This window comes from Cheilinus undulatus, linkage group 13 (assembly GCF_018320785.1).
Source record: "Cheilinus undulatus linkage group 13, ASM1832078v1, whole genome shotgun sequence".
NCBI lineage: Eukaryota > Metazoa > Chordata > Actinopteri > Labriformes > Labridae > Cheilinus > Cheilinus undulatus.
In genome coordinates, this window is record NC_054877.1 from 20,053,857 (window position 1) to 20,125,760 (window position 71,904).

At 39.6% G+C, this 71,904-nt stretch overlaps 4 protein-coding genes and 1 non-coding gene across 5 annotated transcripts; all 5 read left to right on the forward strand.

Moving 5' to 3' along the window:
• The first annotated feature begins 252 nt into the window (after positions 1–252).
• Positions 253–9,731, forward strand: rab6bb (RAB6B, member RAS oncogene family b). The gene is made up of 8 exons (XM_041803862.1): positions 253–415; positions 3,555–3,613; positions 4,904–4,957; positions 5,348–5,453; positions 5,535–5,646; positions 5,772–5,865; positions 6,765–6,831; positions 8,715–9,731. Exons 1-8 carry the CDS (start codon positions 346–348, stop codon positions 8,777–8,779), a joined length of 627 nt encoding a protein of 208 aa, XP_041659796.1. The 5' UTR covers positions 253–345; the 3' UTR covers positions 8,780–9,731.
• Positions 9,732–12,299: 2,568 nt separating this feature from the next.
• On the forward strand, positions 12,300–20,618 carry aire (autoimmune regulator). The gene is made up of 11 exons (XM_041803024.1): positions 12,300–12,446; positions 12,636–12,810; positions 16,263–16,376; positions 16,464–16,576; positions 16,660–16,781; positions 17,422–17,491; positions 17,825–17,944; positions 18,080–18,198; positions 19,310–19,388; positions 19,731–19,838; positions 20,538–20,618. The coding sequence occupies exons 1-11, from the start codon at positions 12,300–12,302 to the stop codon at positions 20,616–20,618; spliced, it is 1,248 nt and encodes a 415-aa protein (XP_041658958.1).
• Positions 20,619–26,655: 6,037 nt separating this feature from the next.
• On the forward strand, positions 26,656–26,727 carry trnag-ucc. Its single transcript has one exon. It is a non-coding gene; the product is annotated as a tRNA-Gly (tRNA).
• A 5,374-nt stretch (positions 26,728–32,101) lies between these two features.
• Positions 32,102–41,127, forward strand: kncn (kinocilin). The gene is made up of 5 exons (XM_041803025.1): positions 32,102–32,249; positions 35,511–35,579; positions 36,466–36,537; positions 38,217–38,310; positions 41,000–41,127. The coding sequence occupies exons 1-5, from the start codon at positions 32,102–32,104 to the stop codon at positions 41,073–41,075; spliced, it is 459 nt and encodes a 152-aa protein (XP_041658959.1). The 3' UTR covers positions 41,076–41,127.
• Positions 41,128–44,835: 3,708 nt separating this feature from the next.
• On the forward strand, positions 44,836–48,839 carry LOC121520377 (transmembrane protein 275). Its single transcript, XM_041803787.1, has 2 exons — positions 44,836–45,318; positions 46,616–48,839. Exon 2 carries the CDS (start codon positions 46,733–46,735, stop codon positions 47,348–47,350), a length of 618 nt encoding a protein of 205 aa, XP_041659721.1. The 5' UTR covers positions 44,836–45,318; positions 46,616–46,732; the 3' UTR covers positions 47,351–48,839.
• Positions 48,840–71,904: the final 23,065 nt, after the last annotated feature.

Genomic DNA, 71,904 nt, shown 5'->3' on the forward strand with positions numbered 1-71,904 from the left:
ACCTCATCAAAGCACAGACACGTAAAAATTCATCTAAAATATTATAACACTATCACTTCATCTCTGTGATTGAGCAAACTTGTTTTCAACACTCATGACTATTAAAAAATATCTTACACATGTGACAAAAAGTCATTTTATTTCAAGTCCTACAGAAAGGTGACGGATTGAAATAGGTGAGGTCGCGCATGCGCAGAGCCTCCCGTAAATTGACAGGAGGATGCTGAGCTGCATTCCCATCATTCTGTGAGGAGAAGAGGATCCCCCTGCGCAGCCACGACGGAGGAGAAACCGAGCGATAAGAACATATAAAAATAATCCGAGTTGAGCTCTTTATCTGCCGCCATGTCAGCTGGAGGAGATTTGGGGAACCCCCTGAGGAAATTCAAACTCGTGTTTTTGGGAGAGCAGAGCGGTGAGTCAGTCAGTTGTTGGGGTGTCATCCTCCTCCCTTAGCGCGAGCCAAACATGCGTATATGTTGAAGGCCATGCATGTAATCCGTGCTGGTGTTTAAAGTTGAGGTTGAATGTCGAGGATGAGCCGGCTGGCTGGAGCTCATTTGACGCCCATGTAGCTGATGGCACATTCTGTGACTGTAGGAAATTTGATTATCACAGGAAGAAAAACGTGAAAGAAAAAAAAGACCGCATGCATATAAACTCCACCCTATAATATCTTAATAACGACAATAACCAGGGTCAAATATCAGTTCACTGTGCTGAATATCCTTCTGGATTGATAATTTGTCGTGAATTGTCATAATTCGCATCATAGCAGGCGATATGAATGTGGATGTTTTGATGTGCTGCAGTGACCGAGAAATATGCTCAGCCTGTTTTCATGTAAGGTTTATTTGAACTCAAATCGCTTGTTTCTTAAACCACCAATCCTTCAGTCTTTTACATGACAGCCTTTATTATTCTGCCCATCAGTCGTGTTTCATTTGTTAACAGAGGGGATAATAAACAGTCCCCCATGTGTCAGTTCGGGACACACCCTTGGCTGGCGATGTCTGTAGCATCTCTAAAAGCTCGCAGTCTCCGGCCCAGTCCCACAGATGATGAAATAAAAGCGGGCCTGACACTGCCACAGCCTTATACTATTTATTCAATAATCCATCTGTTCAGGGTGGGACTGTGTCTGTATATATGTTTGTGTTTGTGCCGTGATTTGATGTGATGGCACAAATTCGGGAGGCTCAGATCGATAATGGTTTAGCGCTGTGAAGCTGCCTGAATACGTGTTCAGACATCAGACCTCCAGAGTGGCAGCAGAGGAGAACATATCCCATAAAAAAACAGCAGCAGAAAACAAACACACAACCAGGCTGCAGCTCCACTCTTAGTGATGCTTCATTGTGTGTATGTGTGAGGCTGTTTGTCGACTACCAGGCTCCCTCTCTGTTTGTGTGGCCTGTGCTGCAATGTTGCTGTCCATGGTGCTGAATGGAGGCCTTGCTGTGGCCACTGCCCATGGCTGGATTCAGGACTCCAGTGTTGTCTGCATGCGGGACCGAGGCCTGTCTGAAGGGTCTCCTGTCATGACTTTAGATCGGATGTAAAATGGAGCAAACCAAATAAGTAGTCGTGCTACAAAAAAGATGGCCTCACCTTCATGCTCTCAGAAGTCAACATCCGGCTTGTGATCACAGCTAAATATTACACAGTTTTGCAAATGGACTTCAGGTAGACATTTTTAGTGAGCACATATATTTTGAGACATGACTTCACTTGTCGTTATTGTCTTTTAAAGAAAGAATTCTCCCTCATCAAAGCAGAAGATATTTTTATCACTTTCAGTCTTAATTTATTAATGTATATGCAAAGAGTCAGGTGCATAAGAAGCAGGACATTTGCCACATATTGTAGAGGGTTTTGGGACCAGTGATGTTAGTGATCAGCTTTCCTGGATGGGCCTACACATACACAAAACATGACATTACAGATAGCAACAAAAACATAAAAAGTAACATACTGAAAAGACAAAAAATAACATAAAAGAATATAATATTACATATTCAGCAACTGTTCTAATACATAACATGATGCTGACTTGTCTACCTTGCAGCTTTTCTCTGTTTTGTGTCACAATAAACTTCGCATTAATGTATTTTTCACAGTTAAACAGACAACAAAACACAATTAAAGTCATTGCTTTTGACTTTGAACAACATATTTGATGGATTAGAGTGAATCATTGGTTCTAATCTGCAGCCATTAAAACATTTTAGATAACTGTTTGAAAAACAACCTTGCTTTTAAAGTTTGCTACCTGTAACTGAAACACGTTTATCCCTGTTTATTTCCTTCATTTTTGCATGTACATGCCCTTCCTGGCAGTGTGGCCAAAATGAATGACTCTTTCTGCTGTTACAAAACCATTGTCACATACTCAGTGGTTCTCAGCTGGTGGGTCTGGACCCAAAAAGTGGGCCCTGGACTTGCTTTCATTGGGTCGTAATTCTGTGCCTGGAGAAAAGAAACTGTGGAACAAAATCCATAATGTATGGAAGCCCTAAGCAGACATAAATCTATGTACCTTATTTCACTCCTTTTTGCCATGATAACATTTTCATTCTTTTTTTCATTTCTTGAGATCTAAACTTAGGTATGAGACAGCAGAGCTGGTTTCCCCATGAGTTAATTTCTCTAGAGAACAATGAAAATGTCCATGTTGTCAAGGGAAATGGAGAAAAATAAATAAATGCATGCATGTCCTCTCAGGGCGTCTGTAGTCGTGTGCTTTTTAAACCTGTTTGTTTTGTCTTGTCTTCTTGTTCAGTCACATGAGGCGAAACCAGTTTAACCACTGCTACACTGATGGTCATGTTTTATTATTTTTACACAATAAAAGTCTACTCATTTATTTTGATTAAGAGCAGGAAGCAGAGAGTACAGTTGGTGTTTTATTTAGGCATGGGTGATGCATACATTTACATCAGTATTAGTCATTATCGTCCCTGTTTATATAAGACTAATAGATGTAGAATGATCAGATATGGCTATACCAGTGTTGATATGTTGTTTCCAATTACATTTTATGCTGGCATCAGATATGTCTAGCAGCTGAATCAAAAAACAGAAAAAGTGGCCTGTTTGACAAACTCTGATCAGATTTCATTATCTTAAAAAATCATTGTTGGCTCTAGCATCAGCTAAATTCTTATATTCAACATTAATATCTGTATCAGCCCTAATTTCCACAGCCTCTGCACATCTAGCCATCTTAATTGACAGTGAAAAATAGAAAGCATGGCTAGTCAGCCATCACTGACTTCTTCACAACACATTATAAATTACTGAGAAATTAACAACCATGTTTCTTTAGTCATTTCTTTCATCTGACATTGGTTACTAAAATGTGCTGATTTATCAGACAGATTTCTTTTTACAATAAACAATATAGTTTTATATAGTTTTCTTTGTTTGTTTATTCTTGAACTGACTTACTGTAATTTTGCCATGCTGAGGATAACAGTTAGCACATACTATCACCTAACATGCTGTAAAAGAATTTCTTCACTTAAACTCAGTCTCTGATTTCTCTGTTCCAGTGGGAAAAACCTCCCTCATCACTAGATTCATGTATGACAGCTTTGACAACACATATCAGGTGAGTTTACAGTCAGATCAATTATGATTGTTTTTTGATACCACATAAATGAAGTTGATGAACCATTCTTTACAAAACGGTCCTTAACTTTAGTTCCAGATGAATGGGAAAAAGGACTAATCACATGGTTTTATACTTAAAAGCACATGAAGCCATTAAGGGTGACTGATTAACACTTGATTGGTGTTTTTGAATGGTGAATTTACAGTTTTTGGCCAAAGGGGGACAAAAGGGAAAGCTTTCTGAGGCCCAGCCAAATTAGGGGCCCATGGAGGTCAGCAAAATCATGGTCAATTGTAAAGTAAATCTGCAATATGCATATTTTATATTTAACCTGAATCATAACAACTTACCAAAGAAACAAAAAAAGTGAATTTTATTTATTCATGCTGTAGTACAATAAAGCCTTTTTCAAAATTTAAACCCCTTTTCTGAAAACAGATCCACATTTTCTTTCTAATGTTAACTATGTGGATGGGCACATACACTAAACTATTAGGAAAGTAATATCAGACTCCAAAACTAAACCATGATCTGCACAAACATCAGGATACCAAAGAATTAAGTAGAAGGAACTGAATTAATTTCAAGGGGAAAATAATGAAATAACTGCAAAAATCAAAATGTGAAAAATGAGTTAAAAGTGGAAAAATTGACACAGAAGAGGCTGAGAAGTAGATACAGAGCAGCATAAAAAGGGGTTAAAAGTGGCAAAAATGGTTAAGAAAGACAACAAAGAGGCAAAAGAGGTGAGGACAACGGTGAAAAGCAGTTCAAATGGGCAAAAAGTGAAAAATGTGGGTAAAAGTGGTTAAAAGTGGCACAAGTTAGTAATTTGAACAACAGAACCTAGTTGTAGCTTGACACAACTTTCAAAATAAAGTAACTGTTAGCCAGGACGCTAGCACCAATGCTGGGGAGGGCCCATTCAGGGGCCCAGCCAATTCTGTGGGCAGGCCTGTCACCCAGTACACACATTTCAATGCCTCTATAATTGCCATAACTTTTATTTATTTGTCTAAATCAAACCCTGCCAATCAGATTATCAGTAGGTACTGTTATCATACTTTTAGGCTTAGAAGAGTATACAATATTTTTTACATTGCATTAAGATTAACTGGGGTCCAAAATGATTGTGAATGATCAACTCCCAAGGGTGATACTTAGAAAACTAGCTTTCTAGTCTGAGTCAGTGTAATCTCTTCTTTTTGTAATAACAGTACCTTCAGTTAAACCACAGTCAGCCTTTGAAGTCTGATGATATTTTAATCTTTTTCTTTTCTTTCACAGGCCACTATTGGAATAGACTTCCTATCAAAGACTATGTACCTGGAAGACCGAACAGTAAGAAAACTCTTTAATATTCCCATAATCATAATCCTGTAAAGAATAGCTAATGCATTTGTGCATGAGTCATTTTAACCAGTAACATCCTAAGTAAGAAATGTCCCAATTTCCACTCTGTTTTCACTAATCCTTGATTAGATTTGGCTTAATTACCTCTCTCTTTGCAGACTAACATGATTATCCTTTGGTTATTTCTGCTGGTAATAGCTTTGGTGTGTTGGCTTAAGAAGTCAAAGCCTTTCCCACGGATGATCTACTTTAGCTAGTTGTAATGCTATTTCTCTGTCAGCCTGCACACGCTCTCATACTGGCTTATCCCTCTGGGTGTTGACATCTGTAAACTCTGCAGCAACGACTGAAGGTGTGTTTCTGTGTGTGTGACTGCAGGTAAGGCTGCAGCTTTGGGATACTGCCGGGCAGGAGCGTTTCAGGAGCCTCATCCCCAGTTACATTCGAGACTCTACAGTTGCAGTGGTCGTCTATGACATTACAAGTGAGGAGCAACATGCTAGCTGTGCTGCAGCTTTTTTAAATGCAGTGAAAAAGTGATTTTTAATGCTTCTGTTCTCCGCAGATGTCAACTCGTTCCAGCAGACCTGCAAGTGGATCGATGATGTCAGGACAGAGAGAGGAAGTGATGTAATCATCATGCTAGTCGGCAACAAAACAGATCTGGAGGAGAAGAGGTGAGATTACTGGATATACGGTATGCAGAATGTGGCTGCAGCAATTTAAGCATAAAAGCAACATGTAAAGTGAATAGATCAGGAATAAAAATTGTGATGTGGAGTCTGGCCTGATTCTTCTGCAGGCAAATCACGATTGAGGAGGGCGAACAAAGAGCCAAAGAGCTGAACGTCATGTTCATCGAGACCAGTGCCAAGACAGGCTGCAATGTCAAACAGGTGATTCCTGCAGTTTCACCACATTTCACTGCATTTTGGGTGTTAGTGTTGCTTAGCTTCTCTGCATTTCCTGCTTCTATCTGCAGTGGTTGAACCACCAGAGTAAATGAACAGAAATTCTTTGAGTAAATCTGAGGAGGGAGGGTAAGAGTGCAAACATCTAAGGATGAGAAGCAGTCTGCACACTGAACTTGGCATGGAATTAATAGAATTGGTTTTTGTGGTGTTTGCTCTTTAATGTCAGTAAATGTCAATTATCATAACCTTCATACAACAAGAAAGTGAAATAAATCGGCATTCCTACCCTTCAGATTGATGCAATCACTTTAGTTAATTTAAGAATTTGTTTTTATATAAGTGGATGACAAAATGTCATTGATCCATTAAACCAATCAATGATATATACAGCAACATAGTTCCATTTAGCTCTAGAAAATTCACCAGTCAAACTGCATGAGTTTATTAGTGCCACATTCATAGCACAATATGAATCATCAGTAAAATTCTCTTATACTATTTCTGCATTGAATACAATGTTCATGCTTTAATGCATGCTTTAATTTGACTGTATGCATTTTCAATGCTGGGCTATTTTACATTCTGCAGAGGATTCATATATGGAGTGGTCACTACTCAAATAAAGGATCAAAATACTTAAATACTGTAAAAATAACTTGATGTAACATGCCACATTTCATGTACACAAGGATTAGCAGCTTCACTTTAAATAAAGAAGTGAAATCATTTAATCTGCAGATAGATGAAAAGTGTTTCCTAAAAGAGGCCTACACAAAAAAAACTCTGTACAATGCTTTACTTAAATCCTCTCTTTCTTCCATGTACGTCACATCTTTCTCATCACCTCTCCTTCCTTCCTTCCCTCCTTCCTCTTCTTCTAGCTGTTTCGCCGGGTTGCAGCAGCCCTACCTGGAATGGAAAGCTTGGATGATGCGAACCCTGAGGGCAGTATCCTTTTCAGCCGCTGTGACTCACTGTGCTAAGAGCAAGGCAGCCAAGAAATGGGCTGCTTATTTTTAATCTCTTAGTGGTTGTTGGCAGCGGTACAAACAGACCGCCCAGCCTACTGTCTACTCAGGCATCAGCCATTAAACCTTTTCTGCTTAATAGAGAGGAAATGTACAGAGCCAGGAAGTGTGGATGCTCAGGTAGAGCACCACCTAGTGGCTCTTTGGGGAATGTCATGTCCCTAACATTTTACAGAAAGTGGGACTGATTAGAAAAAGATGACCTGAACAAAAATGTGAATTATGGCATGAGTTAGTATGAGGTTAACTTTAAAGTGTTTTACACTTTAGAGGCATTCACAGTTTAACTAAACAATACAGAAGGAATAGCATTGAAATACTCAATGGCTTACAAATATGTACAAGGAATGAGTAAGTTAGCATCATATCATCAGCATATTTTGTAAATTAATGACTACTTTTTTACAATTATGGGTCACAGGACCATTGCACCAGGTTAGCTAGAGAAATAATATTGGTTTACAGTCTTAATGATGTCAAATATGAGCATAGTTACGTCTGACTGATCAGCTGTAGACTGTTAGTTCTTATACACCTATCAATCAATCACAATCAATGTTTAATTGTATAGTGCCAGTTCATAACAAGATACTTTGCAATAAAAGGACATGCCTACTTTGTACCCTAAGCTGGAGAATCTGACAGTGACCCCTGGTGGACAGAGCAGCTCAAGATATGCCAGAGAGCCAGGATAGGCCACAAAGAGATGACAGCCCTTTTTGGTGGATTATTAAGTTGGTTATATAGAGGAGAATTGGGTTGGTTGTCACACTTTTTACTGTAGCATAAATCGCTCATCATCAAAACTGAAGCTTAAGGTGTTGGCATGAAATGTGTATCACTCTCATTTTTCAACTTATTGAAACAAAGAGGTAATTAACAATCACAGATGCTCTGACACACTGTGATAACCAACCCCATCACAGGGATGGTTGTCACACACTATGGGGTTGTTTGTCTGTTGTAGGCCAGCCTGTAGGCCTATAGCAACATAACGAACAAAACAGATAGGCTTAACAATAATCACCTACTTAACTAGGCTACACGCATTTACTATCAAATGTGACAACCAACCCCAACTGGAATCTCTTGCTAGCATCAAGGCCAACAACTGTCTAACAACTAGTTAGCTAGCTAACAACAATCTAAACTATAGATTTCCCTTCACAATAAGGGTAACAATTGTTTTGTTATAAATCCATTGGGTAAAAGCCTAAAAGACAAATACTGAGGAGCTGAATATTTACAATTAGACATGAAAAACACAAAAAATTCCTCTAACCACAAGTTCAGCTGTCCTGTCAGAGAAGACTATATAGGTGAGCTATGATCCCAATTCTGGAAATTTCCAAACCAAATTTTGGGAGACAGCGTCCTCTGGTAGCGAGACATAATGATTGTGACAACCAACCTGTGTGACAACTAACCCCGTTCTCCTCTCTATCAACTTGTCATCCTCTATCTGCTTCTACTCGCTCTCACAGCCAACACCCTATGCTATACTATTTACAGGACTCAAAATGAATCCACAATGTGCTCAAATCATAGTAACAGTGGTCAGAAATATATATTTTTCAAGACAAACATGAACATCTGCACATCAGGAAGCTCCCATTGAAGGATTTATTTAGCAGCAGGTTTCTAGCTCCATACTTTCACAAACCAGTATGACACCTATCAGGTAACCTCTCCCACCTGCATACTGGCTTCACAGAAACTCTATTTGAGTCTTTTATCTGTGCATAACATCTGATCACAAATGTATCTTTTCCCACAGCTTTTCCTTAACTGTAATTTCCCCAGTGATTGACATCAAGCTGGACAAACCAGCAGAGCCCACTGTCCCCGAGGGCGGGTGCTCCTGTTAATGCAGAGCTGGAATCGGACAGCTCCCTTCACACCATAGGCTTGTTGTGTTGCTTACTACTGGTTAGCTTCCAGTTGACTTCTCTAATTGGATATAGGATGCGGGCCTTGTATCTGATTGGACAAATCAAATGTTATCTTTCAGTCTTGTTCAGTTGTAAAATACTGTATACTTTGTCAATATGTAAGTGACTGGAGGAGAAAAGGGAAAAAAACTAACAAAAACAAATGCTGAAATGAAAAACGAACAAAAACAGTTTTGGAAAACAAAAAAGGAGAAAACCAAGGGAATTCTTTTCGCTGTTATGTTTTGTATTTTTTATATATAAAAAGGGAAAGCACCAAAAATGATGCCTAAACACAGAAGGAGAAGTAGTGGTGGGGGTCGGCCGTTTTTGTAGATGGCCGAACACGTCTGAATGTCTGCAGCACGCATGCACGCTGATCTGATCTTTGACTTTTGGCCTGCCCTCCAGGGTCTCCACGCTCTGGGAGGAGGTTGATATCTTAGAATGTTTTATAGCATCTCTCTCTATAGCATCTCATGACAAAATGTATCTCATTTGATATTCCCACAAGAGTCAACTTTCAGTAGGTTCACCTTACAGTAGCTGTGAAAATGTGGCACTCTATCTCTCTCTATGGGTTTAACTTTTATAGAACAAACTGTACTGTGGTTAAAAAAAAGAAGTAATAAAAAGACAACTCACTATCACAACTCTCCCTCCAAAACCACTCCTCTCCTCCTTTTTCTCCTTTCCTCTGAACACCTCCTCTCCTTCCAGTCTCCCCCATCCCTCCATCCCGGTAATACACATATAATGATCCACTGTAATGCACTGCACTGTATATAATAATGTAATATGTATGTTGTGAACGTCCCTCTGTAGAAGTGGTCCTTGTTCACCAGTATGAATAATGTAATATGTTTAATGAATAATAAATTACAGATTAAAGGGCTTCACTCTCCTAACCATCAACATTCATCTGGTAGGAAAACTGTCTATTTCATCTGTTATCTATAATATTATTGTTGGTTATAGTACAGGTTTAGGTGGAGAGCAGGGTATGCAGATATACACACTTGTGTTTCAGTCTCCATAGAAGTCATCCACTTCAATCTTCTCTCTTAGGATGGCAGAAAAGTAATCTGAGTATGTTAGAGCACTGCTAAGGAATATAAAACTCATAATGCACAATTATGTAGTTTTATCAGCTTTAAGTCAGTGGGACAGAGATGATTGTAAAATCTTCTCTGTTTTGGTGGTTAATTTCATAATGATCCTCTCCCTGAAGCAGCAGAAGTGAAGGGCAAATACTAAAGGTCCACTGAATGTAAATGGTGGCTATAGTGAACTTTATTATATTGTACACTGTTTAGCCTATGAAGTTTCTGACTCTATGAAAGTGCAATATACAAGTTTTTTTTCATTCGTCATAAGTTAACATTTTTACTTATCTTTATTTTTTTAACCAAACAACAAAGCAGCAAACAAAAACAACAAAAAACATAAAACAACGAATTAAAAAAATAAATGTCCAAAAAGGAGTAAGTAGAGGTGATGTAGATGTTTCTTACCCCTTTCTCACTTATTTCTTGTTTTATTTCTTTTAAAGGGCAATGGAGATACTTAATGCATTTTAAGCAGGCGTTCTCCATTGGTTGGGCATCAGGACCCACCAACCTCTCCTTATGAGAAATTGAGACCAAAATCCAAACAATTTCAACAACACAAATGTATGGAAACAAAGACATGATTAAACGAAGAGAGATGACAAAACAAATTGTCATGCCAGAAAAAACCCTGGGAGGACGTACATGCAGCTTTTTTAGTCCAAGAAAAGATTTGTAAATTTAAACCATGAGAGAATGACCAAAATTTACTTGTTATCATACAAGTAGTCAATAAACATGTTTGGATGTATGCTCACTGAGGAGTTCTGTACATAATCGACTTTTTCCCTTTTTTCACCCTTTCATGGCCCACTGGAAACAGCTCTCAAACCCACTTTTGTATCCCAACCCACCAGCTGAGAACCACTGATTTAAAGGATTATCAATCAGCTATTACACCAAATCTGAAAAAACACCATTAATGCACACTGTAAAACTGAACAATTTGAAAATACCCTAAATATATCTCCTAACTGATTTCATCAAAGTTTTTAAGTAGTGAAGATACATTTGTTTTGGGTAAACTCGACACAAGTCAAAATATGTTGTTTACATGTTTCTCAAAAATGCCATTTTCCCCGATGTCTTTCACGTTTTAGTTTCCAACGATCATGCCGCATAAAATGAGCCAAACTTATTGGTTACTATTTACAAAGACTGAGAGGTGCATTTTGATCCAGAGGGGTAACTCTTACCATGTGATTAAATATTAGCTCTTAGGTTGCATTATGACACATGCAAGTGATTATCCAACATATAAAACCATTAGCAAAAGATAAGCTTGAATTGGGAAAGTGTTTTTTGTTTGTTTGTTTGTTTGTTTTGTTTAAAGTATTGGGTCAAACTGAGCCAGATGCTGTGGGGTAAAATGAACCAGTGGTTCAACTTACCTTTGTGTTCAAAGGGGAAGATTTGGGATCCGTCTCACATGTTGATGGGCTGAAGAAGTTTCATAGACCTCTAAAGGTTACAGGAAATGCAAGGTAAGTACGTGGCTACCTCTGGTGTTGAAAAGTGCAAAAAGTGTTGAAAATAGAAGACTTAAGGCTTTGTTACATGAAAGCTTATATGTCTATGAAAAGATTTGAGTTTGAATAATTTGAGCAGACTGAAAGCAAGCAAGGTCAATCGTCTAAGTCACATGGTTTACCAAAGTAGTTAGGGTCAAAACAGCTCTCTGGTACAAGACAATTTGGATTTGGTAAAAATATATATATACAAATATACATATACATATATATATACATATATATACATATATATATATATATATATATATATATATATATACATATATATATATATATCCATTAAAAGCTTGACACAAATCATATTAATCTTCAGTTAGGTTATTCATTCAGCGTCTGAGATTTCCCATGTGTATCAAACCCACCGTCTGATCTCCCAGTGGTGAGACAGGGTCTGAAAACCTGTTAGTGAAGGGGAAGTGGAGTTGGAAAGAACCTTTTAAAAACAGAACTGCCACTGTGACGTGTCAAGTAGCTTAACCTCAGCTGTCTTTATGTAAGCAGACAGGTATTCCCCTTTATCTTTCTATCCCTCTGAGGGTCAACAGGCACACGGAGACAAAGACAAGAGGTCAGGGGGAGCTCAAAGGTTAAAAACATTCAATGCAGGCATCTAGATTCTGTAACATGGCTGAGAGGGATATGAATGAAAGGAGAACATTTGATTAAAAGATCATTTGAACAGGAAGGTTTCAGCATGAAATGATCCACCTGTACAATACTTCCTTCCCTGACAAGGACACACCTCTTATAATCTCAAACCTCTGGTATGAATTCAGTTCTGCTCAGCTCTAGTCCACTTTACACACTAAGCAGATCATGTCGAGAGTTGAATCTTTTAGAGACACAAACCTGCGCTCCCTGCTGAGGGAGTTACGCACTGATATTGCTATGGCAATAGATGACCCTTTCCCTCTGGTCTTTGGTTTGGCTGATAAAAACATCATCACTGATCAGCTACTGAAGGTAAGATAAAGATTTGAACTGTCTTTTTAGATTTTTTTTGATGGAAATGATTTTACATTTTTACTTTTTTTTTCGTTCAATGTCTCCCATGTTTTTCTGAAATTTATTCCGATTAAGTTGAGTAAGATGTATCTAAATGGTATAATCCTTTTAAGACTGCAGTTTTTAAACCTCTCAGTGTTTTTAAAGGAAACTTTGGAGAAGGAGGTTAAAGAGGGGATCCACAAGGCCATGTACTCGCTCCTGTCCTGGGTCCTGGAGCAGAGACGATCCATTCTTCAGGCTTTCTGGAGCAACTTGTCCAAAGAGTACAACCTGGACAGCTATACAAAGCTGAGGCCGCTGCTCACCAACTTGCACCTGAGTATGTAGAGTCCAGTTTTAGCTAACGCTTTTCAGCTTGTCTGTACATTTGCACCAAATCAGTTGTACTGTCTGTTGTACTCTAGGATTGTTTGTTAATATTACCTTTACTATAAACATAATTTAAAGCTCCTGATTGTATTTTTTGGCTAATTCTGTAACAGATTGTCACTCATATAAATACTGATGCTTCTTGGTGAAGGACTAGAAGATCAACACTGAATATTGCTGTATGGTAGGCTGCTGAGACAGTTTCTTTTACATTCTTTATAGCAGGGAATCCACTGGTGATTTTTTTGGCTTTTTTAATAGACAGCAAGATGAGATATTTAGCATTACTACATATACACGTACAAGACCAAAGAGCACAGGGGGAGCTCCAAAATCAACACCTCAAGTCCCTTATGGTATCTTTTAAATCCAAGTACAAATGTGTCACTTTGGCCAACCCAACCCAATCTGTTGTTGAACTTAGAAACCAACTGAGCTGTCTATAATGTTGCATAACAGGTGAGTGCGCCCGTTTCTGTGTTTCTCACTGGTGAAACCATCTTGCAAAGCTCCCGTCTGAACCATCTGGGCCCGGTAAGAAAGTGACAGGACCAATCAGTGTCAGGGGGCAGTACTTTCTGGCATGGCGGGGTTAGCAAGCAGCAACAAGAGACCGATGCAACTGTGGCGGGAGATTGGCATGGTTGTTGCTAAAGCGCCAGTTTTACCAGAACTTGTTCGTTAAAGGAAGAGCAAAGAACAGCAGTGAGTTGTTTTCTTTTCAAGAACGACAAAAGTCGTGTACTGACATGTCTACGGTCGCCATGGTTCGCATTATGCATTTCCCTATGAGTTTAGTCCTTGGTAGGGGTACAACTCGATAGCTGCTATGTCACATGTTTTGTTGCTCTGATTGGCCCGTAAAGATGTGACTAACAGAACATTCATCTAATCACACTCTGAGTTTTTTCAAAGGCTCTGCCCTTTCCCAAACGCTGTGCATGAGTGATTTTCCAGATGGATGTGTGAAACAAATCCATCTGACGTGCCAGGTTAAGCAGTCTACTCATTAGAAATCTACAAATTAAGAATGCTCTGCAAATTATTTTAGTAGTTTTTGTCCTTAGTGGCACTGAGCCTTAATTGCTAACAATACAAATTTAAAGAATTATACATCTCCCAACCCAGTCCATATCATACTCATGTTGTCTAATTTTCAGGACCCAATTTCAGCAGACCTCTGCCATTAGCCCTATCTCCCAATATTACAGAATCCTTAAAAAAACTTCCTGGATCCAGAGAGCCATTTTATATCATTATAACTATTACTTTTCCTATTTATTTGTATGTTGTTTGTGTGTTATGTGATTGATTATCAGGAATGATCTTTTCTACATACACTTCCACAGGCACATCTCACATTAGGGGCACAAGCTTGATGGTATAGCATTAATGGTTTATATCAGGTGTGTCAAACAGCTCAGCCAGTGAGCAGATTTCATTTGACCAGCAAGGTGTTTTGGGGGGACAGTATATTTAAAAAATAATAGCATATTTTCATCAATTCAAAAGATTGAGCATAGTTGGAGAAAAAATATTAGCACAAATATCAACCATATGTCATGATATTGCTAAATCTTGCAGGTCAAATGAACATAACTGGTACCCGAATGAAGAGCCGTTTGGAGCCAAAAGAGCCAACTCTTCTTGCTGAGACGAACCAAATGATCTGGATCACTGAAAAAAGCCAAAATTCCCGTCATTAGTAAAAGTACAGTTGCTCTGGTACTCTATGATAAAGTAATATACACAGAACAAAAATACAGAGATAATTGAACTCACAAAGAGTAACATTTTACATTTTCAAAGTGTCTATATCAGTCCACACTACATACTCTATAGTTTAAGACACTTTTAAAGTGTGAAATACTCTACAATATGACAAAATTGCAAGGTAAGGTGGGTCTCTTCTGGCAAGAAAAAAAGCAGAGTTAACTTCACAGCAACACCTTGTATGCTGATGAAGGATGTGTGTTCACCAAAGTCAGCGTGGATCTCTAACTGAGTGGATAACTTCACTCCTGGTGCAAATGTGTCTCATATCAAAAAACAACAATCCACCAGAAACATGAGCAAAAGAACCCCAGCATGGATCACTGTACAACACACAACATCAAAACACACCTAAACACCTATAAAACACATTTGAACTTTTAGCCAAAGTGCATGATGGGAAACCCCTTGGCAGTGGGTGCTTAGATTTTAGACCAGTTGTCTCTTTACAGAGTTGAACTAACAGTTTGCTGTGTATAACAGCTGTTTTGGGATGTGATGTGGAATCATTCTCTCTATGTGCTACTGTGTAGTCAACAGAGATGGAAAAAGTACAAGAGTTTTGTACTCAAGTAATAGTACAGTTACTCTGGTTAAAATGTACTTAAGTAAAAGTACTGATTTCAAAATGTATTAAAAAGTACAAGTATCCAAAAAGCTACTCAATTACAGTCCTTTGAGTAAATAAAATTAGTTATTTCACACCCCTGGCTCACAGTAAAGGGTTTATTTAGCAACATGTCATACAGACTTAAAGGTCTTGAAAAATGTTCAACATTTTCTCAGTGAGCTTCATGGTTGAACATCGATGGATGACTTTCACCCATCTTTAATCAGACTTTCCCCTGCAGCCCCCTGGTAAATTTCCACATGAATTTAGGCCAAGCAGATGAGTAACCCTAACAGGAAATAATCTGAAAAATTTTCCATGAGCAAGTGGATGGGTGAGAGAAGTTACTTCGTACTGTTTTCTGCTGTTAAGTTTGTTCTTTACCAATCATTGTTGATACTGTTCATATGTCCACTAACAGGTAGTAATAAAATAAAAGCAAAACCAGTGTGTTGGACGCTGTTGCTTTGTCTGCCACTTCTGTGTCGCCTTTTTTTGTATTTCTGTCTTCACTCCTGTCAGATCTACTGCTGTTAGGAGCATGCAGACAGACAAGTCAGGAAGATTTTAGGGGCAACCTGTTGTGAGTGTTTTCTGGAGTTTTATGTTGTGAAAGGCTTTTGACATTGTGTTGACAGGACAGGATGCTTCCAGTTCCAGCTGTGAGAAAAAATCCTCTGAAGTCCAAAAAACACCACACATAAAGAAGAGGAGCCATGAGGACAGAGGGACAAAGTCACATAATCAGCCTCCACAGTACCATGCAAAGACAAGTGATGGAGCAGGTCATTTATGATACATCTCTTCTGAATCAGAATCTAGCAAATATAATAAATAATATTGAAATTGCAGCATCCACGTGTTGTTTTGTTTCCTCAGGAGGTAAAGTGAAGTTGTTCAGAGTGAAGAGTGGAGCTCCAGCCCAACAGATAACTTCTAAAATTAGTAATAACAATTGATAATGTCTTACATTAAATATTTTAAAACTGTGAGCACAATTGACCTTTGCTGTTTCTCAGATGCCTCAGTCCAGAGACAAGTCTCTCTCTCAGCCTCCTCCTCCTCAGCTGACCCACGGTGCAGCCCTGAAATCAGAGAAAAGACCCATACCCAACAAGTGTTTGGCTCAAATGGTAAGACTCAACATGAGTTCCATTTATTTTTTATGTTCACAAATATATGTAAAACTGTATTCATCAAAGTGATTTTTGATTTAGCAGGATCCTCTAGACAGTGTGTCAAAGTTGAAGAGTTTTATTCTGGTGGCCAGTCAGAGAGAAATGAAGCTGCTACAGATACGTTAGACCAGGAGGTGGAGACAAACTCAATCACGGTAAGGAATCAGAAATAGTCTGTCTGTCTTTAAGCATGTCTGTCTGCTCTGAAGTCTAACATTATCGGTTTGCGAGTATTAAGGTTCACTATAATGATGATGAGTGTGCAGTGTGTAAGGATGGAGGAGAGCTGATCTGTTGTGATGGATGTCCTCGAGCTTTTCACCTGACCTGCCTCCACCCTCCACTTGCATCCATACCAAGGTAAAGAATACACAGCAGGTGTTTGTTACCATGTTTAGCTATTTCATCTTTAGGCTTGAATATAATTTTTGACTTACTTGTACTTTACTTGAATGTAAACAACGCCAAAAAAGTGCATTAGAAGTAATGTAAAAGTACATTAGATTACGTTTACAGTACAGGACCTCTCCTTGGAAACAATGTTTTAACTTTTTAACAAAAAATTGCCATTGAATGAAAGGGATAGAAATAGATAAATCACTTGCAGCTTTTCTCAAATGCACTTTTGAAGCCCAGCAATCCATTGTATGGATCAGCAACGCTCTTTATTATGCATAACTTTTATCCTTCATAATATCAGAAAAGATTAATCCTATTTTGAAAGTTCACCCTCTGCAATTTGAGTGCCAATCAAGAAATTAGCTAATCAGACCAAATTCATTTTCTGAACAAGGCTGTAAAATTATTTGTTTCTGCTTCCAAAGCCAGCATCAAGTGGATATTTGTGGAACTGCAGTACTTTAACAAGGTTTAATTTTTTCAGCTTTTTCAGACTGCTGCTTGATATTATGTGAGCTGATGTGTATTCAGGGATGGCTTTGCTTTTCAAACCTTGCTCTGTAAAATCATTTATATGTCACATTTAATATTGAACCTGCAGTGGTCGCTGGCAGTGTCAGTGGTGCTGTGGCAACAGAGTGAAAACCGAGAAGAAACAAACTCCTGTACAAGTAAGTATTGAGGGAAGATTATTACATGAGTGGCTTTGCGTTACATAATATATATTTTATGATTTACAAAGACACTCCTGAAAGAAGTAAAAACTTTCATTTCGACTGAAATATCTGCAGGCAAGGATTGAGTTTGACAGATTATGACAGCTTGTGATAGTAGTAATTGATTACTAGAGCATGGAATAAAAATATTTCACTTTCTCAAATGGTCGTACAGTTTCACAGTTGAAATCTACAGATTTATGACAGCACTGATGCCATGCATCTTTTTGACACACTGATCAGGGTCACAATTCTTTATACCCACAGCTACTTGTTTCCCATCCTCAGCCGACAAACACAAGCTCCAGTACCTCCATGTTAGACATCTCCTTATTCTCCTCGCTCTCATCCTCATCTGTCACTGCTGTCACAGCTTCTAGAAACAGAGCTGGGGGAAGAAACCTCCAGGTGAAGATTTTGTGACTCCTTGTACTTGTTTACTGACAGATCTGTTTCAGTTCTTTTACAAGTTTTGTGTACTTGCAACAAATGTCGTGTCTGTGCTGCTTACACTGCACATGTACATATGAAATGTTTATCTAGTTCCCAGGTGGAGAGCAGGTCGGTATGAGGGAGGTGTGTGGAGTTTGTCAGCTGGGAGGAGACCTCACTCACTGCCCCAAGTGTTTGCAGCCTTTCCACATGCACTGCCACTTCTCTAAGTAAGACATCTGCTCCTCTCCTCTCTTATCTAATGCAGGCTCATATTTGAACCCACAAGCCTGACAAGTCTTCATCTCAGCTTCAGTGTAATATATGAATGGATAGGACACAAAAGATACTGATGTAGAGAGAGAGAGTTGAGGAGGCAGAGGCTTGGTATCTCCAGCAGCAAACCTGAGTCAACCTCAGTGATAACATTATCCTAGAAGAACTATTGAAACACACTCTAAAAGGCACAGAAAGTAGCTGTCTTCTTAGCCCAAGTGGAGAGGAGATGATACCACAGAAAGGGGGTATACAAGTGCAGTGTTGGTGTGCTTTTTAAGATAGGATAGGGCTTGACTATAAGTTGCTTTGTGGTGAGAAAAACTTGAAATTATGTTTAAGATCTTACTCAAGATGTTGGTTTCAGAGCATATTTCAGTTGCATAAGCACACTTACAAGTGCAAACAAGCAGTTGCCAGTTTAATTCAGATCCTGTATAAGGTCCACAGGTGCACACTTTGAAGTCCATAACAGCAAATTTAGAAGAGAACATTTTGCCATCATTTGAAGTGCATTCCTATCATGCAGGGTTTCAAGTATACTTTCTAGCACATAAGTGCACACTTGTGGGCACATATTTTCAAATGCACACTTTCTTATGCACATTTTCATGTGTGCACTTTCATGTGCATAAAAGCACCCTTTTAAATGCACAGGTGTAAACTTTCAAGAGCATACTTTATGGTTCAGAATTGCAAACTTTCAACAAGTGAACACGGTCAAATGCAAAAGTGCACAGTGCTTTCAAATATGAAAATTCATTCTCTGATGCACATTTTTAAGTTCATAAAAGCACACTTTTAAGAGCACAGTTCACTCTCCCATTACTTTCTGGCCTTCCTACCTAAAAATCTTGATACAAAGACAACCCAATTTTTTCCTTTGTGTATGTGATTTACTAACTGACTGAAATATCATACATAACAAAACAGCCCAATCTCAATTAGTCAGTCTGTATCTTTATTTGTATAACGCTAATTCATAACCAGGGTAATCTCATGGGTTCAGACCAGTCCTCTAGGTCTACACCCTACTTGTAATCTCACTGTGCTTTTGTTTGTCAGAGGGAGGTCTATGTGCTTGTCCTGCTCCAGGTCTGGGGGCAGCTCTGCAGAGAAGGAGACTGAATCTAGAGGTCCACAGGTTTGTCAAAATGAGTGATTTTCAACCTTTGTTTATGCCCAAGGCACAAAATGATCAAGCAAAAATCGGCATGCCATATCCTTTCCCACACAAAATATCTTCTTGTAAAATGTGTTACATCCTCTTAAGTTGTTGTTTAGTTGTAGAAATAGTTAATAGTTGTACAAATTCCCACGTGACACCAAGACTTGTGCCTTGCCACACCGTTTGAGAACCACTGGTCTAAATAACCTTCATGCTTACAGATGCTGTGTATGCCTTCGTTGAGTGAATATCATAGACCGTGATCAGCGCTCGCTCTCTTGCTCTCACACTCTCTCTCTTGCTCTTGTGACTGTATAGCTCCCCCCAGTGGTACAAAACACTCACACTCAGGATCAGGGCTCCCATGCTTGTGAATCAGTCCTCCACAAAGATGAACTTGACTCCATCCTGGGAGACATGAGTGAAGCTTGGTTTCATAAAGATGTAAGCATAATGTGAAAATCAGCACGAAGACCTCTCTAAAGATGTTGAGGTCTTTAAGTGTTGATTATTTTGTCTTCATTTTAAAGTTTGCCTGTTTGTTTATGAATATGTAGATGATTGTTTAAATTAGAGCAATAAAAGATATTTATAAACTTCATGTAAAAAAGATATTGTATCTACAGGTATGTAACCATAACTTAAACTTAAAATAAGATGTTCACATTGAAGGACTGCTGCTGAATAAGTTTATGAAAAAATATAATGGCAAGTTTAATAAAAAAGTGTCAGCAAAAGATTATATAATTTATCAGTTTGTTGTTTATTGATATTGAAAAAGCTGAGGATCATCGGATCAGTTTCTTTCTTCTGAAGAGGAAAGCAGAATTGTCAGAGAAATACTGCAGACATAGTAATGTAAACCAATGATTTAGTAGTGCACTTATAGTTATTTTGTTATAATTATAATGACAATGCAACTTCTGACCAGTATTTATAGAATCTTGACAACTGTATGTCTTCAGTCATAGATGTTCTCATAAAACATTTTTGTCCACATGAGAATCAAGTGAAGATTTTGTTAAATTGTTGTCCATAAAATGACACCCGTACCAAATGATGTCACAAGGACTATACTTGATGTGCATCGATTGATTTCACTCTGCCTTTTTTGTACCCCAGCAGGGCTCCATTGATGGAATCTTTCAGTGGGCTTTTCACAACATCCCTCGGCCTCTACCAGATTCTCAGGGATGTTTCCAGTGATAAAGACTCAGCACTCACACCAGAGCTCTTAGCAGGATGAAGAAAAGCTGTAAAGAAACATTGAGGAAATTATCAGAGAAGTTACCAAAAACATTGGAGAATATATTCTTATTGTACCACTGTGCATTTGATAAAGACTGTTTTACTTTGAAGATGACATAAGTTTGTAATTCATACATTTATCGTTTTTCAGTATATAGAAGACTTTACATTGTGGAGAGCACATAGACTCGTCTGTAAATCACAGCTACATCTATAACCAAGGAATGTCATTTTTTTCTCTGTAATACATGAATGAAATCACTTGTATATGTGTGTAGACTTTGTAGGAAAGATTTAGATGCGTTTTCATGTATCTTTTTTTTCAGTCAGTGATAACTGGTAAAGTGTTGTGGAGGAGATAGTGTATAATTGGGTGAAAAGCACTGTCTCAGTAGTTTGACTAAAACATGAATACCAATATGTGTGCTCTAGAAAACCGTGAATACTTAGTGCCATATGTGAGCACAAAGAAAAAGTCTCTCTTGCTGAACAGAATAATTCAAATTCACGTTACACAAAATGAATTCAATAGGACGGGGTATACAGGCTGAGAAATACTTCCATAAAACAGGAATTCCTTGAAGACCATGACTTAGATGAAGAATGTTGTTTTTGTCATGGGATTCAGAGGAGTTTGAGTATGACTGCTGGAGGGATGGAGCTCAGCCAGGCATCATAGAGATTCATCCAGCCTTCAAACATCAAAGACACAGAGGAAACAATTTTCTTTGAACATACATATGGGAGGGCAAAATGTAAACAGATCAAACTCGGTTTAAAAATCTAAAATCATTAATTCACAGTTCTACTTTTTTTCTCTCTCATTTTTATTTTACATAACAATGCCACACAATCTTTTAAAGTCAAAGGCCAGATTTTGTAGAGCTTAAAGACGTTATAGTTTTAATATCTTGTTTCTGTGATAACATGGATAGATATCATTTATAATGTTAAAAAGTGCTTCCTTAGCTTTTGATAGGCCTGTGAAGTAAGAAATCTTCAGTCTTTATTTTTTAAATCCTTGAATGTGAATAAATGTATTTAAATTAAAGACAACTAAAATAAGAAAGTACAGATAACATATAAATAAATATAGCAAGGAGGTCAGCTGAAATATGGATCAAGAATTTCATTGTCTCAAGGCACTTGCTTTTTCTCTCTCTTTTTAAAAGAACTAGAAAATATTTTCAAGCAATTCTTAACACCACAAAATTTAGCGTGACTTAAAGAAATCTCACCCTACCAATAGACATAATATGCAAAATTTATAATGTACAAAATTCATGATATACAAAATATACATAACATACAAAATTCTGTGACCCCGCCACTCGCCTGAGAGCCTTTCCTCCGGTTTCAACTTCCCTGCCAATCAAAGAAGACTTTCTCCCATGTTCACCAATCCGAACATTTCCTCCAACTTAAGTTCCGCCCCTTCTGCTGTGGCAAATCAGATGGCTGTTACTACTGCAGCATTAGCTAGGTAAGACCAGTGTTTTTGACGTCCGGTCCATGTGGATGCTGATAGACATTGAGTGCTGAGTGCTTTTAGTGGTGGTATCTCTAGGTTTAAGGCCATTACTAGAACAACTGACGTACATTTTCTTTTCTTTTCTTTGTTTTGGTTTAATTTTGGGGGTGGTTAGGGGTAATTTGTAGCCCATGGCTGCAAATGGGGGGGGGGGGGAGATGATAGAGTTTGTTCAAGGAAGTCAAAAAAGTGATGCTTTAAGTGAAAGACCAGAAATGTCAGGAGACAATAAGATCAGGAAAGTGAGAGAGAGTGAAGAATTTGTTGTTTTGTATAAAGTAAAAGACCAAAGAGAGGGAGAGGGAGGATTTAGGGCTCTAAATCCTTTAAAAGTGACTTCAGCTCAGGAAGGGAGGATAGGTAAAGAATACCAGGCCAAAATACTTTCCAATGGTTTTCTCAGAGTGTGTTGCAAAAGTCAAAAACAGTTTGAAAGTGCGAAGGAAGTTGGAAAGCTGGTAGTCAAAGTGGAGTGTATTGTTCCTGGAAATAAAAAGAAAACAAGGGGAGTGATTTATGGAGTCTTTGGTGGTTTGACTGAGCAAGAAATTCTCATAATGTAAAAGGAGGAAACATGGTGGAGGTAAAGACTTCAAGCCAAAGAATGGAGGAAATGCGGATTCATCTGTGTTGTTGGTTTTTGATAGTGAAACACTGCCCTCTAAAGTTTTCTTGGGACGTATGGCTTTTCAGGTGACAGAATACTTCAGACCGCCGCTACGCTGTTACAAATGCCAGAGCTTCAGACATGTGGCAGATTTGTGTAAAGGAAAATGTAAATGTGTGAAGTGTGGAGATGATCATGATGTGAAACCATGTAATGCATAGGCATAGGCTTTAAAGTGTGGTAACTGCAGCGGCGATAATGCTGCGGCTTATCGTCATTGTGTGTCTTTTTTAAAGCTAAAGAGGTTCAAAATGTCAGAGCTCAGGAGCGTGTTTCATATGCGGAGGCCCTAAAACACGTTGAAAGAAATAACAGAGTTTCTGTCAAGACTCCAAACAGAGATCTGAGGAGTAAATCCTCTATGCACACAGTGCAATCGTCTTTTGATGCCTGACTTAGAGGAGTCTCTTGTAGCGGCCTTGTGTGAGGCTAGTCTTGCAACCGGCCATGATGTGCGTGAGAGGATCCAGGGGGAGGAATCCAAATTGGAGGCACCAGAGCTTGAGTTTCCCAGGCAGTAGGGTCTTGTTGATGTTCTTGAGACCATTGGTGATGTCCTGCCTTAATTGCTGCACTTGATCTTTGTTGCTAAGATTTGCGTTGAACCATCTCCCCAGGCTTTTGACAGGCTGTTCTGACACTGTTGGTGTGGGGTCGTCACCAGTGCAGAACTTCACGTCTTTAAGCTCTCCCTTGACTATTGAGATGCTTCGTGATTTGTTCGGCTTTATCTGCATCCGGGCCCACTTGATGTTCGCCTGCAACTTTCCAAGTAGCAGCCTGGTGCATACTGCAGTAGTGGTCAGCGTGGTTATGTCATCCATGTATGCTCGGATGGGTAGGAGGCAGTGCCCGTTCTTAGTTCGCTCACTACCTACCACCCATCTAGAGGCCCTGATGATGACCTCCATGGCAATTGTGAAGGCCAGAGGTGAGATTGTACAGCCAGCCGGTTATAGTACCAACTTTGAAACCTGGTAAAGAATGTTCGAGCCTATGTTCCTATAGACCGATAGCACTGACTTCAGTTCTCTGTAAAGTTATGGAGAGGATAGTTATGAACAGGCTTGTTTACTTTATGGGAAGTAGGGGGCTTTTTGTTGATTACCAAAGTGGATTTAGGCTTGGTAGATCAACAATGGAATTATTGTATTGGATCATGATATCAAAAAGCATTTATGAATAAGGAAATAGTGGTAAGTGTATTTTTGGACATTGAAAAAAGCTTATGATTCCTTATGGAGAGAAGGGCTATTAATCAAACTGTATGACTTAGGCATTAGAGGAAGAATGTTTAATTGGATAAAGAACTTTTTGCTGAAGCGAACCATTGAAGTAAGAGTGGGTGGAAAGTGTTCTCAAACTGTAGAAACAGATAAAGGAACTCCTCAAGGAAGTGTAATAAGTCCAGTGCTTTTTAACATTATGATCAATGACATTTTTTGTAATGTTGGAAGGGGGTTTGGATTGTCTCTTTTCGCTGACGATGGGGCCATATGGAAGAGAGGGAGAAATGTCACAATGTCACAGTACACAATCAGTCAGATGGAGGAGCTTCAAGATTTCTGCCTCCAAATCCAAATACATTGTATTTGGATTTAGGAAAAAAATGCCTGATTTTGAATTGTGTATGTATGGCTGCCCTCTAGAAGGGGGTAAAGAATTTAAATTTATATGAGTATGGTTTGGTGAAAAACTTACCTGGGCATGTCAGATCAAGAAAATTAGTGAGAAATGTGAAAAAGTACTGAATGATATGAAATGCTTATGTGGTTATGACTGGGGTGCAGAGAGAGGAACCATGCACATGATTTATCAAGCAATGATTAGATCTGTGTTTGATTATGGATGTGTTGTCTATGGCTCTGCTGCTAAGACACTCTTAGAAAAACTAGACACTGTTCAAACCAAGGCTTTAAGACTCTGTTCAGGAGCGCTGAGATCCTCTTCAGTCCCTGCTTTGCTTGTTGAGATGGGTGAAATACCTCTGCATCTATGACGCATAAAACTAGGAATTCAATACTATTTAAAAGTACAAAGCAGTGAATACAATCCTCTATCTGAATGTCTGTTCCAAGGGACATGAGAGTCTCCTAAACAAAATAAGAAACGTCCTTTTTTAGAAGGCTTTAAGGATCAAATTGAGAAAGTGGGAATAGACAGGGAGTCGATTGCAAAACATGTGTTGGCCTCCTGTTCCTTACTGGATTATGCAGGAACCTGAAGTTGACCTGTCACTTTTATCTGTGGCTCAAAATAAGAATAGTGACATTGGAATGTTGGTAGACAAGTATATTATTGTATCAATGAAATCCTATTTAAAGATCTTCACTGATGGCTCTAGAGACCCAGAGAGTGGTAAGACGGTAAGGTTTTGGGGTGTATGTGACTCAATTAGAAACAAGAATGTGTCACAGAGTTAGTAATGGTATGTCTGCATTTACAACTGAGTTGTTGGCTATTCTCTGGGCATTATAGAGGAAGTCAAGGCAGGAAAAGTAGTTATTTGTTCAGACTCAGCTGCAGCTTTAATGTCCTTAAAACAAAGCAAAGTGTCGGCTCGTTCTGACCTTGTTAAAGAAATTTTATTGTCCTTATTTAGAATTGAAAAGTTCTGGAAAACGAACTGATGTTGTGAAATTAACAAGACTGAGGCTGGGATACTGTGGGTTAAATAAGTATTTACACACAATTTGGAAACACCCCAGTGGACTATGTGCCTGTGGGAGTCCAGAAACAGTCATACACACCTTAATTCAGTGTAGGAACCACACAAAAGAGAGGAGCACCCTGTTTAAAAAATTATCAGAAATGGAAATTTCTTGCTTTTCAGTTATGGTTTTGCTTGGCCAATATGAGAACCACCAACTGATTGCAAAAGCACTTGTTCAATTTTTACATGCCACAGGATTATACTCGAGAATATGAGGAACTGTTTTTTAATAGAATGATATAATATCGTTCACCTGTGGATGGCAGTAATACGCCAAGATGCGTCCAAACTGCCGGAAATGGTAAAAGAAGAAGAAGAAGAGTAGCGTTTTTCCTAATTATTTTTGCTGCGTTTAAAGTTTTTCAGATTTCTAATGTAATTAACGAAATGTCTTTAAATAGTCTGCTCAGTGTTTATTTGATTTCACTCATCCGAAAGTGCTGTCTTTGGTTCATTTAAGAGCTATAAATATAACTGTTGATGTTGTTAATGAACGTTAAGGTTACTGACAACCACAGACAACACCAGAAACGTAATATCCGTGTATTAAAAAAGTCTTCAAGTCTTCTTCAAAAGTCTTCATCCACCACACACTTAATTTTCACGAACTGCACGGTGAAGAAACGAAGAAAACATGAGGAGTGTTATGTGTAGCTTGCAGTAGCCTACAAACAGAAAGCTAACCGCTTCATTTAATGTGACTGAGTTTTAAATACAGGCGCACTTACATTACAGGGCTAACTGGGTTGTCGACAGCAAAGTCATCAGTCGGCACGATAATTAAATGTTTCCAGAGCCTAAACCTTAAGCGGTCCCATGGACTTTTCAGTCATCTAGTCATTTTCGTCCTCCTTTTAACAGCATTTATGTTACGAACTGTGAATGGAGATGAAGCGGAAGCCTGTTTCAAGTACAGGAAAAGGGGCACGGGAAATGTACCATGCCATTGCATAGGTCTGCGTTGTTTTCCAGACTATTAGGGTCTTAATATTTAGAAGAGCTGAAAATTCTAAGTGTTAGGAATACTACCTGACCGGCGGCTCGGTCAGCTTTATATAGTCAGATGTGATAATGGTGTAGCATCGCGTTGGTGGTATAGTGGTTAGCATAGCTGCCTTCCAAGCAGTTGACCCGGGTTCGATTCCCGGCCAACGCAATCTTTATTCATTTTTCTTTTTTGAAAGTTGACCTATATCTTTTATTGCGAGAACAAAGAATACCAGTAAAGGCCTTGATAACAAAAAAGGTGAATCAGAAAGCCATAAACAGACCTTTTACAGTCATTAAAGCAAAAAACTGCCTTGTGAATGTAAGTCACTGAAAACTACATATTTTGTTTTCTTATGTCATGGAAATCATTCATAGTTTCCTTGCAGTAACTCTCATTTCTAATCTAAATCTTTATTTTAGTTTCCTCAAGGTTTAAGAAATATGGCATGAGCAATATCATGTAAATATTATAGAGACAGCAGCAAATGGGTCGTCATACAACTTTTTTCTTTTAGAAACATCGAAGTGGTTTGTAAGTTTAATATGTTTTCGAACATTATACTTCAAGGTAATTTACTTTTGTTTGTTTAAAAAAATCTCCCAACATCCTTAAGGGGCCACAGTGTGGGGACCTCAGAGATGATACAGAGATGAGTATGGAAAAATAGCACATTCATTACAGAAGAACACGAGAGACTTGCTTCATTAGAGTGCCATAGATCACAGTAAACCAGTGTGGTCTTGCATGTCTCACGCACACAGAGCCTCATATACACCATATTAGCAGCATTCATTAATTATTAATGCAGACATGTTGTTCTGGACAGGGTTTACCCACTAAACAGGAAATGTGTCACTGTTTTCTTCTACCCACTAAGTTCATTTGTTATCCTATTTGCCAGTGTTTATCCTGCTTACCCTCTTTTTCCATCCGTTGCCATGGATATGGTATTCCTATGGCAACTGCTGGGCCTTTATGGATGGCCTCGAGCCCCCGCCGTAGAGGACTCTCTGAACCTTTCATTACACACTCCCTTCAAGCTCACAGACAAATCACACAATTAGTACATGCTCAAAGTGCATCTCTTTAACTGTTTCTTTTCCTCTTTTCTTTCTGCCGTCTGTAGCACTCTGCTCCTGTGGCCACACTGTACCTCTGATATTAAAATGTAAATTATTGTAAATTTGGAGACCCACTTTTTTCTAGGATCAGGTAAAACATCTTAATTTTGTTCCAATTAAAAATGACTGGAAAAAATGTATTCACATTCAAACCTTGAATGATTACTAAATTTGAGTTATCAGTGCTCTAAAAGGGCCGTGTGCAATTAAACATTGCCACCCTGGCCAGGTGGCACTTAATTATTAGCCAGGTGAGCTGATTCTTAATACAGGTGTATCTTAAAAAATGGAATATCGTGAAAAAGTTATTTTTTCCTGTGATTTAATCCAAAAAGGGAAACTTTCATTTATTCTAGATTCATCTCATACAAAGTGAAATATTTCAAGACCTTTTTTTTTTTTATCTCAATGACTTTGTCTTAAAGCTAACAAAAATCCATTATCCCAAAAAAGGATTTATGATACAGAAATGTTTACCTTCTGGAAGAGTAATTGGTTGGAGTTCCTTTTGCACAAATTACTTTATGTGGCGTGGCATAGAGCCAATCAGTCTGTGGCACTGCTGTGTTGTTATGAAACTGCAGGTCGCTTTGACATGAGCCTTCAATTTGTCTGTATTGTTGAGTTTGGTGTCTCTCATCTTCCTCTTGACATTTCTCCAGGGATTCTCTGATGGGTTAGGGTCAGGCCAGTTCGCAGGCCAATCAAATACAGTAACACCATGGTCAACAAACCAGTTTCTGGTAATGTTGGTTTCACTGTGGACAGGTGCCAAGCCCTGCTGGTAAGGAAATCAGTGCCTCCATAAAGCTTGTCAGCAGAAGGAAGAATGAAGTGCTCTAAAATCTCCTGGTAGATGGCTGACAGTGTAGACTCTAGACTTGATAAAGCACAGTGAACCAACAGCCGCAGATGACATTGCAGACCCAAACCAGAACTGACTGTGGAAACTAAAAACACTGGGCTTGAAGCACTTCGGATTCTGTGCCCCTCTGATCTTCATCCAGACTCTTGGACCTTGATTTCCAAATGATATTAATGATTAACTTTTATCTGTAAACAGGACTTTGGACCACTGGGCAATGGCCCTGTTCTTTTTTGCTGACCGCTGGGGTCAGCCCCACAGATGGCTCTGTCTGACTTACATACTGAGTGAGTGATGCTACTTTCAGAGTCATACCATATAGAGGTGGGTATGCTTGTACTGAAAGCCATCGGTAATGGCTACCTCCCCTGTGGTAAATACAGCCTTGCATACAAAGTTGCGCTATGTGTGGGGTTAAGTTGCACTGAAAGCCCTCTAATGGCTGCCTCCACTGCCATAAATACCTCAGATATAGCTGTAGCATTGCATCCTTTTTACTAGAACTGGACAGCTTCTCTGTATGACATAAACAATAAAAACAACCCTAAAAGCTTTTCTGCTGACCTGCTTGGGCATGAGTATGTGACGGGGGAAAGGATTACTTGTGTGAATGCCTGTATACAATAGCTGCTAGTGCAGCGATTAGCTCAGAATTAGACACAGTTGCACTTTTTTCAAAACTGGACATTTCTTTATAGAAACAAGCACAGAGAGCAACACTGAAAGCTTTCTGGGACAGAAAAGGTGTTTTTGCTCTTCTGCCAACTTGCTTTGGCATGAGTATGTTTTAGTTAATGGGGGAAGGGTTACTTATTGCGTGAGTGCTTGCATACAACGCATGCTAGTTGAATGATTAGCTTGAAATTAGCCACAGTGGCACTTTAGTCAGAAATGGACAGCATTCTTTTATTAAAGCAAGCGCAGAGAGCAACACTGAAAGCTTTCTCAACAGAAAACGATGTTTCCACTCTTTACCAACCTGCTTTGACATGGTTATGTGATAGTTAAGGTGGAAAGGGTAAGAATTTGTGAGTGATTGTATACAGGGACTGCTAGTGGAGTGATTGGCTGGGACGTAGCTGCAGCAGCGGTTTTGTCTGAACTGAATATCCATCCATTTTCTATACCCCTTATTCCATTCCGGGTTGGGGGTGGGCTGGAGCCTATCCCAGCTGCCATTGGGCAAGAGGCAGGGTACACCCTGGACTGGTCGCCAGTCAATCGCAGGGCTGACATATAGAGAAAGACAACACGGCACGCTCACATTCACACCTACGGCCAATTTAGAGTGATCAATTAACCCTAATGAGCATGTTTTTGGTGGTGGGAGGAAGCCAAAGTACCTGGAGAGAACCCACACGTGCTCGGGGAGAACATGCAAACTCTGCACAGAAAGGCCCTGTTCGGGAAGCGAACCAGCAACCTTCTTGCCGTGCCGCCCCTGAACTGAATAATGTGTCTTTATTAAAACAAGCCCAGAGAGCAACACTTAAAAGCTTTCTGTGGCAGAAAGACGTTTTCGCTCTACTCTAATTGGACGGTCGGCTTATCCAGTATATCCAGGGCCTGCTGCCATGTTAGCTGTTAGCTTGGATGTCACTGTAGGAACGCCAACTTACTCAGACTGGACCACATTTCTTGTTAAAATCAGAGCTGAGGGCCACACTGAAAACTTATCTTGGCAGAGAAGATGTTTTGCATGTCTCCTGTAGTGTCCCCTCCCTGCACAAAAAAGCACAGACTAAAGAAAGGACATTTTCTCCTCACTGCTTTGCCAACATTAACACTGTGGTTGACTCAGTGTGTCTGTGTAGGGGCATGTGTTCCTGTGTAGCCAATCAGATGCTATAAAAGACAAGCAGGAGTAAGGAGGGATGACATTGCTCAAGGCTCCTGTACCATTCAGTCTCCACACACAGAGAGAGAGGAGAAAGTGGAGCTATATAGACTTAAGTCACCAGTAACAATAAATTCTGTATAAATAAGGATGGTACCAAGTTGTGTAACATAGCTTTTATACAAAACATTATGTGACATTTAGTCATTCTTTCAGTTTTATGGTTTATTCATTGTCCCCTTGCTCCATTTAGAGTTTGATTTATTTGGGAAATATTTTGACAAAGCAGTGTTATTTATTTTATTCGCTTTCCCAGATGTATGTCTAATATATTCATGCAACGGATATGAGTCAATCCGCATTTCAGGTTAGCTCTTACCTGCTGACAGAGCTTTATGTTTTAAACTTTTGGGATGCTTAAATTATCAACCCTCAGACATAAGGGACAACACAATTACACACCCCAACAAAAAATCACTCTGCCAGAACACACAATTCAGTCCGGCATTTCAACAGACATCCTAGATAGTTACGGGCAGCCATATACTAGGTTTTAACCTAGTCTTGTTCTCCTTCGCCCAGGTGAGAAGCTGATGGTGTCTGTGGATCAGGAGTGGCCTCGACACTAAGAACACAACAATTGTAGCCCATTTCCTGGACCCGTCTGTGAGTGGTGGCTCTTGAGTCTTTGTCTCGAGACTCAGTCAGCTCTTTGTGGAGCACTCCTGAGTTCTTAAAATTCTTTGACAATTCTCTGAAGGCTGAACTCACACCTGTTGCTATTGCACCTTTTCCTATCACACTTTTCCCTTCCAGTCAACTTTCCATGAATGTGCTTTGGTATGGTACTCTGAGAACAGTTTGCCCTTTCAGCAATGGCCTTCTGTGGCTTACCCTCCTTGTGAAGGTGTCAATGATTGATTTCATACAGCCTGATAGTTTAAATCTAATTACTTTTATAAAACTGTACCACTGATATGTCTTAGAAAACCTCAGAGCTGTTTGATGGGTTGAGTGTTTATTTAATCCTCTAGGCCTCAGCTCCCATAGCACTTTATCTTAAGGGTCACATTGTGACAAAACATCGACACAAGGGTCAGAACTTCTGTGGTGTTCCCCTGTTGCACAAGCAAAAGTTTTTGTAGATACTGTTGTTGCTTTGATACCATTACTCTAAAATCCAAAGAAGGTTATACACAAAAAAAATGAAGCAAAATCAGAATATTGCAGATGCTCGAAGGTGGTGAAAAGAGTGGGAAAACTTCAACATGACTGCACTATTTCACTCTTTCTATGAGATTATGACAATTTAAACTTTATGTAAAGTTAGGACAAAGGTCTGTGTGTATCAGAGAGTTGGCACTGGTGGGCCAGACCTGGGCCATGAGCCAGTGTTTTGGGATCACTGCTCTGGGTGTTCATTGTTTGCCAAATACTTAATCATAGTGCTGATAGGAAATAGTTGGTGATCAGATTTGTGGCACCAGTAACGTTGTCATACAAGTCAGCGCCCCAAGCTTTTTGGCAGCGATGGAAACCAGAGCTCCATCTTTAAAGATGCATGAGATGTCTAGAGATGGAGCCTCAGCCAGAGAGAGTGCTTCTGTGTCACGAGTGAAAGGAGAGGGAGGGCCCGTGTCGATGACAGTAAAAGTTGTCAGCGGCTGCAGTGAATTGACAGTGTGTATGGGCAGGTGGGGGGCCTCCACCTGCTGAATGAACCCCGTCAGTGTTGGGGAGTACCATGGGTTGCGGGTGGGCTCGGCCCTGCTCAGCATTGTGGCAGGCTGCATCATCATCGGGGTGTCCAGGGAGTGTGACGCCGATGCTGTAGGAGGGATCTTCCTGGGAGCGGGGGGCCTCGGTGAGTGAGTGAGACCTTTCTAAGCTGCATTTTGTCATTTTTGAAAGCCCTTAGCTGAACCTCAAACATTTTAATGAATAAAACCAAACGACGTACCTCTTGATCTTTATGACTTATCTAACTTTACCAAAATCTCTTTTAAACAAGACAACATCTCTTTTGTGTGTTAGGAGCAATGGATTCCAGTGGTTGGTGTTGACATTGAGCTTCACTAGAAGGTGTCTTTCTGATGTTTTTGTAACTTTTTGTTCTCTTAAGGATACAACGAAAACTAAGTTATTCTGTATTATAACCCACTCTACATTGTTTGACAAATCAGGTATTAAAGCAAAATGAATTCATGTTATACCCCACAGAATATATCACTATGAAACAACAATAATACAGTGCTATATTTACTTTGAGCTTAGACTCCAGCAGAAAGGAGGGTTTCCACTAAGGCAGTGTCTTACATATGATCACAATTAGATATTAAAGCTTCAGTTGAGTATTTTTAAGTGGTCATCAAACAGACTGAATTTGATATGGCTGTCTCTTTCTGAACAATAAAACCAATCAAGATTACTAGCAACAAGATGAATAACTTCTTTGTTGTTTATTTTGATGCTTGAAAATGCTGTTGTGCAACAGGGTAGGTGGCAGACAAAGTGGTCAACAACAGAAACAGCTTTTTAAAGAAATCTACAACAGAGATAATCAATCCATGGATTGATCAATCCATCCATCCATCTTGATAGTCATCCATCCATTGAGCCATCCCTTCAAACTGGTAGTCCATCTGTTCCTCCATCTTGGTAGCCATCCAAGCATCCAACCATCCATCTGTCAGTCCGTCGGTCCGTCCATCCATCCATCTAACGAGCCATCCGTCAATCTTGGTAGTCATCTGTTTGGCCCTCCATCCTTCCGTCTTTCTCCCATTCTCCAGTCTGTGGTAGTACTCCATCCATTGAGCCATTCCTTCACATAGGTTGTCTTTTCCTCTGTCTTGGTAGTCATACAACCTCTTCCATTCATCCATCAATCCTTCCATCCATTCATCATGTTTACAGTTCCAGACTGGGGAGGCTCTGACTGTAGAATCTTCTACAGGGCAGTAGAATAGTTGTATTGACATCTTACACACGAGGATTATTTTGGCAAATAGTTGGCTGTAAAAAGCCTGAGTTTGGACCACACAGCTCTGATTGGTAGGAGGTGCAAACCTTAACCATAACCTTTCCTGAAATGCTCTAGTTTGTGGCCTTCCTTTAACACGCACAGTGCAAAGTGAACAACAAAGAGTCCTGTCATGTCCACAGGGGGGCACCAGATCAACACAAACTGAAAGTTCCTCCCAGGAGCTTCATTAAAAATGTCAGTTTTGCAATAACTGCTATAATTTTCTGAAATGCAGCAGCATTATCTGCCTCCAAAGAGAAAGTCTTAGGCCAGGATAAAAGAAGTTTTTGTTATCCTATTCTAATTTTGTATCAGGCCTTGATCACAATGAGGAGTGATTAAAAAAACAGTTTGATAGCTGTGACTTTTGACATTTTCCATTCAATATGACCATTTGATCCAGCAGTGTAACTGGAACTGTCTGAACTGTTTTCCTGGAGAGAAAGAGTGAAGGGCGAGCCTTCTGATGCAAGGAAGACAACATCAGCATGCATTGTTAATGTGAAATGTACTCTCACTGATAATTAAACCAGCTCTACATTATTCATTTGTGTCTTTAAGAAATATGCAAATCAAATCTATGCACAGTGGACTGTCAGAGATATTCACTGTGGCAGCACTAAGAAGCACATAGTGATTAGTTTATGTGCCTCTTTGCCTCCTCCAACACCTATGCTGACTAATGAGCATGAGCAGATTGTCTTCTTTTCACTCCTACTGCACTTTCATGACATTTTAAGCACATACATGCATCACAGCCACCCTCAGGACCTGCCGGGCTTTAATGGCAGCTCTCCAGGCTTGTAAGGGGAACCAATAACTGTGTTGAATGGGAGTGCAGTGCCACTGAGAGCCACATGAGCCCTGTGGTTCAGATATTACCTTATTCTTCACGCAGAGTCTCTGGAACACTAAAAATAATCTGTAGACTGTTTCATCAAACAGTCTCACTGTTAGTGCAGGTTGGTGTGTACAACAATACAAGAGGTACCACCTTGAGGCTTGTAGGCGACATTTTTAATTTAAAACTTTTTATTGCAGACTCAGGCCGGCCACACTACAGGATTTTAAGTCCAATTTTAGGCAAGATTTGACTCCCCTAACGATTGTGGGGACGTATACCGACTGGAGCCTTGTCGCAAACAATTATTTGTCCGAGTAGTCTGCATGTGTGTGGTGTCAACACGATTGTTTTACTGCTCCAAATCGTGTCGTAGTCTCCCAGACCCTGAATCATAAATATCAAAAATGTTTTATATTTACGATTCTAGGTCATAGTGCGGCTGACGGAGTACCAACAACAACCAATGAGAGTGAGCAAACCGGGTGGCGTCACCAGACGGATTAAACGTACTTTCACCGCTAACAACCAAAAACACAACTGTACCTTAATTCCAGCCAGGATTTCGTTCCGAATCTTACCCTTGTTTTATGTTTTTTTTTTTGCTGTACCTGTAACGCATGCCAGGACAGCCTGTTGTGGAGAGACAGCAACAGACATCCATGTTTTTTTCTGAAGTCACATGATCATGAGAGGTTGTAGGCAGGTGTGTGGTCTCCAGTGATCTGACAATCTGGCTGAGTCATCTAGTTTGTGCGTTCAGAGGATTAAAGATGAAAGATCATTTGAAACTGTCCTCATGTCTGTGGTCTCCCACGTTTTTAAAATCATTTCAGATTAAAATTCATCAAGTGTGTGGCCGGCCTGAAGCAGATGAAATTATGAGATGGAAATATATTCCAGTATGCCAGTGATTAAATTAGAGAGGTTTTAATACCAAAACATTAAAACACACCATGTAATACTGATGCCTCTTTATGACCTACAAAAGTAAGTGAGACCATCAGTGACAACATCGATTGTTTCTATAAAGTTATTTGTAATGGCTTAAATCGGGGGTATTGGGGGAGGGGGACGGGGTCCAATGGCAAGCTTAAACTGCAAGATTGATTCTAACCTTTTTTTTTTTTCATCTAAAATTGAGACAAATTTCTGTGGTTAGTTTGTGTTTATAATAAATTATAAATAAAAGAATACCGAAAGAAAAGGAAGATTTTCTTGCTTTTAACATCAAATTAATTCTGCTTTTTGTTTCCCAGGTCTGCTCATATCGATCTACCCTTTCATAAAAGCCTGGCTGAACATCAACCATATCCTCCCGTCCTTTGGTAAGTGGTTTGATGTTGAACAATGAAAGATAATCTTTATTTTGCTGTGTAATCACATTTTTGGCAAGCTTTGGGTGATGGAAAACTCAATAACTTGCATACTAGTCAATACTGGCGTGGGGTGAAATAGGTCAGCAGCACTTACAGATGTTTTCAAATCAATCTCAGTGTAATGTCATAATGTGGTAGGTAGATGTAAAAAGTCCTACATGAAATGAAAGTTCTTTGAGGTAAAAGTGAAGCTCAAATGGAGTCAGCCATCTTGAATTTACTGCGTAGGTTTTAGTAAAGTAACTTAAAAACTTCACAGTGATTCCTTGGTTTTTGAGATGGAAAATTGTGAAGCATATGACATTTCTTTGCGTGCTTTAATGTTATGTTATGGGACTTTTTCTTAAAGATAAAATGCAATTGAGATGGCCTAGTAGTTATATTGTGCCCCATGTGCGAGGGTGGCCCGGGTTCAAGTATGAACTGGGACTCCTTTCCTGTATGTCTCTTCCACCCACTGTCCCCTGTCAATTAAAGGCATAAAAAGCCCAAAAATATATCTTTAAAAATGTTTAAAAACTAAAACAGAAATTTTTAACTAGACTTATATGGTCCAGTCTGCCTATTTAAATGAAATGTACATTTTATGGGACACAACAACGTGGCATTTAAGTTGCCTGTGCTCTGTAACTCCAAATTATTGAGACGTTAAATATTTGCTTTGTTCAGGTTTTGTCCAATGACAAAAAAAGTCAGTGAGAGGCCCTTTTTGCTTGCAAATTGTTTTAGATCTGATTACGCTTCAAAACTTTGTTCTTTTATCGCTTTGTAGTGAGAAAAGTCTAAGTTTGACACAACACAATAAAAATGCACTTAAATGACTTTAACTTCCCAGGCAACTTCAGAGTGCACCCGACACCGGCCAACCCCGCTCCTGATCCTCCTTTAGAGGCTTTAAGAAGAGAAGGTGAGTTAATTCTTAACATGCAGAGAAAACGTGCGCAGTGTACAATTTTCACGGTTTTTTAACATCATGATGCACAATCAAGTTCATGTTCATAATTCTTTAAACACAGCAAACACAGCAGTGGACACTCCAGAGAGCCAATAGTTAACATCAGTGACAGAGGTGTTGTTATTGCTCAGCATCAGTCATCTCACGTCTCACAGGGAGCAGATTTACAGTATAATGTGAAAACAACACGTTTTCCTTTCTCATATCCACTTTCTCTTGACCTCTCTTGTTTTGGTTAAATTATAAGGCATTTCTGAGACCATCTTTTTTTTTGCTCAAATTTTGGCGACAGGTCTGTGGTCATTACTTTTAGTCAAATTTAAAACTGGTTCCATGACCGGTGATACTTCACTAAATTTGGGGACAAGGTCTGCAGAAATGCCTTTTTCAGTCAAATAATGATTCAGGTCCTCCATTGTTAATTGTTTTGCTCAAATTTGAGTAAATTTGTCGTGATATTTTTGCTCGCATTTTTTAGACAGAGATTGCTTTTTTAACTTAAATTTGGTGACAGGTTTGCAGTCTTGACTTTTTGGGACAAATTTTAAGTCTACGTTTTTTCTGCTATCATCACTTTTTGGCTTAAATTTTGTGACTGGACCATGGTCATAAATTTTTATCAAATTTTGAGTTGTCTCTGTGGCCAACCATTCATTGCTCAGATTTGGTGACAGGTCCAACGTCACGGCCTTCTGGTTAGATTCTGATCCAGGTCTGTGATGGTCAATTTTTTTGCTCAAATTTGAGTCTCGACTTTTCAGTCTAATTTTGAGTTGTTTCCTCCTGTATTGATTTTCTGCTCAAATTTGACAACAGGTCCAAGCTCATGACTTGTTTATCAAATTCTGAGTCGTTTTCCCAATCAACAATTTTTGTGCCCAAATTTGGTGACGGAGTAGATCTTAAATGTTATTAGTTTAATTGTTTTTAGTGAGGGATGGACACAAGGCCAAATGATCTTGACCCTTTAACTTCCAAAATCGACATTTTTGCAAAGTTTGAAAAAAATCTGTCAAGTGTTCTGGAAATATTGCTTTCACAAACAGAGGATAATCCCATTGCCTGATGACTTTGACCTATGAACATTACTTTGGACAAGAGACAATGTGCTAAGAGGATATGAATTAAATTTAGTAATGCTTACTTATGCATATACATTGCATACTAAAGCAAATCAAACACAGAATTTCAATTACATGTTCATTAATTTGCATATTTAAAAAATGTCACCTCCAAATCAAATGTTGACATAAACTGTGGGTCAGGACTGATGCAGTGATAATGTGGGCTATTATTATCAGAGTGAAAAACTGTATGGGAGGCCATTTCGAGCCTTCATTTTCTACTTGTTAGAGAATCATCATCATTCTCTATTATTCCCCTTCAATGCACATCAACGTTTATTTTGATGCTGCAGCTGCTCAAACACACCTAAAACAGCTCTTCATTCAATCCAGACTCAAACACTGGAGACAGATTATCCTGTGAATACAGGTGAATAAATAGCAGAAAACAAAAGAATACATGTGCCAACCCCAATAATAGGATACAGCTCTCAGATTTGCACAGATTGATGAAACGTGTATTATAAATGTTAAGTGTATTTTTCTGCTCTCCTGTTTTCTTGGCAGGCACTCAGAGTCAACTAAACCTGGAACGCTCCAAAAGTCGCATGGGGACGTTTGTAGAGGGAGGACCAATGACTGAGACTAACGCAGAAGAAGGGTATGAGGCCAATAATAGATCCTGTGAACTATGTACTTGAAGAGGATTAGTAATGAAACACAAAGAAAGAGGTGGTTTGATGTTCCTACAGAGCAGGAAAGGGATAGGGTCTTTTACTGATGCTCAAAACCACTCAGAGGTTTGAGTTCATGTTCTATCTAGGTCATTCCCCAAACTTCACCATGACAGTTTTTCCTGAAAGATAAAGTCCTTTGAGATCTTCAGATGTGACAGGGCCAAAGTTTGGAGAATGTTAAGTACATAATAGGTTTTTTTGGTAAAATCTAATGTGGATATTTTGTGGATATATTGAGCACACTCGTGACAGCATTAGATTTCCTATAATGAAGGCCAAAATACTGCATATGAACCTCAGTAATAAGGCATAATAATAATAATGCTAATAATAGTTGTTGATGGTTTTGGAAGAGACAAACAGTATATAAAGTCAATAGTTTGGTTGACTTGTTTTAAATAGATTGAGCTTTCTTTTGTTTTAAAGGTTCCTAAAAAGTTCACGCTATGCTATTTGACATGATGTTTCTAGCCAGTATCAACTAAAACAGAAGTTTTTTCTGGTGTATCGCAGATTCTCATATAGATGCCCACAGATGAGTAAACCTAAACCACAAAGATTTTTACTGCCCCATTCTCTGGTCCACAAAGCTTCATGCTGTAGTGGGTTTTCTTTATTAACTGCAACAATCAGCTTCCTCCTATAGTCAGAGACATAATGTTCAGTAGCTTTATTGAAATCATTAAAAGGCTGTGATGCTTCTCTGCCAGATGTAACCAATGCACCATTCCAGAGCAGTGCAATGTTTGCTGACACTTCAGTGTTTGCTTCCATCATTTTCATTCAAGTTATGGATTTGAGGTCTACACTGATGTTTAGATTAAATGATAAACTTAAGTTTAAGGCAACATACTGTGACTGTATTTGATACAAACAGGATCTAAAAAAATAAGGTCAAACTTTGACTTTCAAAAGAGAAAACTGTTCTCCATTTTAAAAGTAGAAGAGTCACCTTGGATGTTGTTGCTTTGATGAGGCACAAGGCTGCCCATAAGGGGGGATAAAGGGAAGAGCTTTCTGGGGCCCAGACAACGAGGGGGGCCATGGAGGTCAGCAAAGTCATGGTCCACCGTCAAAGCAGTAGGGGTGGGAGAAAAAAATCAATACAGCATAGTATTGCGATATTTTGTCTGGGGATATATCGTACCATCACCTCTACCAAGTATTGATTTTTTTTTTTTTTTTTCGAATTAATTGCTTGTGGAAAAATAGAGTCAATTGTTTTTTAGGTCAACAGAGGTGTCAGTCATTGAGCAGGAGAAAGTTAGTACAACAAACATGGCAGCACCAGGGGAAGGACATTAGGAATGCAAGCAGGGCCCGAATGAGATGGACATGACACATGAGGTTTGCAAGAAGTGCTGCATGAAAATAAAATACTGCAGAAAGATGACAAACAAGAGGGCAGGACTAATGCTAAATTAGCTAAACAGTTAAAAAAAAAGGTATACCTTGCAATATAGCAATATATTGCTTCGCAATACTCGCTGTATTGTAAAATGTTGAAAAATTGCAATATCAAATCATGACCCAAGTATCGTGATAATATATCGTGGGGCCACTAGTGACTCCCACCCCTGAAAGGCATGCTATGATAACCATATTTCATTTTAAACCTGAATAATTACTACTCTTATCTGTGATGGTAACTTTGGTTTGAACCCAGAAGCGACACACAGACTAGACATTTTATTTATAAGCGCTTTTCTGAACACTCAAAGTCACTTTACAGATAAAACAAAGCACAATAAAAACAACAGATAAAAGCAACACAGCCTTAGAAAATGACAAAATCTTTTCAAAGAACAGAGCTAGAGCGAGATCCTTTTACCATGCTGGTTAAGGCATACTTTGGCAACTTCCACTTTTCAGCCAGGTGAATATGAGCTGGAGCTGATTGCTTCACATTGTTTGCAGCTGTGTAGCAGGAGAGCTCTTGTGCCTCTAACCACTCTCACCAGCCTGCAACAAAGGGATAAAAATCAGAAACAGCCAGCCTTCCAAACTACAACAAAATGCAAAAATCAAATCATCACTAGAAGAAAAAATAAACACAAGTCCAACCGTTACACTTAACAAAACAACAATTTCATTTTTTATATATTTATATTGAAATATATAGCCTTCTGCAAAATTAAATACATGGCAGTAAATCACATCTGGGTAGGGCCCATTGTCTGGATTTATCCGGGGCCCACCCAACTCCGTGGGCAGGCCTGATGAGGCAGATCTATTACATCACTTATTAACCATATTCACAATTTCTTCTCTATGACACCAAACATATTTAAATATTACTAATATCACAAACCATAGTATATATCTTTCAATGAAAACAGCCATTTAAATGTTACGATTTAACTTTTGGGTTCATTCATTTAACTTTATGCCAATGTATTAGATATACTGTAAGCCAGTACACTTGTCGTGCTCTGCAGTTATTTTAAAACTATTTTTGGTAGAGGTTGACTTCAGGGAAATAAAGCAATATGAATGTCAAAAACCAAAGAAAGACATGGTAAACAACATCCTGTTGGCAAGTAATTGTTGTTTATATGAAAGATATGATACACAATATCTTGGTTATGCGAGTCATGCTGTGTTGTGTTGTAGGACTTCTTCGGACATGCCGGACGTCTTATCAAGACGCAAACTAAAGCAGTCACCTTCTGATCAGGACCTGCCATGATGTCATTTCATCACCTGACTGACCATTAATATTCTGCTAATCATCAGCATGAAGCTTCTCTTAAATGTATGAGAAATTAATATGTGATTCTTTCTGTTTTTCCCCTTCATTTTATTGTCCTTATGTGTTTTAATAAACATTTCTGAACACTGGATTGTAACTGAGTGAAGTGTTTCCATATTTCCTCACACCAGATGAAGCAAATTAAGCCCGGTAGTGCCACTTGTGTGCAGCTCATCTCATCTCTGCACAGTGTTCTCAACCAGCAATTAAGATATCATTACGGTCGTTATGTGATGAAGGGAAATGTGCTCTGTTCAGCTCAAGCCCCCCTGCTCGTGTATGTCATAAGCAAAAGAAATTGGAATCCACACATGCATACATAGATATACGCATACACAGAAAAATAGCTTCATCCATGGCCTGCGCACTGTGAACTGCATCCCCACAGTGAAGCATAATACATTGATATTCAGGACAACACAGGCAGGATGGCTGCTGCATGTGAAGAATGCCGGGCTCTGTCAAAACTGTGGCATTCTAAGAGGCTAAGGATGCAGCCTAAACATGCCTAAAAGCCGTGCACAGCCGTGTACATGTTTGACTTCATATGTCTTGAGAAATTAAGACTGAACAACTAATATCTATAAACTCAGACTTGATTGATAATAAGTCAAATATAATCTCTTCAATACATATTAAATGCCTACCAGCCACAGAGTTTTTTTTTTAACCTTTAGTTGTTCTTATCAAGCAACAAACTCTGTGGCTCTAATATTGTGTAATGTAAAAACGCAAAAACGGCAGCTTCTCGAGTGTCCACTAGAGGCTGGCTGTAGAAACACCAGAGGTCACTTACAAGCCATGTTTAAATGCTGATCTTTAAAGTAGAAATAAACATGATAAGAGCCTGGTTGAAAAAATATTTTTAAAGAAAAAGTTCATGTCTATAGGCACACATTGTACAGGTAAATAAAAAAAATATTACTACAAGACAGCACGGTGTAGCTGTTTGTCAGGAGTCTTAAGACCCACCTCAGCTCCATCACTAAGTCTGTATCCAGGCTGACCAAACATGAGTATTAGACAGCGATTTTGACATGACAACTGCTGCGGATAAGCTTCAAAAGCCCCCTTCATATGCCGAATTGCTGACTTCACTAAAACTTTGTTCCAATATTTTCTGCATTCAATGCTCATTATTATGCAAAGTAATATATTTACCGTTGAGAAGGCAATATGTTATAACTGAGGAACTCTTGATAAAGTTTATCATCAAAAATGTTCACAGGATGTAATGGCCAACCATGATGACAAGAAGAATGGAAGTAGATTCAGCTTTACAAGTTATCACTATAAATATAATTTCAGCCATATGCAGCATCTGGATAACCTTGCAAAGCAGATGGATACGCCCCTTTCCTTGTTTTTCACTGGTGAACCCATCTTGCAAAGCTCCCATCTGAACCATGTGGGCCAGGACCAATCAGTGACAGGACCAATCAGCGACGAGGGGCAGTACTTTCAGGCGCAGCAGAGTCATGACGTAAACAAGCAGCAGCAAGAGCTGGTGCAGTTATGGAGGAAGAGATTAGCGTGGATGCTGCTAAAGTGCCAGTTTTAGCAGAACTTGACAACATTTCTTTGTTAACAGAAGAACAAAGAACAGCAGTGAGTTGATTTGTTTTCAAAAACGACAAAAGTGGAGTACTTACATGTCTACAGTCGCCATGTTTCGCATTATTCCTCAGTAGCTGCGCATGGGCAGCTCGATAGCTGCTATGTCACGTTTTGTTGCTCTGATTGGCCCGTAGAGATGTGACAGAACATTCACCCAATCACACTCTGACTTTTTTTCAAAGCCTTTGCCTTTTCTCAAACGTTTCCTATTGAAGCTTTCCAGATGGATGTGTGAAACACATCCATCTGGCGAGTCAGGTTAGCATCTGGAGGCATGGTAAACAATTTTTGGTGTCATAAATGTTTTGTTTTAATAAAGGTAGTATTAAGGGGGTACAATCTGGGTAGAGAACATACTTAGGGAAAGGTGATCCACTGTAATACAATCCAAATGTCTAATAATTTTACTTGATTTAATGGTATTAAAATATCTGCCATTAGACCTGACATTTCAGTCACAGACTGTTGAAAAGCATAAATTTAGTCTCACCAGAGTAACTGTGGCTCAGAAGACAGAGTTGGGCGTCTTCAACCAGAAGGCCACATGCTGATGTGTCCTTGGCCATACACTTAACCCCAGTTTTCTCCCAGTGCTGTCAGTGATGTGTAAATGTGTAAGGGTTTACTGACAGGCTACTGATAGCCTTCCCCATCAGTGTGTGAATGTAGTGAATGGGTGGGCTAAGTGTGAGCTGTGGTGTAAAAGTGCCCGAAGTTGTCAGACAATTAGAAAAATGCTATCCAAGCTCAAGTCTACTCAGCATTTTCTGAGATTCCCAGATGGTTTCTGAAGAGGATTTATGGACCCAAAGTCTCTTAATCTGAAATGTAACTCAAACTTCCAGTCAGTCAATATGACGATAAGGTTGGAAAGATGATAAATGAAATGAATGTCTTGATTGCTAACAGGCCTGTTTAGCCAGTCTAGCTTGTCAGCTAGCTAGCATATTCCAAATGATGAAAGCAGTCCGAACAAAACGCCTTAAATGTAGCATTGTCAGTCCAGCTGGTTGCCTATGCATACTGTAGATCCTGTGTCAAAATACAATACCGTTTTTACAAAGAATGCAATGAGCTAGTCTAGTGACCAAAACATTCTTTACCAGGCCATAAACTGTTCTGTTGTAAAAATGAACATACTCTATTCATATGGGCCTAAATAGGGAGTTTTTTGTTTTCGCAGCCAGCCACAAGTGACGACATTTTATTCTAACTAGCTTCATTTTTCAGCAGTGGGGAGAAAGGCCACAGGTTTTTGTTTAATGCCTACCGCAAAACTTTAGTCAAAATACATGACTCCTGTGTCCCCATTTGTATCATCATGACAGTGTTAAGGGGTTTTCCTCCTCCAAACCGGTATTGTCCCCAGTTTTCACCTCAGAATTCTTGTCACCTTAACTACGCTAGCTATGGAGTTAGCATTGGTACATAAACCAATGTCGCTAAGTTAGCTTTAGCAACATGAGCTTTAACAAACATAGCTGATGCTAACATAGCTACATAGAGCTTAGGTAGCTAACATTACCTTCTTAGCTTGGTTTGTATAGATATCCTTGACAAGCTTAGGTTTGAATATGTTAGCTATGTAGGTATGTAGCTAATGCAGCTAACAGAGCTATGTAAACTACATTTGCTACAGTAAGCTATAAGGTTTTTTTAGGGGAGAGTTCAAGCTTTTTTTCCCCATTAGCAGACTGTTTACTCAGCTTTATTAATGAGGGTTAATGTACCTTTTTGTAATTAGGTTTTGAAGGTCAGATTTTTACTTTTGGTATTCTAACCCTTACCTTAAGCTAAACCTAAACAGAAGTTTAATCTGATTTTATTCCGAATTTTTTTGCGTACTCCTGCGTCTGAAAAAAAATTAATAGCTTGCTTTGATTGGGTTAAATAATTTGGGAAACATTAGTTTTCTGACAGTTTAAATTTGATTGTTTCTTTACAAAACTGAGCAGAAATAGGATTAATGTAGGGAAGTTGGTGAGCCACAGGCAAGGTGCAACACGCACGCGCACACATATACACGGTTAGTGGATGGGAGGAGACGGTGAGTCGCATCCTGAGGTTTACAGAGGAGGGCAGTCGCCCTACCACACATTAAGCATTAGGGTTTCTCATATAAGACATGAAAGCTTCACACAGACTGGTGGAGGCATGTCTCGCGCACGTCAACGTTTTCACTCCGTTTCCGTTTCGGGATGACCTCTCAGGTGCTACGTGCGTCTCTGTCCACCTCAGCAGCAGCACGCGGTGTCGCGTTTAGTTGTCCACTTGGAGCAAATGCCGTCTCACATACAAGTGATCTTTCCTCTCTTCTCTTGTCGGGTTTGATGATTTTCATCGGCAGGTCGCACCGCTTCGCCTCGCTTTGTGCTCCCTCTGATTGAATGGCTGTCATGACTTGTGCCCTCAGGACCGTGAAGCTACAAAAACAGAAGGAGAAGCAGCTCGTTTGGCGATTCGTCCTTTCATCCTCTATGTGTGATCACGCGCGGTAATTAGACTGTGGATCTCTGTGAGTAACAGATAAAACAATGACAACATCTGGATATCGACATACAGGGTAAGCTCATTCTGAGGCTGCTGGATTTTACAGGAATGCAACACGTCAGTACAGCAAGCGTGTAAATGTGATCTTAACAAAGCCTAGTTAACACTTCACCATACTGGTTGTATTTTATAGGCTACAAGGTCATTCAGTCTCTACAGATCTTCAAATATAGGCTAAACGACCATTTCCTCACATCTCCTGTCTACATCTGTAGTCTGAAATGAATATGATCATTTTAACTCAATACTGAGATGCTTCTCCATCGGTGGCCTAGCTAGTAGGAATGAACAGCAGCAGTGCTTTAGCACACAGACAAAAAAGTATATACTATGATAAAGAATTTAATATCATCTGCTGATGCTCAGGGTTTTATAAAAGGTCAAGCTAGAGCCACACATTGCCATCTTGTTCAATTTGATGCTCATGTTGCAGTAGAAATGCAGAGTTCTGCTGTGTGGCCCTCAAATATCACTTTGTGTTTTTCTGTCTACCTGTAAAGATAAAGACATTGAGGTCCAACTTTCAGAAGAAAATGGCTACATAATATTAAATATACATGTTGATTGAGTCTGGCTTCCTAAATTATATGGTAGGACAGTAGGCTACCCAAATGTACCTTCAGGTTTACTAACTCTGTCCAGAAAACCTTAGACTTAGATACTCTTTCCATGCCATGTCTATAAACTATACAATTTCTGTTTCATTAATGATGGCTTGTATGTTATAGTCTGAAACTTTAAAAGCCATATCTATTTCATCAGCAGGTGCATTTTAGAGGAGTGATTCCTTCAAAAAATTGCAGGCAAAATGCAGAACGCTGTCTAAATTGTGCCAACACATTAGCAATGTTTTGCTCGAAATTATTGATAAATCAAAACACGATTGGATGCCTTGGACTTCTATTTGTGTTGGCACTGAATCAGGTGTCCATAATTTGATTTTTCCTAGTATCAAATGGATGTTTTAAATTCTGGTATCATGACTACCCTAATTCATACACACAACAGTTTTGCAGTGAGATCCAGTCAGATTCCAACTCTAATCCGCCATTCACACTTTATACAGATCCACCCATTGTACTGACCAACCTTTACACGCCCTCTCCTCATATTTGTAATCTACAGAAGTAGCAGCGCACAGTGATGAATGTCCACAGCTCAGTGATGGATCACACAGACCCTTTCAGGCAGGACACTTCACTGTACCCACAATGACAGATCTCCAGTGATAAAAGAGCACAGGACAAGAGTGGTGTACTGTTAATGTGTGTATGTACAAAACTCACTGCTGTCGTTTGTTGTCATTTCAGACATTTCCTGCCTTGCCTTCCTCCCTGTTTGATTGTTGCCATGGGGAAGAGTTTGGACTGAGTCACAGGAGGGTTTGAGCGCAGAGGTAAAGAGAGAGAGTCTGTGGAGGCGAAGACATGGTCATCACTGACAGAAGCACCCCTGTACCTAAGAAGGAGCCACAGCAGAAGAGCAGGGGAAAGTCCCGCCCTCATGGCCTGCCCTCTCCAGCGCTCTGCTGTGCTTGCGGCCTCTGCATCATGCTGGCCGGACTCAACATCACACTGGTGGGGGCGTTTGCCTTCAGCACGCTGGTGCCTTCCGCAAACCCCCCCATCATCATTGGACCTATTTTGCTGCTTGTGGCTTTCTCCTTTTTCGGAGCATGTTGTGTGTGCAGCCGTCTCCCCCCTCCCCACAGCTCCAGGAGGTCTAAGGTGGGCGGCCGAGGCTCTGGCCTGATGGGCCACGGTGGGCTGGCAGGAGGAGCGGCGTTTGAAATAGAGACCAGTGAGCACACGCTGCAGGACACTACAGCTGTGCAGCTCAGCCCTACCTCTTCCCCTGGATCTTCGCGGGTGTCCAGTCCAGGAAAAGAGGCTCCGGATGAGGCCCTACCAGGACTCTGCAAGCTGTTCACCATGGAGACTAACGGCCCTTCTTCTGTTTCCGCCACCGCAGTCTACTCAACCTCCGCGGCAGCAGAAGGAGGGGAGGTGAGGCTCAACCTGCCACGTGAAGAGGTGGTCACCTAGCAGCACAGAGACTCTTCCAAGGCCGGAGCACTGGCAGTGTACATATTCTTCTGGATCGAGGGCTTGCTGATTGTGATTGTGTCTTCTAGTTTACGTAGTGCCATACCTCCAGTTGTGAACAGTCTGCTTTTGATTTCCCCACTGTGCAGTCAACTGGTTATTAGCATGCATTGTTTCTGGAACATCAAAGTATTTGTGGATCGTAAGTTTGGGAATTAAAATTCCTACCTCTCGTGCTGTTTTCCAAGTCTTTGTTTGAAACTTTGGGCATTACGAACAGTTCTCATGTGCAGAAATGTTTCTATTTCACTGTTTCTCTGGTCTGTGGAAACCTCACCTGTCAGCAGTGATCCCAGAGGGCTCGTCTGAAACAAATGATTGTTGATTTGTTCTTAGAACTCAAAGATTAGATGTGAAAGGTCAACAGTGAGAACATGAGTGTAATGGTACAGTTATGTTTGTCGTGACATTTGGTATTTTGTATGACATATACAGCGCTGAGCTTGTTTTGGGGGCATAAAATATCACATGTCACAAAGGTCCCAAAGCAATATTCTCTTCAGATGAGATTAAATTCTTGGCATTTACAGTTCTTTTATCAATGATTGCACTGTTTTGCTATATAGACATTCCACTAAAAAATGAACAACTGTGCTCAAAGAGGAGTGTTACCATAAATGTTCATATTACTGCACATAATGTTTGAGGCACTTTTCCTATTGTTGACTTATTTGGTCATCACTCCAACATTAACCACCATTGATGTTTCCTCCCATATTCTTGACAATTTATTTTCAAAGAGGTCATCCTAACTCACAACACGTTTTTTTGTCATTTCTGCTTGCTTGTGTTTTTGTTTTGTTGCAGTCCAGTCTATTTCCGCTTCTGTACAGAGAGATTTGAATCCAGGCAGATTCAGGTCAGGCTAATCACAACCATTTATCCAATATGGCAATCTGGCTTCAGTCCGTGCACCTCTGACTGCCACTCTCACACTCACACTGACTGAATATCTGAGACGCTGTCTCTTTCAAAACAGAAATGCAATAATTTGCCAATACAACATATTTCCAGTTTTACAAAAAAATCATAAAGTGTGGCAGTTGCATTCATGAAATAACCACACTGCAAACATGACAAACTAAGCAACACTTTATAAATAAAGCAGAGAAAAGGGCAGAGGTCTGATCTGGGATGAACTTATGTTTAGACCCATTTTAGAAGTAGTTACACTTACGGTGGTTCCCAATAGTTTTGCTAGCTTTAGCTAAAGCTAAAATGGCTGCACTATGTGGTTAATGTTACTTCATAAGCCACTATAGCTTAGTTAGCTTTAGCAACATAAGCTCAAGCAAATGTAGCCAAAGCTAACATAGCTATGTAGATAATATAGCTATATTGCTTGCCTGGCTGCTTTATGAACTTAGCTCTAGCTACATTAGCTACCTAGCATACACCGCTAACGGAGCTATGTAAGCTACACTTGCTGAGTTTTAATGTTTCATGGAGGAAGAGCTTTTTTGCAGTTAGCAGAATGTTTTTTTAAATGTTCTGTAACGAGGTTTTGCAGGTCAGGTTTTTTACTTTTAACCTTTGGTATCCTAACTGTAACTTTAACCCTAACCCTAACCCTAAACAGAAATTGAATCTGATTTTGTTTGGAAAATTTTATCGTGTATTTCTGTTCTGACAGAGATGGCGTCTCAGATGAATGGTCTGAGAGAGTGTTCACCAAAGATGTATGGTCTACAACCAGAGCCCTCCAATATGGCTGGTTTAAGAGCTATTAAGTCATTTTTGTAACCAACCAATATGGCTGCCACCATAGATCTGCTCTTCATGTCAGTATTATACAAACTCAACTGTAGATTATGAAGCTTACAAATAGAGTTGCCTATAGAACCATGCAGTGCTTAGAATTTATTTTAGTTCATACAAAGCCATATGAATTTGATGTTGCAGCTCATAGCTGCATGAATGTTTCCATGCTGTTTGTCTTTAATGGTCCAAACTTGGAAATAACGCCCCTTAGAAACTGAAATGGCCAAAGGGCTTCCAAAGTTCCCATGAATGTTTTGCTTTAGAACCATGTCCATCTAATCAGTAGCTCATACTCTACATGCATATGATGCAGCTTAGGTCCAGGTGGTCTGCTGGGGGTTACCTCACTGTAAGGCAAAAAAAAAGTGACTTATTGATGATTTGATCATCACAAATTTTAAATTCACTTTAAGAGAGCGAATGTTTTTAAATTCCAACTTGTATTGAAGTCTCATTTTTAATGTCTGTTATGACACCCAGCAAAACAAACCTCCGCTGGACCTAGCATCCACAATATGGAAAAGCCAAGAAGTCTGACTGAGTTCACATGTTCAGACTGCATAAAAACTACCTGTTCCCCATCACTGTGATGTCTCTCTGTCAGTCATGACCTTGACTGATCAGCAGACACATTCAAACCCTGATTTCCTTTGAAAGGAAAGCTGCCTTAGACTGGGATTTCAGGATCAAACTAATGAGGGCTATAATTAAAGTGCACCACAGCTTTTTTCAGCAGAAAGCCTTTGTTTGGTTCTTGATGTCTACTCCATGTTGTTAGGAACGCATCACCAATTTTTGTTTATAATGTGACAAATGCATGCCGATGGCTTAAACTTTCCATCTCAGAAATGTACACAGAGCTGTGTTAAAATTAAAAACCTGCATACAGGTAGATGGTTCAGTGACCAGGTCCTTCTGCAGTATTTACCTGTGTTAAATATGACCCAGCTCCTCAAAGGGACCAGTGTCAGTGTCAAAGCTCTGTCTCTCTCTCTCTCTCTCTCTCTCTCTCTCTCTCTCTCTCTCTCGTGCCAAATTCTGAGTGCTGAGCTGATTTTTGCATGTTCAGTATCAAGGAAATGCAAACATCCTGTTGTGAAGTGTAAGTGTTATTTGTGTATTTATATTTTGTGTCGCACTTATACAAAAGGAATCTAGAAAATGTAAAGAGTAAAATATTTTTGTGAAGATTATAATTTGTTTATTTTAAAGAGTAACTGATCCAAATGTGAATCCTTCTGAAGATATAAAAATAAAAGTCTCTTTCAGTAGAATATGAGAATGTTCATTATGTATTTGTGCCGTGGCACTGTGTACTTGTTACATTGCATTTTGTGTCATCATGAAGTGAAATGAATAGGAATGTCCGGTGGGATCTGTTATATAAGAACATTTAAAAGTAGTTCAGTGTGATCTTGCAGGAGAACTGTTGTTTCTTGGAGCCTGACAATTTTTTAAAAGAGGCTTACTTAAGAGATGCTGCCCGGTGGTGCAGTGGGCAGCACTGCTGCCTCACAACGAGTAGGTTCCCTGTGCGAATCCTAGTTAGACAGGGTCTTTCTTTGTGAAATTTGCACATTGCAGATTCTCTTCCTCCCAAAAGCATGCTTGTTTGGCTAACTGGTGATTCTTTTAATTCTCTTAAGGCGTGAGTGTGCCTGGTGTTTGTCTCTACTGTGTGATTTACTGGCAACCAGCACAGGATAAACCCTGCTTCTTGCTAAATGACTTCTTGGGTTAGCAGTCGCCTCTCGTGACCCCAAACAGGATAAACATTCTAGATCAGCAGTCGTCTCAACTGGTCAAGCCTCAGGACCAACGATCAACTCCTTAAGGAGAAATGCAACCCAAATTGTTGATAATTTTTGGTCATCATATAAAGTTGACAGAAAACAGAAAATAGCTTAGGGAGTTCAAAAGATGAACTAAAACAAAGATACAGGACTAAACAATCAGGATCAGTGGTTCTCAAACCTGGGGGTCAGGACCCCCTTTGGGGTCTCAAGACACTGAGAGGGGATCCACAGATACCTTCCAAAAAATAATATATTAAAATGATTTCAAATAGAATATTTTACCCATTTTAAGAAAAATGCATGGTCATTTTGTGATATTTACATTCTTATCAAAGTAATTAAAAAAACGTTAAACATTTAAGTCTGCACATGAATATTCTTGAATGTGCACAATTGTGTTCAAATATGCTTCAAACAAACTCGGGTATAGTCGGGGCTCCTTTATTTTGGAGGTTGTGAGCTGAAAAGGTTGAGAACTCCTGGTCTACATAGGGGATGGACGTAGACTTTAAAGGCTTTCACAGCAATTTATGAGCAACAACAAAACGCAAATGGGCAGCGTCCACCTTCATTTTACTTCCCATTTCCACACCAAAGACCGAAAGACTGCTACCAATGTCACATTTTTTTTTTATTAATGTAATCATTTCTTGATTATTCTCAGAACTAATTCAATTATTACTTGCAAAATAATTGTCGGACAAAAGTGAATCTACAAAACAAAAAAAAAGGAAAAATGCACCAAGTCTATGCATGTTCGAGGCTGTAACCACAGAACTTGTCTATAAACAGCCATTTCTAAAACTTTTTTGAGAATCAGCTTTATTAGCAAGGTATGCCCGTGCAACAAGACATTTGACCCCAGTGTGCTTTGCTGTAAAGGAATTAGATATTAAAAACAAAAAGTAAAAGAGAATTGAAGAATGTATTATTTATTTTAATTAAGATTTAAATATGTACAAGCTCTTTTAAGGATTATTTCTAGTATACACAAGTCTGTGTTAATTAATAATATGGTTGCAATATGTGCAAAGGGTGTAGGGATGCTGACTAGACATGTTCAGAGTAAACGTTCAAGGATGTGGACAGATTTACATGAGGCAGATAATTTAAAAAAGTTAATTAGTGCAAATGGGCATATGAGGTTAGGCATTTTACCACAGAGAGCCTTATAACAGCATTTGAGTCAAAGTGAATGGAATAATTACTTGTAGCATCTGAGTAAGGTGAACAGATTCAATTAGACAAGTAGGTTCAGCACATTTGTTTGTGCAAATATGCATTTGAGGTGAGACATTTTACCACAGAGCATCTTCTTATAGCGCTAGAGTTACAGTATTTATTTGCAGTGTTTGGGTATGGTAAATAGGTTCAATTAAATCATTAATTAGTATGGTAAGTAGATAAATTAGTGCAAATATATAAATGAAGTTAGGCATTTTACCACAGAGAGAGCCTTGTGACAGCATTTGAGTATGGCAAATACTTTAAAATAGTAATTAGTACAGTAAGTAGTGCATGTTTGTGTAAATATGCATAAGTGGTGGGCCATTTTACCACAGAGAGCCTTCTTACAGTAATAGATTAATTACTTGCAGCATTTGAGTATGGCTAATAGATTTAATTAAATTATTAATTAGTGAAAATCTGTGTACCAAGCAAGGTATTTTACCACAGTGACCTTTACAGAATTTGAGTCACAGGGAATAGAAGCAGCATCTGAGTATGGAAAATACATCAAAGTAGTAATTATGTAGTAAGTAGGTAGTGTAGCTTCTTTGAGCGACATACGTAGATAACAATGATGCATAACTAACGTTGCTATAGCAAAGCTAACAACCAGCAACAAAGCTTTGCATCTACATTATCTGCCAAGTTAAGTTAGCCCTAGCTACTTTACTAAAGCTCACATTGCTAAAGCCAACTATGCTATATGTTATGGAGCTACATAGCTAATGTTGCTAAAGCCAAGCTAACAAACCAACTTCAAAGCTACACATCTACATTATCTGCCTAGCTAAGTTAGCTGTAGCTACTTTAATAAAGCTCACGTTGCTAAAGCTAACTAAGCTATATATTATGGAGCTACGTAGCTAACATAGCTATAGCTAAGCTTACAACGCAGCTATGTAAACTTCATTGGTATATTTTCTATGTAGCTATTTTAGCTTTAGCTAGGTTACTAAAGCTCATATTGCTAAAGCTAACTAAGCTAACTAAGCAATAGAAAACAGAACTATGTAGCTATAGCTAAGCTCACAAAGCAGCTATGTAAGCTATGTAGGTATACTATCTGAAAATGTTCTGGAAGTGATTGGAACACCTGATTTCAATTATTAGGATAGGTGAGTGAATACTTTTGTCTATATAGTGTACATTTGTGCAAATATGCATATGAGTAAATAAAATAAATTTGCCCATATTAGTACGGTAAAGAGATGAGTTAGTGCAAATGTGCATATGAGGTGAGGCTTGTACCAAAGTGAGCTGTCTAACAGTATTTGCAATCCAGTAAAGCAGTAAACGATGATACATGATATTTTACATTTAGAGGGGCTAAGGTGCTTGTTAAATGAAAGTTCTATTTCCTGACACTCTGTGTCTGTTGAGTGGTTATTAGAGTAGCTATAAACAAAACAAATATGGAGATATTATTTCAGCTTTGGCCACATTTTCTCTCCTGAAGCTTTGTAATGCTGAATCTGGCTTCAATAAACAAACAGAAAGTGCTAGGCCACCCTTTAACACATCACATCATGTGGCCTTGAGTAAAGAGTACACCATAAGCTCCTCCTCAGTTGTTTCTGTGTTTAAACATGTTTCCACTAGAGGGCACCACAGTTCCATTTATGAGGGGAAGTGAAGTTATATAAAATTGAACATATCTGTCCAATAGATGTCAGTATATCATAGTAAATATCTGCTGAATAGAGTTGAGGCTGTTGGAGGACAAATAGTGCAGCAGATTACATTTCGCTGTATCTGGTGACATTTTAAACAGAATGCTGATTAGTGTCGTGCATTACCACTGGAAAATATTTGCTATTTTTACACAAGACTGGAGTGATAAGATTGTAAGATAAACCTGCAGAATCTTTTCTTCTTTCTTATCACAAAATACAAGACTAATCTCAGTAGATAGCAATAATTACATCAATGCAATGATGGTATCCACTCTGCTGATGAAGCTCCCCTGTGCTCATGAGATGATGAGGAAACAGATCTTGGGTGTCCTATTTTCTGAGGCAGCTCACAAGTGAGACAAAACACAAAGGGAATCTCGCAAAGAAGCTCTAAAAATAATAATGTGAATTTTTCAGTTCAAAATGAAAGCAAAATGAAAGATTGAATTCAGAGTCGGTGACACATAATCGAAGGCTGCCGAGATTTAGAGGCTCTGATGTATTTTGTTTTTTACATAATTTTACAGTAACAGTGAGGTTGAAAAAAAGCTGTCAGGAAGAGTTTGAAGCAGCAGATGGTGAGTTGAGACTGGTCACGGTTTGTTCCAGGCGCAGAACTCAGCCAAGGCTCTGAGGCTATCGTTTATCTTCAGCACATAATGGGACTTTCTGTGATTCAGCCTTCACCAGAAGATTTTGGGGAAAAACATCAAACTACTATTGCACCTTTCAACTATCTCAGCTGCATTAGGCTGAATATTTCCTGTTAAATATGTCCACTTCCTGCATCTTCTGCCTAGAGAGTGTCTCGCTGAAACATGCAAGGCCTTTCCTGTCTGGATGGAAACATGCTCTAAAACCTCTGTATACCTTTCAGCATTAATAGTGCCTTTCCAGGTGTGTAAGCTTCCCACAACATAGGCACTAATGCAGCCCATCAAATCTGAACAAAAAAGATTAGATTGAGATTTTAGTTTTCATTACATGTGGATGTGCTCAGGTTTATGCTATTGGTGAGCAAAGGTCAAAGAGAGGGGTCATAGTTCACTTCTGCAGTAGAGCTCACTAAAATGTGACCGAGTGGACATCAGCCTTTGGCCTTCTAAGCCTGCGTGTCTAATTGTGACTGCATAAAAAGAAGCGCTTAACAATCTGAGGGCTAAGAGACCTTTATTCCCTCTTGGCTGTACATGCCCTGTCTGCGTGGTTTAGATGGGAGACTTCCTTATTGCTAAAATAAAGTGGTGTGGTTGATTTTGTGCCAAATGATGGGCAGTGATAATTTTTTTTTTCTGCAGACACAATGACGAGCACATTAACCTGGATATCTCTATTATCACAGCAGTTATCAGATGCACTCTTTGACAGTACATTGCAGACTCTTTGGTCTAGTAAACTCTTAAAACAGCCCCGACTGTTTCATTTCTTTCACATTAATTGGGTCACTGCTGCAAACAAGCACTGTTAGATGATCACATTACCGCTATTTGTCCACTTTTAAAATACTTGGATCCATACTGATGAATTTCAGGGACACTTCCATTATCAGCAGCCTGGTTTCAGTCACAAAACCACTGACAAGGCAAACATTATCAGTGTAAAGTCTCCCTTTGTTGAAATCTTGCAGCAGATTGCCTTCTTGTTTGCAGATATGAAGCTGCAGAAACAGCTGTCCCTGATGCTGAGATACGGTGAACTCAATTAGGGTGATTTAAAGATGTAAGGTTTAACAGCATGCACAGCTGAACTCAGATGTCTTCATATTTGTCGTGACAAGATGCTGACAAAAAACCTGCTGCAACCAAACGCACACTCACACCTGCAATCTCAAGCATCCCATCCGCTCCAAACCGGAGCATGGCGGATCCCGACGCTCTGCTCATGTGCTCTTGCATGGCGTGGATGTGCATGTGTGTTTGTGAGAACACTCTCAGCTGAATGAGTCGGCAGAGGAGAAGGAGAGGAGGGGGATGGAGGGTGTAATCAAGCTGAAAAGATTAGGGGAAGACGAGCTGCTGAGGATCTATGAGAGCAGACACTGGTTATATAACCCTAACCCAGTTCACTCCGCTTCTAGAGGCAGACTGGGGAGGGTGGGTAAGGAGAATTTAATGAAACTGGGGTGAATCCTTGTTTTTAGCAATCAGTTATCTGCATGCACCAGTGGACCAAATGACAATGGGTGTCAAATTCTTATTCAAAGAGCTGTTTCTTAAAGTCAATTAAAAGGCAATGACATGGCTTTACAGTAAAAGCATTGACTTGTTACATGAACGTAAGCACATCCATGATTTGCTGTCATTGACTTTTTTGTCAGCCATTGGAGCTGTTCAGTTTGGTGAGCACTGAGACGTATTTCCAAAGGTGGTAGATGAGTGCAAATGTGCAACTGAAGTGTTTACTCCAGATTGCTGTTAGAGCACCATTGAATGAGATTTGATCAGAAACAGTTTCATTATTAGGGGTGCTTTGGTGCTCCATCTTCAGGCCTTGTGACTGGACTGTTTCTCTCGGTGCCTATGACAGGGGCGGTGCAAGGGTGCCATGAAAAAAGAAAGCTCCCCACAGATCAGGGGGTAAAGATCCAGCGGAATTTGATCAAGGGTCCTAATAGTATTGCCGCACCACTCTGCATACCAATGAGGGTCAACAATGGGTCCCTTGCTGTTCGTAACTCCTCCATTCACCCTCAGTAAATGGCAGTTTATTCAAGTGGCCGGGCTGTTGCATAACCTCTTTTCACAAGTCTATATGTGAGCCCTGGGAGAAGGAAACATATACAGTTGTGTGTAGGAAGTTCTGCGGAAATGGACGAGAAAGAGTTGGGAACAACAGTGTGACCACCAGAACTGATCTCAGTGAGAGTCACATTAATGCAGGGCAGATCAAATCAATCACCCTCTTCTGACAGACAGCCATTAACAAAGCAGATCAATGCTGTTTCAGTAATCCTCACCTCTTATTCTAACTGAGTGGTGAGTTAGTCCCATGCCACCTCACCTCAACTCTGTCTTTGACCTGTTGTGTTTAGCTTAGTGAATCTGGACTGAAAATAGTATGTCTGTGTGCCAATATGTAAGACTAGTCAGTCATTCAACTTGTGAGTTCAGAAAGCCAAAATAATATTTGGTGTTGTGTGTAAACTTTACTGAATGTAGGTTGCACTTGTTCCTGGAAGCAATTTCAGGTCAGTAATGAGCACAGGGCTGTATTTTTATATGGATTATGTTTGATGAGATGTCTGACATGCAATGGTTACAAAACAAAAAAAGAAGCCAAGTGAATATTGTATCAGGATGTCCCTGCAGTTCTACAGGCTTGGTAAACAACATGTGGTTCCACTTTATTCCAGCAGAGGCCCCAGTTTTTCAGAGAATCCCAGGGACAATGAATGAAACACACTTCCACCACAGCAGACTGCTTCAGACCGGTTTCTGTGCTCCACATTTAAGGTTGTGATACTCGGAAATTGAACTGATCTGTCAGCTGTTTCTTTGCAGTCATCTCACTGCAGCACGGATCTGCAAGTGAATGAGCTCTTATTGTTTTATATGCTGCAATTAAGCTTACATAAAAGGAACTCCCTTATGCATTTTTACAGAGTGCAAATACCTGCTTATGCTGCATTTGTCCCAGCAATGCTTTGACGTCTCTTTTTGTGGTTTTGTAATACTTTGATAACAGCCTGCCATGGTAGTTTGGTCATTACCTGTGCTCTGTCCAGTTCACCGCTTAAATATATGCTGCATGGAAGGATAATGATATGATCAGTAACAGGAGATGGCTGAGGAATGACCCTTAATCAAATTAAAGGCCTTATCTCAGAGCCATGTGTTGCATATCAGGTATTCAAAGAGCCTCCTTTAAATAAATAATGACAGGTTGACCTTTAGGAGCACATGACAGAATATCTACCGTGTAGCTCCCTTCAAAGTGACCAGAAGTCTTTTTTCCTGCTAGGAGAAAAGGTCTGATTTAGTAATTTGTGGGAGACACTGGCCACCTGTGGCAGAGAGGAAGCCCCTTCTCGGTGTACGTCAGGCTGCTTTTCTTGCACAGAATCGCTTTACCATGGCAGCGGCCATCGGCACACACGGCACTGCGGGGGTGGCCGGTCTATGTCAGCACTCATTATCGTCCAACGCCTTGGTGGATGTCTCTTCCAGGAGTCCTTTAGAAAGAAATAAAAGAGGGATGCTTTACACTTTAATGACTTTCCCACAGTGGCTCTCCAAAACAACAGCACCCCCTTAAATTGCTGCGGCCTGGCTGGAGGAGAGTCCCCACCGCTCAACAGAGGAAGGGAAAGACTGAGTCCACTGTCTGTCCACTCTCCAAGGCCAGCCAACAGGGGAGGGGAGGAGGAGATAATCAGGTCTTTATGTGGCATGGGGCCTACAGGGGACAGCCTCAGTATTGTCCCCAAAGCCCCCTACGTTATTCTTGCTTGATTGTTCCTCTGGAGCTCACACATGGTCACGTTGCGACACCCCCACAACCCAAACTAGGTTTTGTGCTCCTTCTCCTTCCCCCAACAAACTTTTACCAATCAGCCGAGCCCTTTAAACTAACAAATAAGGCAGTGTACTCTATCAGGTCTAATTTAATAAAGCTATTCCTACAGGTAATTGTACCGCTTTGGATCCAGAAATATTTTGAATATGATTAGTTGGAGCTGACTGTAGACATGAAAAAAGAGTGGGTGATAGCTAAAAGGAGACAGTAAAAACATGCAAACATGGTTTGAGCTATATATACATAAATGTTCTCTGAAGGAGATTCATTTATTGGCAACTCCACATTAGAAGGTAAGGACAAACCTGCTCTGAGCAACTTACTCCTGGATCTTCCTCCAGTTTACCTTGCTAAACTGTTAACCTTGCTAACTATCCCTTTAAGTTCTAACTTGCTAAAAAGTTAGAACTTAAAGAGATATTTATGTATTTTTAAAGTAATGATGTATAAGATACTTGGTGAAAGTGGTGGCATTAGTCTCCAGTGATTTCAGTGAGCATTGGCCCTTCAAACAGGACAAACACTTGGAGAAGGGAGGATATACAGCGTAGCAGACGGGTATCGTTTCTCCATGTAATTTAGCGAGTTTAAGGTAAAGGTATGCCAAAAACAATGTTGGCTTGATCTTATGCTATATCGCAAATTTTTTAAGCCTTTTATTTTTCACCCAGAAAGCCTCTGTGTTCGCCACTATTTTGCTAAGGCTTTTCATAAATTAAACATATTGTGCCAACTTCAGCTTTTCTAGTTATGAGCTATTAGCAGAATAAAGCAACAGTCATAAACTTACTTGGATAACAAATTTCCATTCACTTCTTCCGGTTGTGGTTGGTTTCTCCAATTTATCTTTAGAAAACTGAAGAAGGTCTGTAAAACACCAGCGTTCACCCGCTTCTCCAAGTGCGTCTTATTTGAAAGGACATCACACTCCGAAATCTCTGGAGGCTAATGGCACCACTATTGTCAAGTACCTTCTACAGTCCAGCTTCTTAATGACCAAAATATCCCTTTAAAAGTTGTTGATAAGTTGTTACCGTAACAGCAAAAACTTGTCTGCTACCGTAACAATTGCAATTTAATTGCTCTAGCTTTAAAAACTGCTGGAAAATTGTGAGGTGACTTAAGTGTACAACTACAAATATACAGTGTTGAATATAACATAAGAGAAGTAATTTTTCATTAATACGGACACTTCAATGTAAAAAGTTTATTTAATGTACCTTTAATGTATCTTTTTTGATGATAACATGGACATAACATAACATCATACATACTCCACTTTTTACTAGGTACAAATATGATGCACTGTCTCCCTCCAGCTGACGTCTAAACACCAGTGGCACCGGGACTTCTGCTATGCCACACATTTATGCTGTTCGACTACTGCGTCGAAACCTGACACGGGCACTGTAGAGCATGTGCCAAACAACTTGGCCAGTTTGAGTCTGATTGAGGAGTTTACATACAAGAGAGAAATAGATCCCTAACATTAAGATCTAGCAATATTTGTCTGATTTCAAGTAATTTAACTTCCATTTTAGTCAGACAAACATGTTTACATGCATTTTAAAAGTCCAGAGATAGGTGGACCAACAGTAAAGTGACTTTCTCTAACTTCTTATTAACTGTCCTTCCTTAAACTGATTGATATCTACACTCCTACAGAAAGCAAATTAAAAAGCATACTGACAAAGTTTCTCCAAACTTAACAAAGACTGTACATACTTGAGCTCAAGGAGATGAATTTTAATTTCAAATCCAGTTATGTAACCACTGAGTTGTGTAAAGTACAGCACAGACATATTTTCTTTCTCCAGCTTTAATCTTCTAAGAAATGACCAAGCAGAAAGTCATAATGAGGCATTTTTTATTATCAAAATAAGTAGAGTCCTTGGCCAGTTCTTTCTTTAATCCTAATTAAACTGTGTACATGTTTTCTTAAAATTATGCAAAGCTGTATCAAATTCCTAATGCCTGGAACACTTCATATCAGCATCAGATACGAATGAGGACTGCTCAGGTAGTGACTAAGTTTAAAAAATCCACACTATGTCATACACATGTAAATGTTTCATAAGCTAATTTTAACTGTGACTTCAGTGACTAGTTCTCTCTTTCAGCTTCATTTTCTCACTGTGAAATGTCAGCGAACAGAGCCCTGTTAAAGTGGATTACAGCCAGCGATGACATGTGTGGTTAAAAAATAATCTCTGCTGTGGCTGTAAATCCTCCCTGAGCCTGCTGTATGTGTCTCTTTGTATTAAAATCAATTATGATAGCATGTTATAATACATGTTTGAACTTACTTGCAAACACTGTAATGTTACAACAATCAGTTTGTACAGAAATGTGAAAAAAAAATGTCCTTTCAAATACAAGTGTTTTTATTACAGCAGCTACAGTAAGTGGGTCATTAAATTTTGTACTTTAAAGTGTTATCTAAAAACTTGTGGGATGGCCAGGTGACCTGTTCAGGACAGTGACACATTTAACAGCTCAGTGCTTGCTGGGAGTTACCTAAGCATGGCTGTTTCTCCTGAATAAGAAAATCGCTATGAGGCTGAGTGACAGTAAAATGAATGAATACATCATAGACATGATTTACGCAGTTTATAAATGTGCTTATAACGATTTCTTTTTTAACCTAGAATGTGTGTCTTTTTATGCATGAGTGAAGAAATATAATGACTTATAGAGGAAAAGTAAGTCAAGTGATACTTTCCACAAGGGCCAATCTGAAGTTTTCACTTACACAGTTGCAAGAAAAAGTATGTGAACCCTTTGGGATTTCTTGGATTTCTGCATAAATTGGTCATAAAATGTATTCTGATCTTCATCTAAGTCACAATAATAGACAAACACAGTCTGCTTAAACTAATACCTCACAAAAAATGAACTGTTTTAATGTTTTTATTGAACAAAACATGTAAACATTCACAGTACAGGGTGGAAAAAGTATGTGAACCCCTAGGCTAATGACTACTCCAAGAGCTAATTGGAGCCAGGAGTCAGCCAATCTGGAGTCCAATTAATGTGATGCGATTGGATGTGTTGGTTAAAGCTGCCCTGCCCTATAAAAAACACACACCAGTTTTGAGTTTGCTGTTCTCAAGAAGCTGTGTCTGATGTGAACCATGCCTCGCACAAAAGAGCTCTCAGAAGACCTACAATGAAGAAGTGTTGGCTTGCATGAAGCTGGAAAGGGTTACAAAAGTATCTCTAAAAGCCTTGATGTTCATGTGTCCACGGTAAGACAGACTGTCTACAAATGGAGAAAGTTCAGCACTGTTGCTACCCTTCTTTGGCATGGTCGTCCTGTAAAGATGACTGCAAGAGGACAGTGCAGAATGCTCAATGAGGTGGTCTACAGCACTACGGGCAAAATATTCTGTGGACAGATGAAACTAAAATTGAGTTGTTTGGAAGGAACATACAATGCTATGTGTGGAGAAAAAAAAAGGCACAGCACACCAACATCAAAACATCATCCCAACTGTGAAATATATAATGGAGGGGCCATCATGGTTTAGGGCTGCTTTGATGCCTCAGGGCCTGGCCTTTTTATAGTCCTTGCTTTGTGCACTGGGGCACAGTCATGTTGAGATATAAAAGAGCATTCCCCAAACTGCTGCCACAAAGTTGGAGATATAGCATTGTCCAAAATGTCCTGGTGTCCAGAAGCATTAAGATTGCCATTCACTAGAGATAAGGGGCCTGCCCAAACCATGAAAATCAGCCCTATACCATTATCCCTCTCCCATCAAAATTCACACTTGGCACATTGCAGACAGGTAAGGCTCTCGCACATCTGACTGCCAAACAGAGAAGTGTGATTCGTCAGTCCAATAAACATTGTTTCCAAAGAACATGGTTTCCACTGATCCATAGTCAAGCACTGGTGGAGTGCTTTACACCACTCCATCCGACGCTTGGCATTGGACTTGGTGATGTGAGGCTTGCATGCTGCTGCTCAGCCATGGAAACCCATTAATGCTTACATTTATGCCTGTGGAAGTTCAGAGCTCTTCAACTATGGAATCAGTAGAACATTGACAACCATGCGCCTTAGCAGTCATTAACCCTGCTCGGTGATTTTACTTGGTTTTCCACTTCATGGCTGAGTTGCTGTTATTCCTAAACACTTCAATTTTTTAATAATATCCCTTACAGTTGACTGTAACAACAAAAGTTTGGTAATAAGCATACTTGCACACTGAAACATGCTATAATAGAAAACTTTTAGTGTCATTTTTATAGATAAATCAAATGGATTAACTTTGCACATTTGCAATTTCTGAATGTAATAAATATTTAGGCTACATTTAATGTTAAGTCTTTATCCAGACCAAATATCGGCAAAGCTAAGACTATTCTTATAAGCTTAAGCTGCTCATTAGCGAATTCTAGCATGCTAAAACTAAAAGCCAAGACAGCTCACAAATGAAAAAAATACATCTTCTAAATCCTCTTTGGTAGGACATTTGCATCGCACCTTTAGCTTAAAGCAGCACAGTGTTACGGTACAGTCCCTAGGAGTAGTTAGCTTTGTGCTTTTCTGCTTAAATACCTTTTTCTTAGTTGAAATGTGCTAATGTGCTTGCTAATGTGATAGCATGCTAACAGTACAACATCTGCTCCATCATCAGTGGGCATGCATTCAGGGTCCAAAGTTTTCAAGGTTCCACACTCAATTTTTGGACATTTTTGGGTACGCCAACAGCATACTGCATTTGAGTAAACTTCTCAGTGCAGTGTCTGCGCACTTATGCACATTTAGGGGTGCAGATAGCTTGGTGGCAAGCCATGTGCACGGTTGGCTCAGGTTCAAGGCCTGTGGCTCCTTTCCAGCATGTCTCTCCCCTACTCTCACCCCTATTTCTGACTCTATCCACTGTCCTCCTCTGTCAGTAAAGGCACAAAAAGCCCCAACAATTCATCTTTAAAAATACTTAGTATTTAGCACAGTACAGAGTAATAAAAGTGTGATTAAAACGGTTTCCTTTTACTGCCAAAACTTAAATCCTGAAAAGATAAACCAAATCTTGGATTGTAATTGGATTTTTTCTTTACAGTCCCAGTTCTGTAGTTCTCACCATTGGGAGATGTCAGGAACACCATGAAAAATTAGCTGGAGTTGGGAAGTTCATCCAGACAACATACTTTGTGATCAAAGTCCAGACCAATTGTAATACTATTCACGCTCAAAATGGTTTTCAGTAAGTTTTTCTCTAAGTGGTCGGTTCCCACCTGAAGCTGAATAAAACTCCACTCCTCCTGATCTGATTACATGTATTCCCTCATTGGTGTCCAACAAAAGACACACCAATAGAAAGAAGATAAAGAAACACATTGTTGCCATTGTCATTACTCCAGAGCATTCAGGGTCAGATATAGTTCATTGCTTTTTTGCTTTTTTTGAACATTCGATCAACTTTTAAATAAGACATATTGTGATGCATGGTAATCTGAGTGAACGGACTGCACCTCATTGGTTGTACAGATAGTGAGATTGTAAAAAATTACAGCTTTACAACGGCTCTTAAAAGCTGCCAGGGTCACTGGATCACAGTGGAAAGTCAGGCAACCCGAGGAAGCAGCTGTTTCCTTGAATTTCCCTGACTCATGGCATTGACTCAGCCGAGTCATGAAGAACGAGTCACCTCACTGCATCATGCTCAAAAACTGCTTACTGACAAGTCTGAGGTTTTTTCCCTTTGCGTGTTTGACAGCGTCATAGCTTTACAAGTGTAACAGGGTCAAAAATGCACCTCTTTACTTCCATGTTGTTGGTTACAATTACACAAAATTACCTGGCATTTGTCTGTTTTTTATCAGCCTGAAAGAAACTTCTTACTCCATGATACGTTGTTTTACAGTTTGCAGCCCCTCTTTCCATTGTTTTCTTCTTCGGTGGTCATTTCTATATACTCTTTTTGCCCTCTCCCCTTACTTTTTTCCCTTTATTTAGTGATGCAGAACAACATAAACAATACAAGACAAGTGAGAAACAAGACGCAAAAGTACCAAGCGTGTATTATTTACCCGAGAGGTAAATAATAAAATATTGTAGCATTTAGAATAAAGGGGTTTTGAGGGGCAGTGTCGGTATGTATGTGTCCAAGTGTGTAGGTGTGTGTGTGGGTGTGTGTGTGTATGTGTGGGTTAGTAGTTGTGCATATGTGTGCCAGAGTGAATGGGAGTGTGTATGGAATGAATGCATGTGTTTTGGTCTGTAGGGGGAGCAGCAAAAGGGTTAATGATTTAGTGATATCTAAGGATATATATATATATATATATATATGTATGTATAAAGGGTCAGAGGAGGGTAGAGAAAAAAATAAATGAGTTGAAAAAAGGAACAAGGAGGATGACGGAGGTTGATAATTGTTCCATTGTTAGTGATTTTTCCAGATGGTTATGATGATTTTTTCCCCTTGCTTTCCAGTTCATGAGGATGGTTTTCTTGGCGATGGTTAGGGCTACCAATGCAGACATTTCCACCGAGTACACAAGTTTAGAAAACTACAGGGTTGATTTCCTGCAATTTCAAGTTGTAATAAATGTTAGCTGATTAAAAACATTCCATGGACCAGAAGGCAAGTGATCTGATAAAGATATGCAATGTAATTGCATGCTGCTAAGCAGTGTTAATTTTGACAGCTATTTCTAATTTTAGTCTCATTCTTAGTCTTTACAACAAATGCTTTTTAGTTTTAGTCACATTTTAGTCGTTGCTACCCTTTATAGTTTTAGTGTAGATTTAGTCAACAAAAAAATAAAATAAAATAAAATAAAAAATCTGAATCAGTCACCAAATCCTGCCAAACCTGAGGTCCCTGCTTTCCACAGCTGAAAGGCAGAAGAAATATCATGGATTTTGAATGTCTGACAGAACTAAATAACATTTTAGTCTAGTTTTAGTCATCTTGACGATATCTATACACACCTTTTTTCTTTTTTTGTCATCAAAGATCTATTTGTTGTTAGTCTTAGTCTAGTCTTTGTCATGGAAAAAAAAGGCTGTTGAAGAACAGTTTTAGTCATAGTTTTAGTCGACATAATTAACACTGCTGCAAAGTGAGTGGAAGAACATTTAGAAGAAATATAGTCTAAAAGCAACTTGAAAATACTGTATTGTGTGCATTCACATTTCAGCATGGCACATGGTGCCTAAGGGCAGACAGGATGAGTTGTCATTGGAGCTGAATGAAATATTTTTTTACAACAAAGATGCAGAAGAACAGCTCTTTCAAGCTAATACACTCAGTGTGCACATTAAGTTAAGCATAAATTTGCATCTTTCTACCTTAGCTATCTTGTTTGTCTTCCTAAGAGCAGACACAGAGCATTATTTTATGTCTACAGATGTAAGTACAACTATTGCTCGAAGGGTTAGGCATAGTTTTGTTTTCTTGTGTCCTCAAACCGCAGGAATTTATCTAGCAAGCTAAATACTTCACTGCTGCCTTTAGGGTTGTTAGCAGCAACTCTGCTAACATGAAGAGTACACAGGAGCTGAGTTTGGGTTGATTGATGAATTCTAGATAGGGGAGCAGGAAGTTATTTCTGCATAAAGAAGCTTTATCAAAGCACCACATTTTTGCACTGTTTGCAGCTGTGCCAACTGGCCCAGGTATCGGAGCATATGCCGGTCCAGCACTTCATCCTGCGATGCTCAGCAGCCTGTTGCACCAGCTGTACGTAAGCTCTGTCTTAAGTTATGGTAAAAGTCCACACTATACTCTACGCTGAAACTAGTCAAGTTATAACTTAGGTTGTGATGTTGTTTGGTCGCAACATGGAGACATAAGGTTGATCTTAACTGGTAGTGCTTTAGGTCCAAACTACCCAAATAATGTTGCAGATATTAAATTTGTACTTCTTTGAACCAATCAATGAGAAGCATTTTTAATTTAAACTGCCTCTCATGTCGAATTGTATCTAAACAGACTGACAGCTAAAAATGACTTATGCTAACTGCCATTAATCATCAAAAAGCCCAGCACATGGATGAAAAATATGACAAAGAATGTTGCTTAGGTGGTTATTAAGCCCTACAGCCTAGAGCTAGAGCCAGTATAATGAAGCAACACTGACAAGTGGTGAAATCGTTAATAACACAAGATAATTTAATGGTGGTCGGCAGATATGGTCTCCCCTCTTAGAGAACAACACTGTCATTGATCAGGGAGACACACTGCCAACACCAAATTGCCAGTAATATCTTCTGTTCCTCATTATCTCGTCTCTCAGAACTTCACTATGAAAGCCATATTTTACAGAGGACTTTACACCGAGTAGGAGGTAGGTGTAGGATTTATGTAATAATCTGAAACTAGCTTTGCTGGTGCAACACCTGGACTGATAGCAGAGCGATAACTCTGTCTTAAATTGGAACTGAAGTTCAAACTAAGCTAGTTTGAACTTAGGATGCACGTGGTCGCCCCCAGCTTCTGGACCAGCCCATCGGGTCCTGGGCACCCAGTATCCAGCGTGCTTGATCAGGCCCAGAAAAGTGCGCCAGATTCCCGTAAAAGCGCAGCTGCCATTCACGTATCAGGCAGCTGACTCTTCCCATCCCTGCTTTCCTGAGCATGTCAGCATTAGACATACAGTTTTGCCAATGATATCCAAAAATGTGCAGACAATGAGTTGTGACAAAGGAGTCCAACCAGCACCTCTGTCCATCATTTAGTCACAAGAGTATAATAAGACCGGGAGGACCAAGGACCAAAAGACTCTGACTTTCATCTGCATGCCCCATGTTTGAGTCAAAGTCTGCAATTGAGCTCAGCCTTGCCGTCCATCAATGGGTTATGCTGCCAAGGATGTTGAAATGCTCTACAACCTCCACGCTCTCACCATTCACAGACACACATTGAAAGGTAGCAGATGGTAGCTTTATCTATTTGGCCAAAATCTAGAAAAATACAGCAACTTTTCACAAAAACATACTCACCTTAGCAAAAGCAGCAGCAGTCATTAAACGCCACTTTTCACCACAAGTTGTTGACCCATAACCTGACACGCCAGATGGATGTGTTTCACACATCCATCTGGTAAACCTTCAATACTAAGCATTTGAGAAAGGGCAAAGGATTTGAAAAAACTTGGAGTGCATGAACGTTCTGTCTATCACAGCTTTAAGGTCCAATCAGAGCAACAAAACACATGACATAACCGCTATCGAGGTGCGCGTGCACAGCCACCAAGGAATAACACGAACCATGGCAACTGTAGACACGTCAGTACACAGCTTTTGGCATTTTTGAAAAGAAAACAACTCACTGCTGTTCTTTGTTCTTCTTTTAACGAAGAAATGTCATCTAGTTCTAATAAAACTAGCACTTTAGCAGCATCCACGCTAAGCTCTTTTGTCACAATTGCACCGGCCTCTTGTTGCTTGCTTGCTTGCGTCCTGACTCTGCCACGCTTTAGAGTACTGCCCCTAATCACTGATTGGTCCAGTCACTTTCTAACCAGGCCCAAAAGGTTCAGACGGGAGCTTTGCAAGAAGGTTAGATGGAACAAGCATCAGCGTGAAATGCCCACACAATATCTTGAAATGCTGTTGTCACCACATTCAAATTAACAGAATCACTGTATAAGAAAGCCTTAAAAATATCAGACAGAAAACCATTCTCATTGCCATTACACACCACCTTTGGACAGACTGTGCTACCAGTTAGGAGCAGAAACATCTGGAACAATATACTACCTGCAATTTTGATAACTCCAGCTCAGTGTTTGTGTGTTGATTTGGCTGACATTTTCTGACATGAACATGGACGTTCACTTTTATTCCCATCTGCTTTATCTCTCTCCTCCATCTTATCTATACATTTCCTTCAACCTAGCAGCACTATTCCCATGACTAAAGCCACTTTACCACAAGAATTATCTGCACATGACTGATCATGACATGACCAAGAGTTAATATGTTTCATTCAAAGGCAGCAACTACTTTCCTCTTCTCAACATCCACGTAATCTAATCCATTTACAACCTCAGTGCCTCATCTTTATTAGTTGTATTAGATGCCATGAGAACATGGAGTGTTTCATCAGCTAAATAACTGGCTAACTAGAAACTTGCTAAGCTTTGTTTTCTTCAGCTTGTTCTTCATCTACAAGTCTTCAGAAGTAAGAAGTTATCGGGGTTAAGTTATATTTGTATTCTGAGGGTATAACTTTAGACTGGTTTATAAGTCTTTTTAGTCCTATGAGTGAAATACTGCACAGGAGACATAATGATGTTGAGGTTTTGTTCTATTTTGAGGAAAAAAAAGTACAAATGAGTAGATGAAATCTGTTGTGCATGTTTTTTTTATGAAAGTTCCTACTGTTAGTGCACTGAAAAAAAGAAGAAAAACCAGCAGATGACCCATAACTCTAATGAGTTACATTTCACATAAAGCCAGGGATACACAGGCCATTTGGCCACCTACGCAGAGGACTATACACTTAGCCGAAAAGGCACCTCCTTGAAAACACAACTATGCGCTGAATCAGTGCTGACTGCAAGCACTGAGACTGGCCTGTTTGCATCAGGTCACTGCCAGTCTGTCTAGAGTGGTACTCCTTACCAGTTTAACAGTGCAAGTTTTTAAGTCATGGCCCACAATGGGAATGCACAGTGTGAGCACAGAAATTGTGAGCTTTGGTTATGTGTTGCAAATGATGTCTTACACTGTAAGCTGGAACTCAAACACAAAATTTATACCAAAATACAGTATATAAATGGCCTTAAACTGAGTGTTATGAAAGTGTTTGAGGGAATTAGTCTTGGGTTTAGTGTCTTGTAGTGGTACGTGTGGTTGGTAGATGGAGAAAAGCAGGGTCATGACTGATGTCTTACAGTGGGGGGTATAGTGGCTCTGATTGGTCGCCCTTTATGAGGTACACCGGTGGAGGTGGAAGGTGGAGGCTGAAGAGTAATGGACGCCAGGCGTGGAGGATGCTGAAACTCACTACTCTGAAAACAAAAAGACTGATTCAGAATACTGGGTTTTTCACTTTGGCCCTGGGATTAGTGCTGTTGCCTCACAGCAAAAGGGGCCCTGGTTCGCTTCCCGGTCAGGGCTTTTCTGTGTGGAGTTTGTATGTTCTCCCCGTGCATGCATGGGTTCTCTCCAGGTACTCTGGCTTCCCCCCCGCCACCAAAAACATGCTTGAGCACTCTAAATTGGCCGCAGGTGTGAGTGTGTATGGTTGTCTGTCTCTATATGTCAGCCCTGTGATTGGCTGGTGACCAGCCCTGGGTGTACCCCACCTCCTGCCCAATGACAGCTGGGATGACAGTAGTGGTCTGCAGCCAGACCCCTCTAAAAAATCTTGATGCTGGCAGAAATACTTTCAACAAATGTGGTAGAATTTTATATTGATAAATTTATAACTTTTGTAGTGTTTCATCATCATATAGTAGTAAAGTAATGAAGTGTCAGATGTACGCAGGTATACAGAGAATGCACTTATTTTTAGTCTCCAAATAGTTTGTCTACTTCTTCATTCCTCCAGCACAAGAGTCAGTAGCATTCTGAATTTACCCTGGGATGGGGAAGGCATGATCTGCCTTACTTCTCTCTCTAATTGTCAGTGCTTGTTTTTGTCTTGGCTGGTTTGGTAAGCATACTAGGGTAAGCCAATCAGAGACGGAGTATCCTGGGTCATCCTGCAATGGGATTGGAGCTGATGGCACTGCTTACTATGTGTGTATGTCCCTCATCAGGATTTCATTTCAGTCCTTACTGCTTGAATTCAAGCAGCAGAGGTTAAGTGTCAATGCTGAAATTAAAAAAGCCTATTTTTAATAATGTGTACTAAATGTACAAGAGCCCTCTATAGCAGACTATGTTTCCTTTTCTGGGTGGGTTCTTAAAAAATATGTGCCATAAATTAAGATAATACCCACTTGGTAACTGTTTAAATGTTGCACAGCCTGTACAACTTCCACAGTATTTTTTAGCATCAAATTTTCTTTGTCAAATGATGGTAAATGGGCGAATCCATCTGTTTTGCAAGGTTAAAATGGTGTACAAATGCTGCAAATTGGTTTCAGTTTTCTCAAAGTTTGATACATTGACTTTTTCCCATGGAATTTAAGTTTAGAACATGCACTAAATAATGAATAAATCCTAAACTGCACGTTGAAAACTTTTTATCTGGCAAGCAACATCTCATTATCAGGAAATTATGCTTTTACTTTCAGTATAAATAGTTATGTATTGATCTTTAAAGTTTTGATTAATTTGGTGCATGCATTTGTATCAATTGCATTCCCCCTGTCAGCTGCACTCAAAGGCTTTGTGGGATGCACAGATAACTGGCCGGTATCAGTGTCTCTCACCCTGTGACTGGCATATGGTGAGCCATGTGACTCAGGCGGCATGATGGTGAGATCAGCGTAATCAAGATGCCATAAAGAGACAATGCATTCAAACAACCAGGAGATGAATGGCTCCTGTCATTTAATCTTCAGATCTGTGGCTCTGCTGGCAGCTACTACAGCATCACAAGTCAAAGGGCATGGTGACACAATAAATAGTGACTTGTTTTTAAGGCACCTGCACTAATGAGAAAGAGATTCACATTTAAAGCTTAGTCCTCTTTCGTGGGCAAAAGTAAATCAGCGAAAAAAGAAAAAAAAAATTGCTTTTTAAAGATATATTTTTTGGCTTTCATGAATGTATTCAAAGAGGGCAGTGGAGTTGGAGACTGGGGAATTACATAGGGGAAAGAAGCCACCACTCAGATTTGAGCCACTCGCTTCTGGAACAAGAAGCTTGTATATGGGGCTACCAGCACCCTTAACAAATGTTGAAAAAAATTGTGGAAAATGTTCTGGTTTTTGGTAGTTTTTTTGCTTTTGTCGGAAATGATCCGCTCTGCACACAAAAATAGGATAGAATTGGCAGATGGAGACTTAATGGAAGAAGCCCTGACCTATTTTTGATTTTTTCCTTGATTGGCTAATCCTTCACATTTAATACAATGGATAGGCAGGAGGTAATGCCCTCAGTTCACAGCCAAACAATAAAGTAATTCTTTGATCTGATGTTGTAATAAGTTGTTCCAAAGATTTTCCTCATCCGTTTCTTTTTCCCATAAAGCAGGATTTGTAATTTTCTGGTTGTTGTTTACCGTGCTCCACCTGGTGCAGTGTCCGCCAGTCCAGAGAGTACAGTTAAAGAGGCTTACAGCCATCCGCTCTTAATGAGGCTTTGCTCACTCCTGGCCCCCCTGTCTGAAACAATGACCCAGCTGTGTGTGGCCCTACAGAATATCATATGCAGGTTTCATGCTGTTGGATGCAGTGTGCAGGAACACAGCGTGCTCAGGTGTTGCACACAGCGTTCATCATCAGGTAGGGAACTTGCATAACATTTAGGGACAGCAGCAGAGAGCCGGCCTCATGTACTCAGATTTTTTCATTCTGCTGCACATGCAGAGTGATTACATTTCCCTTTTTGCAGATCACCAGGCCAGTGTGCCTGAGTAGGAGGCTTCTTATGTTTGAAGTT

Excerpts from the sequence above, each read along its gene's own strand:
- rab6bb (XM_041803862.1), top strand. The coding sequence starts at position 346 with ATGTCAGCTGGAGGAGATTTGGGGAACCCCCTGAGGAAATTCAAACTC. Across the intron at positions 416-3,554 it reads GTTTTTGGGAGAGCAGAGCG|TGGGAAAAACCTCCCTCATC; the intron begins GTGAGTCAGTCA and ends TCTCTGTTCCAG. Across the intron at positions 6,832-8,714 it reads TGATGCGAACCCTGAGGGCA|TGATTGACATCAAGCTGGAC; the intron begins GTATCCTTTTCA and ends TAATTTCCCCAG.
- kncn (XM_041803025.1), top strand. The coding sequence starts at position 32,102 with ATGAACCCCGTCAGTGTTGGGGAGTACCATGGGTTGCGGGTGGGCTCG. Across the intron at positions 32,250-35,510 it reads CCTGGGAGCGGGGGGCCTCG|GTCTGCTCATATCGATCTAC; the intron begins GTGAGTGAGTGA and ends TTTGTTTCCCAG. Across the intron at positions 35,580-36,465 it reads CCATATCCTCCCGTCCTTTG|GCAACTTCAGAGTGCACCCG; the intron begins GTAAGTGGTTTG and ends TTAACTTCCCAG.
- aire (XM_041803024.1), top strand. The coding sequence starts at position 12,300 with ATGTCGAGAGTTGAATCTTTTAGAGACACAAACCTGCGCTCCCTGCTG. Across the intron at positions 16,577-16,659 it reads TGGAGACAAACTCAATCACG|GTTCACTATAATGATGATGA; the intron begins GTAAGGAATCAG and ends GCGAGTATTAAG. Across the intron at positions 16,782-17,421 it reads CCACTTGCATCCATACCAAG|TGGTCGCTGGCAGTGTCAGT; the intron begins GTAAAGAATACA and ends TTGAACCTGCAG.
- LOC121520377 (XM_041803787.1), top strand. The coding sequence starts at position 46,733 with ATGGTCATCACTGACAGAAGCACCCCTGTACCTAAGAAGGAGCCACAG.